A 72,089-nucleotide genomic window follows, 5' to 3' on the forward strand; every position below is an offset into this window, starting at 1 on the left:
GGCGAATTATTGAGCTGTTTAGCCTTTTGTGGTGCTTCGTTAACGTTTTTGTTCAATTGTGCAGCTTGTCTGGAGCATTCTTCGCAATGCTGTTGTTTCTTCTTCCATATACGCGTACAATTCTTTACACATCATCGGGTGCATTACTCCAACATTCGTATTTCCATTTGCAACCTAATGCACCCTTACAGTGCTTCCGTGCTTGAGGGAAATGAATGAGCAAACAAATGACGTCGAGTCAGGAAGGGCTCACTGGATCCGACGGCCAACTCAACCGGTACCTGGCAATATTTGCGCATATACGATGATTTAGAAGTGCCGCACCTATGTGCATCGATCGATGCAAAGATTTACCAGAAGGCCACATGCGTATGCAGTACGGTAAAGTTCATGGCTTTAAGCATTTTCGCACCTCGACCGTTTTCTTTCTTTTTTTCTTTTTTTTGGTAACCGAAAGCGCGCTTCATCTTGACCGCCTGTCGCCATGTCTGAACGGCACGCACACGGGCTGCGGGTTTGTGAGGGGAAGCTGGCTGCAAAGTCATGACGAGTGACGACCAGCGGGAAGCATGCGGTAAACAACAGGCTGAGCGCTACCACGGACCTTCGTTTTGCCAGTTTCTGCAGTCCCCTGCAAAAGAAGCCTGCCACCACCAAGCGATGTGAATTCTGGTCTATAGCCATGGTTCTCCTTGCACACAAGTTGAGGCTGGTGGGAATCGTGTAATGATGCACCGCGTCGTCTCTGATGCACCGCGTAACGCATAACACAATATCGTGTGAGCGTAAATCGCACGTTACATTTTAAACCAATCAATCTCGCTTTGTCACGTCCTGTCTACGAAGTACACAAATTCGCCGCATCGAGGCAATAGCATCGTTGCCGCTCAACAAACTCTCCCTAAACTCTCCCAGACCACACCAGGTGTGGCCATTTCGAACTGACAAGCGCAGTGCATACAATGCGCGCTAAATATCGTGCCTGCAAAGTATTACACCTCTACGGGCCGCGGAAAGAGTTGAAATATCAAACCAAACGCCCTGTGCACTTCTCGCGAGCACCGCGCTCGGAACCGGAGAGTCGACGTCAACCGCGCAAGTGCGCCTACGTAGTTCGCCCATGGTTTGCCGTGCTGTCATGTCACTCACAGTAGCATGTGACTTTGAGAATTATTCAAGACAACAGCAGTTATTAGTTTGATCTGTTGCTTCAGTAGAGGAATTAAAGTTTAGAGAAATAATAAAACCTACAAAGCAAATGTCTGCGTATCTCTTTTTTTACTTCGTACCTTAGCAAGACAAGCGTACTTCCGTTTCGTCTGCTTGTTCGCATGTGCGATCGCGTGCGCGGAGAGCGAAACTATGTCATTTTCTACCGTGTTCCGGTTGCGTCTGTCTCAGTGTTCGTGTAGTACTGACCTATACCGCTAGTTAGGTGTTCTCGTGCACAGCGCGCAAAATCGTGCGCTGCTCAAAGCGAAACAAACGCAACAGCTCGCGCGCGACACCGTCAGAGGGAGTGCACAGCGCAGCAAAAAAGCGAGAAAAAAATAAAGAAGGCGGGGCCTGTGACGTGTACGTCTCGCGGTCCTCCAGCTTCGGTATCGGAGAACGCAGGGTAGGAATTTCGCTTGCGGAGGCTAGACGTTCTTTATTCTACGGGGCTAGACGGGGGCAAATAGAAAGAATGTTTATGTTGGCGGTGGCGCTCGCCTCCTGAAATTATTAAAACCCCTTAAACTTCGTACAGTAGCGACACTCTCCTCCTCCGCCTTCACTCCTCCTCGTTTCTCCTCTCTTTCGCGCTCCCTCCTCGACCGTGGCGCCGCCTACACTGCTCGAGCGTAGCAACAGCGCCAACATGCGCTCCTCGCCACGCCGTAGACGCTTCTCGAGCAAAAATGGCGCTGATGCACGGCGCGAGGGTCCACGTGATGCTATTAGGCCAATAGCGACGCGGCGTCGGCCTCGGCCAGAGCGCGCGAGGAGGAGGCGGCATTTTTCAATGCGTGACACTACTTTACGAAGGTTAAGGGGCTTTAGAAATCATGTGTTTGCGGCTCTGATATATTTCCATCTCGGCTATTAATGAACCAAAGTGAAAAAAAAAATATTGGTGAGGGGCCCTTTAACAGCTTTCCGAATGCAGGGGACGTTGAAAGTAAACGCGCTGTGCTATCACGCTCACACGTGAAGGCGCGGGGCAAAGCGGTCACGGGTTGTAGCTCATACTGAGCGCGATAGCACATCGAGTGTCATGATAAGCTTTATCCCCGGGACAATGTAAGCCGGACAGAAACACTGTAGATAGCGAAGGTCGGAGAGTGTGCGTATGTCGCGAAGCGCTGATGAGGAGCCGCATCACGACTGTTCACATAGGATGGCGTGTGTTGAAACCTGTTCACTTCACTTCACTTTATTCACCTTAAAGATCCCCTGGGGGTATTACACAAATGTTGGGTTAATATCAACGAATAAATACAAGTCACTGCCTTATAATATAAGCGGTTACAGCATTTGTGGGTGACAATGGGCATGTAATGGCGACAAAGTCGGCGGTATAAATAGCCACGAATAGCGCTGCACCTGCGATACGAAAAGCTCTGGTCGGCCGGAGTCATGTGCTTGCCGTTGGTGCACTACATATAGCTCAGAAACAGACGCGATGAGTGCGCAGCTGTAAGTCGACATCTCGTGCATACCTTCTGCCTTGTTTCCTAGCAGAAAGCTGTTGCTTGGTAAATGAAAAATGAAGAGTTTACCAGCGCACGATGATGGAGATACAGCAACTCGCTCGCGCGTTGTCAAAAGTTCCGATTTTCCACACCTGCATTGGCAGTAACCTGACCGCACTACTTTTCGCTCGCTGGCTTGTTAGAAATTCGCGCAGGGACAGAATTATTCAGCACAAATTAGCGTAGTAGAATTATTACGCTATCTTCTATAGTACAGCTGCTCAGCAGCTGCGTAAAAGGGCTAGCCGAAAAACAAGATGACTCAGCCGCAGAGCAGTGGTTCAAAATATTTCATTAATAAATGTAATATCTTAGGCGACAAAGGCTCTACGGACTGTTGTTTTTGCCGACTGCGGAAAAGGAACTTTTCGTATTGCGTCCTTCACAAGGTAGCGATTGCATTTAGCATTGGACCCAAGAAGGATAAAAATTGCATTGGGTGAAGCATCCTGTTTATAAACAAAGTGCAATGTTGAAGGGTGCCTCGAAACCCGAAACTGAATAAGCACTTATCCTCAAGGAACACTAAAAAGCAAATTTCTTCAAGAGAAGGCCTACACCTAAAAGCAAAATCAAACCAATAAAGACTGCTGCTACTCCTTTCCAAGGGGGACAGCTGCCGCCACGGTTGTCACAGCTGGCAGCTTCGTGGGAAGCCACCAGTCTCTTCGGTTCTACATGCGCACGAGTCTGGCTCGCAATGTCAGTTGAGCCCACTGGGACAACGCGCGCGTTCCATGTCGGTCTGCCGGCAGGAACTTTTGCAGATGGTTCAACGGGGTCGGAGGGTATCGATATCACAGTATCACACGTCATTTGTTTCGAAGGTGCCCTTATCTTCATGTGCGAGTGTGCATGTATTTGGCCTACATTGTTCCTTGCACCCATTTTGTCAAAGCTCCCGTTCCATCTCGGACTGACTGTAGGAAAAACTTTGAAAGAAGGCTCACTAGAGGAGTCGCATGGTACCGTTATCACAAAGTCCTGCTTGATTTTACTGATCACCTTTCGGCGATTTTCACATGTGGCAACGGTCGTCGAAGTTGCCGCTTCGGCTGAGGTTCCAAGCGCATCTCGCCTGACAGGAGAGCGAGCAGGCGGTGCAAGTTGTCTGGTACTCGGTGTCGGTTGTCGAGACGTGGTCTTGGCACCCTTGGGACTTGGAGCGTCGAGTGAAAACGCACCTTGCTCTCCGGAAATTGCCGGTCGTTTGGAAGACTTGATCTTAGCGGTCGCGATGCGGTTAGAAGGAGCAATGGTCAAATGAGTGCGCGACTCCGGCAGAGTCACAGTCGATTTCCAAGTGTTAGTTCCACAACGGTCCTCCTGAGTCCACGTTCCCTCGCGATCGAACTCAAGAATTTTCACGACTTCCTCCTCCCCCGCTGCTATCGTAAATACGCAGAACGGCCAGATCAAAACCTCCTTGTGCTTTGGGTAGATTGAGTAGATGCTTATGTCTTTCATTAGAGAGGCGAGAACGCCTACCAGCGCCAGGAGATGCACACCATGGCCAAATTTTGACGCTTGCTCAGGACACGCACTGGCAGACAGGAACTGAACGAACTGCACTTCATTCTTGGTGTGAACAAACTTGTCGACCCCTCGATACACCACAGGCGCATGAGAGTTAGGCAACAGATTGAACGCCTTGATGAGGAAATACAGAAGACTTTTGAACGGGAAAGAATGCCAACTTTCCTTCGTAGGCATCGCGGCGCGGCAGAGTTGGTTGAAATGACGGCAAATATTTGGCTTTTCCAGCGTATAGCACATAATGGCCACGAAGTTCTCTTTCTTCATCACATGCCACCGATGCGAAGGATTCTGTTTACGCCTCACCTTGTATAGAGAATCAGCTTCTTTCCACGCATCTCGGTAGACCGGTCTTGCAGCACGTTCAAAGCTCAGGATCTCTTTCCCTTGGTCGTAGTCGAGTCTGGATGCTTCTTCGAAGTAGTAGCGCAGTCCTGCATGCTTCGGAGACTCGCTGTAGTGGCCCATAACAAACGTCCCGCAGCGCTCGGCTGCGAACACGTCCGCCAAACCGCGCGTCGACGCCCGCAAGTGTTCAAAGTTTCGTTTTCAACGCGCGCCGCGTTGCGGCGGCTCTGGTCTCCACATATCTTCTCTCGGCCTCTCCATTTCTCACCATGTGTTGCTCCCTCCTCCTCGCACCGTGACCGCCGATCCGCGGCCGTGGCATGCCTTTCAGATTGTTTCAGCCGCTAGCCGTCGATATTTACAGTCGTCCAGCGAGCGATGTGATAGCTGTGATATGGTATGCAAGAACGCTATTTAACTGAGCCAGTTGGTTCGTAGGTAGGACGAGTTTTGAGCAGCTTAACTGAAAAACAAAGGACTAAGGAATAAACAAACGTCCTTGTCTGTCTTCCTTAGTCCTTTGTTTTTCAGTTCGGCGTTTCAAAACTCGTCTTTGGTATACAAGCAACGCTTCGCGTTCTGAGGTATAGCACCCCGCTTCTTTACTAGCATAATGCAACGGCGCGTAAAGTCAACTACAGATAAGGCGTCCTACTTATTCTTTGAACATAACAAGTGCTAACTAGTATACCCTTCCCGTGCTGCGCAAGCTCGATTACTTCTTTTGTGCGTATCTGCATACCGTCTTATTATTTATCTAAAATAACATTTTCCGATGAAAGTTCAGCGCCTTGTCCTGCGTCTGTCACTGTGCTCTCGTCTCTTGTTGCGCTTTTAAATTTATATGCCTTTAAAAGCCTTGCCATATTGGCTCTTTTTTTTCTTTGTGGCTATCTTAACGCGTTGTTTTATTAGTAATTCCATACCAACTAGCCCTGCCGCACCCTTTATTTAATCTCCTCACAAGCACCATGCATGAAGTTACCTGCTGAGAACGGCATCATAGAAGGAGTGAGTTCTAAACTCACATTTTCAGATCAATTACCTCTTATAAGTCCCTACGAACATATGCACCTTACGCGAAAAGCGTGCTATGCAGTATATATCTCTTTAGCTTCGACACTTGACGACTGCTTTTGGACACTACATAGGAGTGCTTTCAAAGGCATCGTGGCGGCGTGCGCAAGATGCGATTATGTGAAGATGCGGAATCGGCTCCTCCTTGCGCGCCTACTGCAAGACGTGTACGAGTATTGGGAATGCGACATCCGTTCACCGAGATAAACTTTTTCCCTCGTAAGATCAATACTAAGTAGCAAACAACACATCGCGCTTTGCTCAATCGATTGATTTCTTCGGAAGAGTCCCTAGCTAGACTTGTCGGGCCGGCGACAGTACCCGCAGTACAATGGTCTGTATTCACGTGCTGATAGGACATACCTAGCTGGCGGCCCCTCTGCCGCCAGTTAGGTAGGTGTCTTTTATCAGCACTGCAATACACGGACACAGCAGAACTGCGATACAGGTTACCCTCCTTTCTAATGCATAATTTCTGTCTCCCATGTATTGTTTGTTTCCAGTGCAGTGTGATCCCTGAGCAGGCTTATCTGACCCTGCGAAACGTGCTTAGAGAGCGAGGGAGAGACAAACAAAAGCAGCCACTTCCCTTTCATGCAGACTCTCTGCCGGGGTTTTACGAGTTCCTGCATTGGCTGCTTAGAATGTAATAATAATAATAATAATAATAATAATAATAATAATAATAATAATAATAATAATAATAATAATAATAATAATAATAGTGCAGTAGCACAAATCAGAGTAGGCTCACAGGCGCTAGGCTGTAGCTGTGACACCCATTGCAAGACAGCTGGCATGACGCACATTATGAAAGCAGTTTCTCGTACCTGTAAACAAAAGTGAACAGGCTAGTGCCATGTAAAATAAGTGCTGACTAGCTTCACTAAAACCAAGGACGGTGTATTTTCAAAGATGTCGATATTTGCAGAATAAAATTATAACGTGTTCTCAGAATTTGAAATACGGTACAGTTATTGCACGAGTTATCAACATACTACAGACTATAGGGGCTGAATTATAATAAAATTTTACTCTCTCCCTCTCTGAGCGGAAAAAGTATTATGAGTCTTTTGAGGCTTTATGCGAACGTAAGAAAGGAAATTGGAGCAGCAAATTGTTCCTCGTGGAATCTTGTGGAGAAATGCAAGGTCTGCAACTGCAAGGTGGGAGTCGAACGCACGACCTGTGGTGTTGATTACGATAAAGTTAACTAAGGCACTTGTACACACGACGTTTGGTGGGAGTTTAACCCACTGGGAGATATGGGCGAACCGGCCATATCTCCAAGCTGGATTCCAACTGACATCGTGAAGGTTGAGGTTCGAACCCACTACATTTGGTGTTCATTAGGGCGAAGTTAATTAAGGCACAGTTAATTAATACATATGTTATTAAAGCACTCGAACAGGCGACCTTTGGTGGGAGTCGAACCCACTTGGAGCTATGGGCGAACCGGCAATATCTCCAAGTTGGACTCCAATTGACATCGTGAAGGTCGAGAGTCGAACCCACTACATTTGGTTGGAGTTGAACCCGCGACCTCTGGTGTTAATTAGGGCGAAGTTAATTGAGGCAAAGCTAACGCACACGAATTAACGACCTTTGGTGGGAGAAAACAAGTAATAGGAAGTAACAACGCATTAGAATGAAAATGTCAAGTAATGGAATGAATGTCTCGGGAGCGCGCAGGCTTTCGCAGCTCTTTCGACGGAGCAGAGAAATGCATTCCTCAAATGAAGGGCAGCTCATCTAAAAGACGGGCGCCCTGGTAGAACAATGACTGCAAGCAGGCGCGAAATAAACCAAACAAGGCACGGAGGATACTGCGCCAATTTCCGACTGCGGAAAAATCTCGTTGAGTCTAAACACGTCAAGTCACAGCGAAGGCGGACGCGGAGGCAGGCAAAGAGGGCAAGCTGGGAGAGGTTTCTTTCAAGCATAAACTCTTACACGAAGGAGGCGAAAACTTCGAATGGACTAAAAAGGATTAATGGGCAGAAAACACAGCCATTACCTCTGGTTGATAATCATGGGAATACATTGGAAGGCCGACGCCCTTGGCGAACACTTCGAGCGCGTATCCAGTTCATTTTATTATTCTGAGGCATTCCGAAAACACAAAGAAATCGCAGAAGGCAAGACAATCAACCGAAAATGTAGACATAACGAACCTTATAACCTGACTTTTACCATCGCCGAGCTGAGATATTCGTTTAATGCTTGTCTTAACTCTGCTCCCGGAACTGACAAATTCATGTACGATATGATTACACACCTTCACAACGATCCTCAAATGACTTTTCTTGCACTTTATAATGCTATATGGACTACTGGGTACCTTCCACCTACATAGAAAGAAGCCATTGTCGTTGCAATTTCACAGCAGGGGAAAGGCCCCTTCTCTACGACAAGTTATCGCTCGATTGCGCTGAAGAGTTGCCTTTGTCAGTTATTTGAAAAAATCATTAATTATTGTCTTCTACGTTTCCTGGAACCTAACAGATTGCTAGATCCTCGTCAATGCGGTTTCAGAGAAGGCCGGTCTACAACCGAATATCTCGCGCGCATCGAAACAATCATTAGTGATGCGTTCATACCCTCCCCCCCCCTCCAATATACAATTCTTTAGATAGGTATTTCTCGGTATGGAAAAGGTGTACGACACAACGTGGCGTTGCGGAATCCTGCGAGACTTGTCGGCAATGGGCATCCGCAGGAACATGCTAAACGCTATAGAACTCTATATACACTGGCACAATCGCACTTTCCGGGTCAAACTGCGAAATGCACTGTACCGTCCATTCGTACAGAAAACTGGGGTACCTCAAGGAGCCGTTCTGGGCTGTACTCTCTTTAAAGTTAAGATGAATTCAGTCCAAACATCGTTGCCGTGAGCCATACCTTATTTCGTGTACGTCGACGACATACAGATAGGTTGCAAATTCTGTAACCTTAGAGTGTGCGAGCGACAGGTTCAAGTAGCCCTGAACAAAGTGTTTAAATGGGACTCTGAAAATGGCTTCAAAATAAATCCGAATAAAAGCTCGTGTGTTCTACTCACACGAAAGAGACTGCTATTAGCGGACCCCGAAGTAGGACTTCACGGACAACACATAACATGCAGTGCGCACAGAACACAGTTTTTAGGCACATTTCTAGACGCTAAACTAACTTTCATTCCCCGCAAAGAGTACATGAAGGGTAAATGTTTAAAATCATTAAACATACTGAAAGTCTTGTCGCACGCCACATGAGGCAGTGGTAGGAAGCGTTTATTAAACTTATACAAAAGCCTCATTCGTTCACGCATACACAATGGCGCGACAGCTTATGAGGCACGCCGTAGTGGAGGACTCCGAACTAATTTTGACACCGTGATGTTCTTTAACGTGCCCCAAAATCTAAGTGCATGTGCGTTTTCTATTTTGCCCCCGTCGAAATGCGGCTGCTACAGTTGGGATCAAATCCACGGCCTCTATAGCAATGCCATAGCCGCAAAGCTAACGGGGCGGGCACAGAAGTGCTGATTTGACGGTCGACCACTTCCGTAGTGTCGCCTGGACCTTGCGGTGCACGTGAACTAATGCGGCTCTGCTTCTGCACGCCCTGTATAGTTTGTCCGCTTTACATATTTGCATGGTGTTTATTTTTCAGAAATAGCAGCAACGTACTGTACCGTACCTTGAACTTCTAACGCCACCTCCGCCCTCCTCCCTTGTGTGGGAACTGACTCTTCTCCTCCCTCCTCCCTACAGTTCTATCTACCTCCCCTCTGGACTCACACCTTAGTAGAAAGGGAAGCGCTGCAGTTTCTGTAGGGCTTCTGAAGGGAGTCACGGATAATTACAGCTGTCAGGAGGCTAATGTGGCGAGAGCAAGAGAGTTCCAGAGGGCATTGTGCACATTCGACGCGGCAGGGAAAAAGTAGGTAAACGACAAAAAAACGGAGACGTACAAAAGCACAGAAGAACTTCAGTTTCGCCTAGTTGGTTTTACTGCATATCATATTGACCGCAAATAAAGACGGGGACAGCGGGAGAGAACACACAAACAACACGAGTGGTACACATACATACCGTCCATGTTGTTTATGTGTTACCGCCCATGTTGTTTGTGTGTCCCATCCCGCTGTCCCCGTCTTTATTTGCGCTCTGTATGATAGGTACAAAAGCACAGTTCGCAATAGGGGATCAGAAAATTTGGTTGTGGGAGTTAATAGTGTTCTTTTTTCGTTTTTTTTTCTTGTTTAACCTAGGTAAGACATTAGGCAGTATAATAGCAAGAAATTGGTGGCGCAACCCACCGCCCCGTTCCAAAGGGGACGCTCATAACATCCATCCATCCATCCAGCGGTGGGGGGAAAACGAGTTGCTAGCGTCGTCTTTCCTTTCTGACTTGCTCTTGTGAGGTATGCACACGCTGCGACCCCCCCCCCCCCAACCCTGACAACAGCAGCGACAGCAGCCACAGCAGCAGCAGCAGTGGGAAAGTCGAAATATAGTGTACTATAGAGAAGGCTTTGCTACTTCTAGTGCACTGTAGTCGAAGGAAGAGGCAAATAAAGCTTCGCTTTAAAATGGCCGTTTCACTTCTTGGGCATCGTGCAATGCCTCCGGAAAAGCTGTTACCGCCATGGCAATGGCACATTGTAGAATGTGGTGCATCGTTCCTTGAGGTCACAAAGCATACTCCGGAAATACACATCTAAATGCATTTTCTTGAACTTCATTCTTTTATTCTTGCCTGGAATTTTACACCGATGCATCAAAGCCACATGCTGGCGTGTCTTACGTGGCAGTCGGTCCCTCCTTTTCTGAATCTGATGTCCTGAACCCAGAAACAAGTATATTTACGGCCGAGGCCGTTCTGCTATTGTCTGCAGTGAGATATATCGGGAAGAAAATCTTCAACAAAACAACAATTATATTTATTCACTCTTTAAGCGTCGTAAAAACAATAATGTCACCTCATAAACACAAATATCATGTCCTGAATAATAAACATGTTCATTTAATATCGTACATGATACATGTAATATCGTATAAACAACATGTTCCCCTCCACCCGGCAGTGTTTCTTGGCATAGAACCGTTTTTTGACCACAAGTTAGTTTTAAGGTTTCCTCATTATGTCCGTCGATCGCCAGTTATCAGCTCCCTAGATTCGTAGCTCATCCTTTCTCCAGAGGCTGCTGCTGCGATAGAATTTTTACAGAGCACGTGCCTCCTAGCATTTGCGTTCAAGGGCATTGTTGAGGCACCAGTGCTACTTTCACCTACACGTTTTACTACATCATCCCTACGTAACAAAAATTTATTGTCATAGCACACATCTGTAGGTACTGTCATTATTGTATACTGACATATTTTACGCAAGTTACAGCGGCTGATTTTAGGTGTTTTCGCAGCCGTGCTGCATCCACCACTTGCGCTTCATTTCTCCATTTCATAAACGCTTCATTTAAAGCCAATCACCACGTACATGGCGTTAATTGGCCATATCTGGCCCCTGCGTCATAAAACCACATACATCGTCACCATCGTACAGAGTGTTGTACCTGGCGTTCCTTCTGGACAAAAGATGCTTCACCGGCGAGCGTACAGCTATAAAATGCCATTCTCATTTCATCGTCTCCTCGACGCCAAAGAGCTGGCGACGAAACTGTCACCTGAAGCTAATTGACAGCGATTATATGTCGCGTCTTCGTCTGTTCGACGACCCAGAGCTGACGAACGAGACGAGTTCTGGGCGGCTAGAAAGTCGAACGCCAGTGGCGGAGTCTGGCGCGGTACGTGGTGCGGCACCATGGGCGAGATTTTGCGATATTTCCAAGTGACCGAGAGAAGGACATTGAATTCCCTCGTCAAAGCCTAAAAAGCGGAGCTTGAATGTTGTGGAGGGTGCTCGGACATGTAAAGACTTTGACATGCATTGTACTCGGAGAATAATGGAGCCCTTCTTGTAAATTTGCATATAAAACTCGATTTTCTCATCGCGCGAACGTCTTTATGGACCTCTCTTTTGACCAGCACTTGGCAAGTCTCCAGCCATGGAACCCGTGGCCGCTCGGACCCCCGACTTCACAACGAGAGACAAGTACGGTTTGATTTTTCTATGTCAACTGCAACTGAATTTTTGCACTCCGCCCATATCTGAATGCGGCCGGGAATCTGACCCACGACATGGCCCGCGTCACCAGAACGCCATAGCTGTCCAGCAACCACGGCTGGTCTGGAGTATGTATGCGTATGAAGTCATGTCTGACTAATGCATTTTGCATAATGCGTTGATTTGGTTTCTTTGTTTTTGACCTAGTCAAGCTTCCAGTTAATTTTATTTATTTATTCAGGAACGTATATCGCCCAATTTGGCATTATTGTAGGGGGTAGAAACAATAACCAGAATGAGAACATGGAATCTGTCACAGCTGTCACTTGAACATTCAACTAAAGCATACATCTTGCAAGGATGACGAAAACTTTTGCGAGAACATCCACAACACTCACATCAAACTGATTCCACTCGCGAATCATAAAGGGGGGGAAAATGCACAAATACATCCGTACGACATGATATTTCTCGAACCTTTTTAGCATTATCAATTCTGAGCAATATGTACTGTGGGCTCATTATGTAGAACCTTTGATTAATACCAGTTATATAATGAAAAATGGAAGGGAGAAATTCTTATAGCAGAAATTTTCGACGCTGCTGAAGAGCTTTCCAACCTAGGTCATCATCATCATCATCAGCCGCCTGTTTTATGCCCACTGCAGGACGAAGTCCTCTCCCTGCAATCTCCAATTACCCCTGTTCTGCGCTAACCGATTTCAACTAGCTCCCGCGAATTTCCTCATTTCATCGCTCCACCTAGTCTTTTGTCGTCCTCGATTGCGTTTTCCTTCTCTTGGTACCCATTCTGTAACACTAATGTTCCAATGGTTATATAACCGGCGCATCACATGACCTGCCCAGCTCCTTTTTTCTCTTGATGTCAATTAGAATATCATCTATACCCGTTTGCTCTCTGATCCAAACCGCTCTCTTTCTGTCTCTTAAAGTTATGCCTAGCAATCTTCGTTCCATCGCTCTTTGCGCGGTCTTTAACTTGTTCTCAAGCTTCTTTGTCAGTCTCCAAGTTTCTGCTCCATATGTCAGCACTGGTAAAATGCACCGATTGTACATCTTCCTTTTCATTGATAATAGTAAGCTTCCAGTCAGGAGCTGGCAATGACTGCCGTATGCGATCCAACCCATTTTTATTCTTCTGTTAATTTCCTTCTCGTGATCAGGGTTCCCTGTGAATAATTGACCTAGGTAAACGTACCCTTTCACAGACTCTAGAGGCCGGCTAGCTATCCTAAACTCGTGTTCCTTTGCCCGGCTATTTATCATTATCTTTGTCTTCTGCATATTAATCTTCAACCCTACTCTTACACTCTCTCTGTTAAGGTCTTCAGTCATTTGTTGTAAATCGTCTGCATTGTTGCTGAATATAAAAATGTCATTGGCAAACCGAAGGTTGCTGAGATATTCGCCGTCGATCCTTACTCCTAAGCCTTCCCAGTTCAATAGCTTGAATACTTCCTCTAGGCACGCAGTGAATAGCATTGGAGAGATTGTGTCTTCCTGTCTGACACCTTTCTTTATAGGTATCTTCCTGCTTTTCTTGTGTAGAATTGAGGTAGCTGTACAACCTCTGTAGATGTTTTACATGGTATTTACGTAATCGTTCTGTACTCCTTGATTACGCAATGCCGCTATAACTGCTGGTATCTCTACTTAGTCAAATGCCTTTTCGTAATCTATGAGAGCCGTATAGAGAGGCTAATTGTACTCTGCGGATTTCTCGATAACCTGATTGATGACATGGATGTTATCCATTGTAGAGTATCCGTTCCTGAAGTCAGCCTGTTCCCTTGGTTGACTGAAGTCCAGTGTTGCCCTTATTCTATTGGAGATTATTTTGGTAAGTATTTTATATAATACTGGGAGTAAGCTAATGGGCCTATAATTTTTCAATTCTTTAACGCCTCTCTTTTTGTGGATTAGTATAATGTTTGCATTCTTCCAGTTTTCTGGAACCCTTGCAGTCGATAGACATTTCGTATATATGCCAGTTTTTCAAGCATTATATGTCTCCTCCATCTTTGATTAAATCGGCTGTTATTCCATCTTCTCCTGCCGCTCTTCCTCGTTTCATGCCTTGCAAGGCCCTTCTGACCTCATCGTTATAGGAGGAGTTCCTGTATCCTGTTCATTACTGTTTCTAATTGAGGTATCCTGACTCCTCTGGGTACTGTACAGGTCAGTATAGAATTCTTCCGCTACTTTTACTATGTTTCAACAAGACACTCCCTCACCAGATAAGGAATTGGCTTCCCTGGTGCAGTATTCGGCGACCCCCTCCCAAATGGCTAATTCAATTACCCAATGGCCCTCAGTCCCCAGCAGCTGCGGAGCACCTGACCAAGGCGGCGGTCAGACCTGTAACGCAGCAGAGGGTGCTAAGAATCGTTGGATCCGAACAGGCCGCCAATGGAAACTGACCCTTGCAACGTTTAACACCCGAACCATCTCGAGTGAGGCTAGCTTAGCAGGCCTCTTTGAGGAATGATCAGACATTGTTTGGGATATCATCGGCCTTAGTGAGGTTAGAAGAACTGGTGAGGCTTATACATTGCTGAATAAGGTACATGTCCTTTGCTATATAGGTCTCCTAGATAAGAAGCAATACGGGGTAGTATTCGTAATCCATAAGGACATAGCGGGGAACATTGACGAATTCTACAGCATTAATGAGAAGGTAGCTGTAGCCGTAATTAAGCTGAATAAGAGGTATAGATTAAAGGTAGTACAAGCCTACGCTCCAACGTCCAGTCACGATGATGAGGAAGTAGATCAGTTTTATGAAGGTGTTGAATTATATATCACATTACGTGGGAGTGCGCACTACACAACATAGAACACCCAGACACGAACACCACGAGGGAGCAATGGGAGGCACTGCTGTCCAGCTCGGCCCTCGACGACCAGCTCAAGCTGATCAAGAGAGCTAAGAAGATGGCAAAAGCCAGCGGAGCCCTGGACTAAGGGCCCCGACCATTAGCTGTTTTTTTTATTATTTTAATAAAGTTTATCTATCTATCTATCTATCTTAGCGATGAAAAAAGTGCAAACTCAGTATACTGTAGTAATGGGCGACTTCAATGCAAAAGTGGAGAAAAAGCAGGCTGGTGAACAAGCAATTGGCAACTACGGCGTCTATTCTAGGAATGCTAGAGGAGAGATGCTGGTAGAATTCGCAGAAAGGAATAAGCTTCGAATAATGAACACCTTTTTCAGGAAGCGTAGCAACAGGAAGTGGACTTGGAAAAGCCCTAATGGTAAAACAAGAAATGAAATTGACTTCATACTTTTTTGCTGATTCCAGCATTGTGCAGGATGTAGAAGTGATAGGTAGGGTGAAGTGCAGTGATCATAGGTTAGTGAGGGCTAGGATTCACCTCAATTTGAAGAGAGAAAGAGCTCAATCGGACAAGAAGAAACAGGCCAACCTAGAGGCAGTAAGGGTAAAAGCAGACAAATTCAGGCTGGTACTTGCAAAAAAATTTGCTGCCTTAGAACAGAGAGATGATGATGACATAGACCTAATGAATGCAACCGTAACTAGGTTGGCTTCAGAGGCAGCAATTGAAGTGGGAGGCAAGGCACCAAGGCAAACAGTAGGCAAGCTCTCCCAAGTAACAAAGGACCTAATAAAGAAACGACAAAAAATGAAAGTGTCCAACTCAAGAGAGAGGATAGAATTCGCGGAACTGTCAAAACTGATCAACAAGGCGAAAATAAGGGATATTCAAAACTATAACGTGAGAAAGACTGAAGAAGCCGTAAAAAATGGACGCAGCCTGTAATCAGTGAGAAAGAAACTTGGCATAGGACAAACCAAGATGTATGCACTGAAAGATAAGAAGGGTTATAGCATCAACAATCTCGAAGATACAGTAAAAGTAGCGGAAGAATTCTATACTGACCAACCTAGGTAGTCCATTCATAATGTTATACTGGAATCAGGGTTATAACTGTAACTGAAAAAGCGCGCAGAACGGTTTTGTATGCGTTCAAGTTTATAAATTAGCGTTTGGTCATGAAGATCCCATACTGTACAGGTGTATTCAAGGATCGGTCGCACAATGGTGACGTACCGATGCTTTGAGGCCGTTTGAGGCTTATTTGAAATCCGCGCTACGGTATTATCATCAATCTGGTGACCGCTGGAAGCGGCAGAGGGCGCTAGAGATAATGGTGGTCCTCTTTTGTGATAAAGTTTTCGTTCGAGGGTTAGGTTCTTTAGCCCCGTTATCTTCGTTAGTTCGTCTAACAAATGCAAGACGCCCTTGTCTTCACGTGACACATTCACGGATAGTATCTGAGGTACCCATTCGGCTCACGCACAGTTCATCTGTCGAAATGGATCTTGTCGAGAAGGCTAAGGAAGCAGCAGCCCAGAGAGCAGTTGACAACCACATCAAAGTAAGTGCAGCAAGCGGCCGCTTGCCGCGCTTTGAGATGTGTTGCGCGAGGAGTTGCAAAGTTCTTTTCTCCGTGCACTTACGCGGGCATGGCATTCAACTTTCTTGTGTTGCTGCGGCGTGAATATCTGCCTACTGCTAATTAGAATTCACAGCGCATTGTATTTGTCTTTGCACTTTATTTACGTTACAGTGCTTCACCGGTGCGGGAACGCCTATTTTTCTTACGTGTTGTGTTCCACGTTGATGTTGCGCACGTAGACTCACGCTTGCTCTAAATTTACTTGCTTTGGAACTGTGTCCGTCTTACTGATAAGTGAACAGCTATCTTAATTAATTAGCAGATCCTCAAATGATACAATGACTATGATTGGTAAGCGTATTGATAGCGTCAACCCTATCTTTGAACTCCTCTGTATTGTTGACCGGTAGGCAGCCAGAAATACGAGATGCGTTGACTGGAAATTGTTTTGCCTTAGTTGAACCCCCTACTCAATAGCACAGCTTTTAAAACCTGCTCAGTTACATGCTATTCGGTCTTACCATAGAGTGCGATAATAATGGTTAATTAAGGAAATAAAGTAAGACAAACCTTATCTCTGAGGTTGTGCCTGTTGCGGCATTGATTGCTATTGCTACATATTACCATTCGACAAAGAGCCATATATGTTATGAGTAGTGCTGCAAATTTAGCAAGTTCAGGAAGTAAAACTTAAGTTATACAGTAACAGCGTGCGTAAGAAAGGAACAAACAAGAAAGGCACATTAGACCAACATTTTACAAAAGTGACAAACCTGTTATCTGTATAGATGACAGTGCAATATGCAGTACTTGGTAGCATTGACTTTGATCAGTGTGGCCAATCATTTCACCAACTGCACAAAACAATAATGGGGAGACAGCATGGAGATTCAATGTAAGAATGCTCTGTTGTATTGCATTGCTAGGGTATAGTAATCAGCAGCAGAATTGGCAAATTTCTTATGCGCTATAAAAGAACAAAAATGCAAAGCTGACTTCAGTATTGAGGGATATTGATAGGTGGTTCTGTCAATTGCTTCATGAAGTAAACCAGCAGAATCGAATGTGCTGATGTGGCTGATGATTTCACATGACATAAAAGTTTACCGTTATGTACTGATAAACCTAGCACTGAGCTTTGTTAGTTCTTATATTACAAAGAGGATAACGATACTTATAAAACCTATGGACATATATTAGCCTTCATATTGCTGCAAAAGCCACAGTTGTAACTGCAATTGCGGGAAAAGGTTGACTTGAATGATATCACTATTTGAGTACTTCTGTTTTTTTTTTCAAATTTCTTAGTAGTTGTGGTGGCTCATTTTTTATGCTTGCAGGCTACCTGGCCCTTCACTGACCTATTTCCCCTGGCTTACATGAGATAAACAACACAAAGTGACTCATTTGTCATCCAAGTATATTGGAAATAAACTATCATTCGAATAATGCTCCCCATTCACCACACATACTATCTTCCCAACACCTTAAGAGAAAGCTTTAGTTTGGGTGCTCCTATGTAAATACATGTAAAAGGAGAATTCATTTTTGTCTGCAACCACTGCACCAAATTTGGCGAGGTTTGTTGCATTTAAAAGAAAAACTTAAACTCTAGTAACTGTTGGTATTGAATTCTTGATTTAGGTTGTGAATATTTTAACAAAAATTGGCAAAAATAGAACAGTTTCAGAAAATCAAACTGTTATCACATTTACAACTCTGTAACTCAGCAATGAAAGATGATATCACAATTCTGTAAATTGAATATAATAGTACATCTAAAGCGGACAAAATTTATTTGTTACACGTAAATCTAAAAACTTAGAAATATGAAAATACAGCTTTTCAGAACCCTTGTACACAACGTAACAAATTCACGTAATATATAAATTGACACATCGAATTTGCCCGCTTTGAATGACCTAATGGATGCCGTTTACAGAACCGCAATATCCGTTCTTGATGCAGAGCTATTCATTTGTAAACTTCGGGCTTTTATTTCTTTCAGACTTGCTAACATTTGAAAATATTTAACAAAATTCAGGCCCTAAATTGAAGTTCCGCTTCCAACAGTCACTAGAATTTAACTTTCGCAATTGCAACAAATTTCATTAAAATTGGTCCCGGGAAATCTCAGAAAAACGTTTTTGCGTTTTACATGTATTTTAACAGACCGTGTCGGAGTTGGGCCCGAGGTAAAGCTTCCTCTTGAGAGTTGGATGAGAGGGAGACATTTTTCTTAGCAGCAAATGAACTTGCCATGTTTAAGAAGATACTTTGTAAAGGAAGAATTTGACAATTTGTAACTCTTTAGAAAAAAAATATGAAGCAATATGCTTACTGTGCATTTTTTTTTCTTCGCTGTCTAAGGAGAGTTAATTGTGAAATCTTTAAAAGGATTTACGGGTGCTTTTTTTTATTTAGATTCTTAATAAAGACAACATTTGTAAATTGAAAGGAGTAAAAAAAATGTTACTATGCCATTGAAAATTGTCGTATTTCTTTGTAACCTGTACAGCTATGTATGCAATAAATTTGAAGAAGCAGAGGTACAAAAACAATGGAAGTAAGGAATCCTGTAATTGGGGAGGTTTTAAAATGCACTGCATTCCGAATTTTTCTTATATGAATTCTGCTTTAACAGGGCACTGAATTCTCATGTACCATACTCTTAATTATTTCTACTAGGCACATAAAAAGCTTTATTGTTATTATTTCAGTATTCCGCTTCTCTCCTTGCAAACATGGAAGCAGATGCTTTCTGGGAAAACAGTGCCTCTGCTGGCACCTTTGAATGACTTTTTTTTACTGTGAACTAGCTTTTTTCTTTTTTTCAAGGATAATTTTGTGCTTTTGACTGGTGTGTAAGCAATATTATAAAATTATATTATACAATTATACTTTAAAAGAAATTTAAAATGTGAAATATAGGCCTGGTATTGAATGCTGGAATCGAAGTTACATAATAAAAGTTTGGAGTTAATTCAAGGTGCTGTATCAATGTCTGAATGCATAGTTCATTTTGACACCATGTAACCAGTGGCTGTATTGTGAAAGGATTCTTTTCCTTCTGTTATTTTATAATTTGTCCCACCATGTGGCCCGTACTGGTGGTGATGAGAGTGCGGCCTCGTGCAAGCTCATGGCATAGGCTATAAGAGTGGAAAATAAAGGTAGTTACCAAATCTGATGGCAATACTGCACTGGAAATATCTAGAGGGAGGTGGATACTTAGATGTCCTCTGGCATGAGGAGGGCATTACGGGTACGGCCAGCTAAGCACTTAACATCAGGTATATGGCATTTCTAAGTAAATGAAAAGCATAGTGGCTCTTTTGTTTTGGTCTTGGATAAGGAATGACAATTCTGAATCTGTTGCTGGAATTCCTTGCACACATTCTTGAGCACATGCTGTTTGTGTTGATGGCACGTGATCTATATCTTCCAGAACAACTACATTGTGGGCATTGGAAGTGGAAGTACGGTAGTCTATGCAGTTGAGCATCTCGGTATGAATAATTTTATTTCTTTCTTAATTTGCATGTTTTGTATTTTCCATTTCGCAAAGGGCCACTTTAGACTATGCAAACTAGAATTTTAGTAGCTGTTATGCCTAAACAGTTCGTAAGGATAGGCCTTGGTTCAGTAAGTAACGTAAGCAAAATACTTATCACTAAGTCACCATGTTTTGATGAAATGAGGTTAAGAGACCTTGTGTTAAGCCTAGATAAATGAAATAATATTCTATTGTTCAATAGAAATGACATTCTCTCAGTGGTCAAAATCATGTGGAATGTTATTTTTTATATGACCAGCTTTCGTACACATGCAAAAAAAAAGGGAAAAAAAGAAAATGCGGTGGGGGTTTTAAGAGCGATTACTACAACTATAGGCCGATTTCTATCTTTCCTCCTTGGCTTATTATAGAAAAAGTTCGTGCAAGCATGGCTTCATTCTGTGATAAATTTGACTTAAGAAATGCTGCTCAGTTTGGTTTCTGTAGAGGGCATAATACGATGGTGAATCAGAAAGTCATTGCCCATATTTTTTATTAGCCAAAATAAGGTACATACAGGTAACTACAAATATAGCATACTATTCTACGTACCTTACACTATTTTTCCACAGAGTCCCCACACCGGTTCAGACATTGGTCCCATCGCAGGACTAAATTTGAGAATCCCCTGTCATTGGTCGGCGACGCACGCAGCCGCCCCGAACGCTCATTGTCATGCAAGTCTTCACGGCCTTTTGCGAACTCGGAACATCACCGCCTCGGGTTTCTCAAAGCGAGACACCTTTCCCCATACGTGGTCTGTATTTCCCTGTGGATTTCGATGGGCATTCGTCCCTTGCTCCATAGAAAACGAATCGTACTTCATTGCTCGTATGCCATGGATGTGTGAAGCACAACCACCATCGTCAACAACTGACAGCAGCACTGTGCTGCAAAGCTACTGGCAGATAAGGCCAGTCTAGTCCAAGAAAGGCCCACCACTAGGGATGAATATTTTGATTTCGCATTTAAAAAAAAAGGGGGGGGGGCAACGACTTTCTGATTTACCCTCATACAATGAATCTTTTAGAAGACTTCAGTGGTTTCCTCTGTGATTAAATCGATAACATAAAATACTTGTTTGTAGGTCTGCGTGTCACTACTGAGCAACTATTGTCGTCTTGGCCTGCAGTGTACAAACCTTGATGAATACCTCTGTCCGAATAGTAGTGCCTCATGATGTGACCATGCTCATCGCATCCTCCCTAATTTTCTACAGGAAACTGACTTCTCGTTTGTAGCATATTTTTTTCTTTGCGAGTGAAATCGGACTTTTTTGTATTTTGTAATTAGTGTGACGTGAGATTACTTTTTTTTTCTGTTCCTACTACAGTACTCTAGCCTTTGTTGATGTCTTACTTTAGTCTGTAATTTGTCATCTTGTTCTTTCATTCCACTTTACTCCCCCTTTTCCAATATTCAATTTCTGGGCATCTATACCCGCCTTCGTAAAGAGTAGGTAGGTGTTATGCCCCTTTTGGTACCAGTTGCCAGCCTGCTTCTTCTCTAATTTCCCTAGCTGTCCATTGTATATGTTTTCAAACTTATTATTATTATTATTGTTATTATTATTATTATTAATAGCATTTTTACAATTTACCAGTGACTGATGTAAGAAAAATGGTTTGCAAAACCCTGTTCAACATGGTTTGACTAGTATACATTAGCATCTCCTTACAACTAAGATCATTAGATAAAATACTCGGAAGAATTGCATCTTGTATTGTTTATGGAACTGTTTATCATAGGGAACAGGCTCAGCTAAGCTTGTCACACCATGATATGCTCATTGTTAAGAACATTGTTAAGAAATAGCTTATTTTTAAAGTGCTGCATAAAAATTATTTTTCACACACTTTTAGTGATCTCAATATGAAAAGTGGGACCCTGCACCGGGTGGAAAAATATTTCGTCCCTTGCATTTAGACCAAATGCAAGTAAAAAAAAAAAGTGTTTTTATGTTCCTTTTTACTTTCATAAACTACAAACACAGTCAAATGTGGCTTCCTTAACAGAAATTAAGATGTTCTAGAGGTCACTGGTTATGGAGTGTTCAGCGATTCTCTTCATACTCATTTTTATATAGCCCACCGCAATACATTTCATTCATTTATCTGTTTGCTGAAGTTTGCTATGTATACTGGCCTTTCTGCAACATTGCCCCTTTTGCAGAGATGTTTTTTAGATTAGTTCCTGGTTGTCGGCTTTGTTTTGTTAGGATTCAAGCTTTAGTCTTTACCCAGTGTTGTGCTTCCGAGCTGCGTAAACAAGCAGCCTTTGCTTATAATGCACTTCATTTACTGTTTCAAATAAATTCATATTATTATCAAAGTATTGCCACATAAAGCATCTTTGAGTACATTTAGCAAAACAAGCCAGAAGTGTTCATGCTAGCTTTAGAAAAGAATGGTGGAAGAAATGCATACTAGTTTTACTATGGCCGTGCGGTAATGTCCAAGGTCAGATGTTTTCAAAGGTAGTACTTTTTATCTTTCTTAATGAGCTTGTGCATGCTTCGGTCTGTTGTCTCTTTTTCTTCACTAGCTCGTAGGGTAAAAGAGCATGGATGGAAGATATCTTGTGTACCTACATCATTTCAAGTAAGTTTTGTATAGAGGCAGTAAACTGGTCATAGTGACTGAGTGGGTATAGCATTGTGCTGCTGAGCATGAAATCATTAATTTGGTTCTTAGCCACTGTGACTGCATTCAAAACACCCTTGTATTGATTTTGTGCACATTTTGGTTCATCTTAAAGAATGTAATTAGTTAAAATTAACCAGTGCCCCATATGTCGTAGCCCAGGTACAACTTTAAGACATTGGATGCCATAGTGTCCAATGTCCTGCTGATATACAACACAGCATCATCTATGCATCATGTTGATGGATTTTATTCATTGTGGTTTTGACAGCATATGTAGAAGACGTTAACTGTACCCTTTGTTGCACTCGTACAAGACCGAGCCATTGATCTCGGCTCTGCATGCTGCAGTAAATTGCTTATCAATTTCATCGCTTACTGTAATAACGTAGCTTGTGTAGACAGCCTTATTTATTTTTGTACATGCACACATAATCAAAAGCTCCTAAATATGCTAAAAATGTCTGGCCACACTACTTTGCTTTCAGTGAGTAGCTCATTGAGGACATCTCTTCAATCACAAGAAAAGTTAACATTTCTCACCCTGATAATCACTGTGCAACAAGTCTTGAAAATGCAGAACAGCAACTAGAAATTGTGCTGCAGTAATGTGAGGGAAGTCAAAAATATTTTTTTTGTGTGTGATTAGCATGAAAATACATTTGCTTTGCTCTCTTTTATGTTGGCCATTGTTTCTTAAGCTTCGATATAAAGCTCGATTTCAGTTGGTGGAGCAGCATGCCTTGAGCTGTTCATTGCAGTAGAATGTTGAGTATTGTCTGTAGTTTCATTTTAACAAGGCTGAGACGTTGCGAAGTTTTTTCTTATCGAGGTTTAAATGATTGCTTTGCTGGACACAAAACTGTTTTGTGTTCTTAGGCTAAAGAACTGATTCGGAAACATGGCCTTGTGATGACAGATCTGGAAGAAAGCCCTGAGGTGAGTTTCATATGTATACTTAAACGTGGGTCTTCACTCTGAAATCACAAACAGAAATGCTATGGAATGCAATATGCCATCTTTAGTTCTTCCACTTCCAAACAATAGGCATGTGAAAGAAAAATAGTACCACTTTCCTGCAGACCCACTGGCAGTTGCATGAGTATAGAAAAGAAGTACAGTGGTCACAGGTGTCAAAATTGTGCCAAGATATGATTAAAGAAGCACTGACATGACTCTTTATCTTTTTTCTTTTTCGCCTTAAATGAAGGTTCACAAACTCTGAATTTTTGTTCACAAAATGTCAGAGCACCCTAAATAACTTATATGTTCCTGTTTCTGTGGGGTGGTTTTGGTTTTAGTACCGTGGAGGTGCACGAGTCATGTCACAATACGGCTGGTTGCTCCATTCCTTCAATTGCTGCAGCTGCCACATGCAAATGCGGTCAGAAGAAACGGGTGCAGCAATCTTGTTTATTTTTTTATATCTGTGGCATTATACCTAGCCCTATTGCTACACAATATTCTCAGATATTGCTCTGTCTTAACATCACAATAATGTTAGTAATGCCAGGTCTGGCATTTTTTGAGATTGACTATAGTGTTAAATTAAAATACAGTGTGTTTCCCAACCTTTGTACCTGCCAAGTGTGGAAAGTGGGTGGTGGAGTTTCTAATAACTTTGTACAACACTCAACACTCCCTTAAAGGGCATAATTACTGAAAATTGAAGTGCTGTAAAATTTTTGTCATAATTATCTTGGTGTAGGTACTTCTAGGCTCTATTGTGCCATAAGAATTTCATAGTCACTCAATCTACCTGTATCAGCACATGCCTAGAAATACCTTACTCAAATAGGCCTACAATCTCTCATTGTGTGGCTATGCAGCTGCATGGTAATTCAAGCACTACATACGAGGCAATATCATGCTGCACCAGAGCTTGTAGCATTTCATCTACTTTCTGGCTATAAATCAACAGTGCAGCTGACCCATTTGCTTGTCAACTTTAGGACAAGCTCTCAGTGGACTTTGTGCTTTTGTTTGCATTATGGAATGTATTGAGGACTGAATTTAGTGGCAGGTATTAAGTTGCATAGTTGTTTATGTTACTTGCAAGGTGACTTTATCTTTGTTAATTAATCCCTCCAATTCTTAAGCACATACTTGCAGCTAAGAAGTTTTGCACCCTAGGTAATCAGCCAAATCTCTCCAAGTACATCAACATTTAATGTCCAATCGGTCAAATTATGGGGCATGATAAGCAGTTTGTATGGCTATTGCTACTGTTTCTTTACCTCAATGGAGGAATAGGTATGCAGATCTGTATCTAAGTAAGTGGAACTTTGTATAGGTTGTACGTACTTATCACAAGGGTGGAATTCCTGTTCCATTTGTGCCATTCTTCTCCATTTGTGCCATTCTTCTCCATTCTCCATTTTTTCAAGACACAGCAGAAGGAAATTCCCTCTCCCCAGCCCAAAACTGAATAGGGCTCAGGCCGTTTTACTTTCAGGCTCTTACAGATGAGATCCTACCTCACCCCTAGAGCGCTTAGTTGGATAGACCCCAACTTCCCGCACTCGGGCTCCAAATGCGGTCATGCATGCTGCTCCTTCGACCACATGCTCTGGCTGTGCCCATACAGTGTTGGCTCTTACCTTCAATATAAGTCCAAGTGGGACGCCTCGCTGAAGAGCTCGAAATTCACGCACCAACTACAGACCATTCAGAGGGCCCGCAACGTTGCAGAGAGTCGCCACCTCCCGGTCCCGTTGTAGGCAGAGCCACCAACTTGATTGGGAACCTTCGGCTCCCCCACTCAAGTTCTTCAGGAAGCTCTAATGAAGTTCTTGTCACTGTCCTCAAATTTCCGCTATACTCTCCTCTTTGCGCCTTTCATCCCCCGCTGTGCTCGTTTGCTCGATTACGACGACGCTTGCTGTAGGAATGGGTGCCTAAGAGCTGCGCTCTAAAACAAGGACATGGGCAGAGTGGAGAGTGGCAACATGCTGCTTGAGGACTCTGTTGGGAGCTCGGTTTGGCGGAGGCAAAGAATACACGTTTTGACGGCTTGAGAACTGGGAGTCGACTGGCTTTATTCAAAAGCAAAAGCAGGTTTGTCGAGTGACTGTGTAGGCGTCCCAGACAGGGGAGCTGCCTCAGCTCCAAGAAAGAGCAGAGGGTAATGACCCAAAGGCGAGGGGAACCTGCTTTCCGAGAAGCGGGGATAATGCCAGGATAGATGGCCGCTCCACCTAAGCCTCCACTTGAATGCCGGAGGCTTAGGTGTGAATGGCAAAAGGAATAAAGAGGTAATGTTCAAGGTAGGCTGGTTTCATGCGGTCGCTTGACATTGTTTCACCTTTGCCATGAACGTCAATCTTCAAGGTTTTTTCTGAATGCAAAACCACACAAAAGAGGCTTTGAAAGGAAGGAGTCAGTAGTGGCTTGATAGAGTTGCGTTGCAAAAAGACATGTGTATTTGTGTCCATTGTTGGGAAACTAAACACAGGCTGCCCGCAGGCGATACGTGGGGGTGTAGGCCGAAGTTGGTCGAGCCAGGAATGTAGCTGAAAAACTGGCCTGGAACGCGGATTGATGACCCATCAAGAATCTCCGCTGCGCTGACTCCGAGGTCATCCCTGATTGTTGTTCGCAGCCCCAGTAGTATTAGAGGTAGCCTTTCCATCCAGTGTTGTCTGTTGAGTGTGGTGGTCAATGACGCCTTCAGTTGTCGGTAAAGACGCTCGACCATGCCGTTTCTCTGTTGGTGCTAAGCGGTCGTGTTATGAAAGCGCGTGCCAAGCAGTCACCAGGGCAAAAGAAAGCAAGCTTTGGAATTTCCAGCCTCAGCCAGCAGTTATATGCGACGGACAACCATACCGCGACACCAACTTAAAAACAAATGCCTCCGCCACTGTTACGGCCGTGATGTCTTGTAGAGGAGGTGCCTTAGATTATCTTGAGTACCGGTCAACGCACGCAAAGAGGTACTTGAAACCTTGGCAGGGCAGAAGAGGCCCCACCAAGTCTAAATGCACGTAATCGAAGCGGCTCTCTGGTGGTCGAAATGGCTGCACCACGTAACGTGTGTGCCGGTTCGCTTTCACGGCTTGACAGGCTTGGCAGTTCCTTGCCCAGCTTCAAATATTTTTGTTGATCCCTGGCCAGATGAAGTGGTCTGTGATAAGCCTCTGTGCGGCTTTGTTACCAGGATGGCTTAGCCCGCGCAGTGCTTTGAACGGGCGAGGAGCACCCTGCGATGTGTTGCACGAGACCAATGTTGTTGTTTTGTATGGAAGCGGTATGCTAGGCGGCAGCCAGAGCTTGGAAATCCAAAGGGCCAGCAGGCACAACGCCGATCCGCGACAGTGTGTCAGATGCCTGGTTTTCGGTACCAGAGATGTGGTGGGTGTCCGCAGAAAATTCTGAAATAAAGTAAAGTTGCCGAAGCTCACATTTTGAGTGCGAGGAACTATTGTTCTTGAAAACGAAGGCTAACGGCTTGTAGGCAGTCAGAATATAAAAGCTACAGCCTTCAAGGAAAAAACGGAAATGCTTGACAGCGCAATAGATGGCCAACATCTCCCTCCCAAAGGCGCTCCAAAGGTATCGGGTGCTTTGAGAAGCCCAGTGGCCTTCAGTCTGTGCCATCGTGCTGCTGCAGTACTGCACCCACTGCAGTGGTTGATGCGTCTACTGTAAGGCAAATTGGCATGTCGGGCAACGGCCAACACTGCAGTCACCAACCTCATTTTGGCTTCCTGGAAGCAGTTTCGTGCTCAGAGGAGCAGTGGAAGGTAGGCGGCTTTTTAATGTCGCGATGCAGCAAATCAGTAAGCAGCTGAAGAACTTGCACACAGGGTGGTATGAAGTGGCTGTGAAAATTTTAGTCCCAGAAACTTTCGCAACTTTTGCAAGGAGGTTGGAGAGGGGAAATCCTTGATTGCCCGCACCTGTGATTTCAATGGCTTGATTCCTTGGGGTGAAATGCGATGGCCAAGAAAATCCAGGGCTTCAACTCCGAAAATGCATTTCTGGGTCTTTAGGACCAGGCCGTGTTCATCCAGTCGCTCAAATAGAAGGCAAAGATGCTCTTTGTCTGTGAAACTTGCAACGAGAATGTCGTCAAGCTAGATGAAAATGAATGGGAGTCTGCACGTAACCTCATCCATAAACCTTTGAAAAGTTTGCACAGCATTCTTCAAACCCTAAGACATAAACTCAAATGGGCCAAATGGAGTAGTGATTGCTGTCTTCGGAGTATCGCTGGGTTCGATAGCAATTTGGTGGTATGCGCTCATCAAATCGGTCTTGCTGTATATTTTGATTCCTGTGAGATGAGCACCGAAGTCATGTATGTCGGGAAGGGGATATTGATCTGGAGGAGTGGCGGCATCAAAGTTTGGTAATCACCACAAGGCCGCCAGTTGCAACAGTCCTACTTTGGAGCCAGATGGAGCAGTGAAGGCCAATTGCTGGAGGAAAGACGAATAACGCAGAGCTGAAGCATGTTTCCGAACTTGCGGCAGGCGATTTCTAACCTCCGTCCTGTGGCCAGGTGGCGACAGGTGGGCCGGTGGTCGTGATATGATGCGTCACCTTGTGCTTCACAGGCCGTGCATTGTTTCGGGGGCTTCATGAGTTGAATAGTTCTGCCACGATGCGATGTGCCATGTGAGGCAATGACAATGCGCTACCGGTACTCATAGGTTATGAAATGTGGTGCACAACAACGCCTCAAGCAAACACCTCTCCCTGTGTGTTCTGTGTACTAAGCAGACAAACAGCAATGGGGCACGCAAAGTAACATTTAACGTCGACTAGCCACTGTCGTGTTAGACTAAACGTTGAAGGAATTAAGCTTTCGCTGTCAATGTCACCGCTAATTATCATCAATCAAAGCAACCAGCACAGAAATCTTCGCTTACATCAATTCCCATAGTGCAGGGGATCTGTATAATTTTGTAACAATATTATCATGTTCAACATTTTAAGATATGATGCATGCTCCTCTAATGTAGAATAAAGTTTGATATGCCGCTTCTATCTCTTCTGAAACAGTATTTTAGCTGCTCCCAGCCTGCTCCAATATTTCAATTTACCTGCTCCCAGGAGTGCTCCAAGGCACAGTGTATCAGTTCCACCCCTGTTATCATTCTGAGGTATTATTAGTAGTACCATTCTTTGTACACTAGCAGAGGTGCAGATGCAATACTGTGCCAGTGCCACATTCTGCCTGTGGTGGAAATTTCACTTGATGACTAATTCCTAGGAGCAGTGTCTATGCACTTCTCTTATGTTACCTCTCTTAATTTCAGTTGAATGTGGCAATTGATGGTGCTGATGAAGTTGATGCTAAGCTGACTCTGATCAAAGGAGGGGGTGGATGCCTCACTCAGGAGAAGATTATTGCATCATGTGCAAAAGAGTTTGTTGTTGTGGCTGACTACAGGTGAGGATCAACTTTCATAGTTCTACACACTGTTCACTGCTGGGCAGTGCCAATAAACATAGTAGTGTTTCTTTTCATACATCATTTTGAGAAGAAACTGTGTGTAAAGTCGGCATTGATAATCTATAGACGGTGGTCCTTTATGAAAGGTGACATGCGAGCATGTGGCCTGTGATGTTTTTTTTCTTTTCTTGTTTTGGCATCCCCTTTGAAATGGGGCAGTGACAAATAGTCACCTAGCATGCTCGATTTAATTGGGTATGCTATGCATAGTTTTCGTCCTAGCATTTTTGTATACATCTCCTTAATTTCCTTTTTTTTTCCCTCAGCACTTCTCTACCTTGTACCGCTAACTACAGTCGAACACCGATATATCGAACCCACATATATCGAATTATTGTCTGTATCGAACTCGTAAATTATCCCCTTGAAAATTCTGTGTTAAAGTATAGAAATTCGTACGTTTATATCGAACGATATTTTTACCCGCCGTTGGATATATAGAACACCGCGCGATCTCGGCACTCGCTGCACCCGCGAGCTTCGCACCTACCCCGAAAGGCTCGGAAAATGCGAGAGCGAGAGAGGCTCGGACTGTACTCCCGCTGCGCCCGCTCTCCGCGGAACTGCCTTTTTTTTTTCTCTCTCTCTCTCTCCCAATGTCTCTCATCCTTCCCCTGCGTAGCCAGGAACGAAGGCGCCGGCGGCCTCCTCCTTTTGCCTTTTTTTTTTCTTGTTGCTTGACTCAGCCAACCACCGCTCGTGCCTTTCGTACGTCGCTGTCGCCCTCGGAGGTGGCCATCGCGAGCGCTTTGTTGGCGGAGGCTGCGCACGTGAATTCTTGTGTTTTGTGCGCGTTCTTGTGTTTCGTGTTCATTATTGTGTTGCGTGCGTCTCGCGACACGTGTGACTGGATCGTGGTGAGCTGACGCGGAAGCAATGGCCGCAGCAAGCACAAGCAGCGTCAAGAAGCGCAAGAACCTGGACTTTGCGACAAAGCTGATAGCCATTCAGCGTGTTGAGGCGGGCGAGAAAAGTGCGACGGTGGCAGGCGACTTCGGGATTCTTCGGAGCACTCTAAGCACCTTGTTAAAAAACAAGGCGGACATAAAGTCGAAAGCGGCGGAGCAACGAACGTCGAGAGCTTGTCGTGTGCGCGCTCCTGCCCACGAGAAAGTTGAAAAGCCCCTCTATGCGTGGTTTTTAGAGGTGCAGGCTAAGAACATTCCGGTGGATGGCCCAATGCTAATGGCTAAAGCTAAATGGTTTGCCGCTGCACTCGGTGATGACAACTTCGCCGACAACACAGGGTGGCTGCAGAGGTTTAAGAACCGCCATAAGACAGTTGGCAAAACCATTTCTGCGGAAAGCGGAGCTGTCATCGGCCAGGATATCCAGCAGTGGATTTCGAAGGAATGGCCGGAAATTTGCGCGAAGTTTTCACCCGCGGAAATCTTCAACGCCGACGAGACCGGGTTGTTTTGGCAGATGCTGCCCAGCAAGACGCTCGACGTCCGGGGCAGCACGTGTCACGGGGGCAAGATGAGCAAAGTCCACGTGAGCGTTCTGCTCGCTGCAAGCATGGATGGCTCACAAAAGCTCCAGCCCTTTGTGATCGGCAAAGCAAGGGCACCGCGCTGCTTCAAAAACTGTAAGCAGCTCCCCGTTCGCTACGCCTTCAATAAGGCGTGGATGACGCGTCAGCTGTTTACAGAATGGCTGCAAGCGTGGGACGCCGAACTGGGCAAGTCGGGGCGTCACGCATGCCTTCTCGTCAATTGCTCGGCCCATCACACCACCTGCGAGCTCGAAAACATCGCGCTCAAGTTTCTGTCGGCGAACACGACAGCGAAGTGGCAGCTGCTCGACCAGGGCATCATTAAGTCGTTCAAAGTCGGCTACAGGAGGCGACTCATTGATAGGCTTTTGGTGAACCTCCGCATGGGCACCGAGCTTAAGGCTGACCTGCTGGGGGCCATTCAAATGATGACGGGCGCCTGGAGAGACGTGAAGCAGGATACCGTGGCCAACTGCTTCCGGAAGGCAGGCCTCGTGGCGGCCAAACTTCCCGAAACCTGCGAAGACGGCGACGGCGAGAACGAGTGCACGGACGACGCGTTTCGCGCGTTGTCGTCCCTTTTCCCGGCTGCCGTTCCCGCCGAAGTCTTTGCTGACGATTTTGTGAACGGCGACAGCAATGTTCAGGCTGTTGCGAGCCTCGCCGACGAGAACATTGTAGCTGCAGTCGCAGGGACCCAGGCCGACAGCTCGTGGCGACGAAGATTGTCCGGACGAGGGGGCGGCTACACGCTCGTACTCCGCCGCTGAAGTGGCGGCCGCGTTCAGCTTGATTCGCCGTTGTTGCGGCGACATGGAAGGAACCGGGCTTTCGCACCTGAACAGCCTCGATAAGATCGAGGTTGGCGTCTTTAATTTCATTTGCAAGGCGAAGAAGCACACCAACATGAGCGATTTTTTTTCACGCAAATAAAGCATTACGTTGCGGCGTGTGTGCGGAAATAGTTGTCATTCTTGAATGCGCCGATCGGTAGGTCATCGTCTGCCACAGGTAGTCTCTGGGCCTGCATTTTTGTATATTGAATTTTTAATATATCGAATTAATTCGTGATCCCCTTCGAGTTCGATATATCCGTGTTCAACTGTATGCTGAAACACGATCCGGTTGTATCAATCTCTCCCCTGCTTTTTTTCCACCAATACTCTAAACGTCTCTTGCTTATCTCGACTGCTGACTGGTTGATGCTTCCACATTAAATCCAAGCGCTTCTGGAAGGTGTACATTGCGTACTTGTTTTGCTCGGTGAATCCCTTTGCATTCCATTAGGATGTGCTCAGTGGTCTCCGGATTTTTTCTGCAGCATAACATGCCTAATCTAATTGCGAATATTAGCTGTGGTATGTTTTTGTTCTAAGGCAACCAGCTCGAGCCTCAAATAGCAGGGCACTGGCCTTTGTGTTATCATTTAAACTTTGCCTTTCTAATTTCTTTTTTCTCATTTTTGTAAATCTCTGTGGTCTTTTTTGTTTCCATTCTTTGTATCCGATTCACTGTCTCTATTTCTCACTTTCTTTGATTCCTCCTGGTTGTCTACCTATACTTTCAATTACCCTGTACTTGGTTGCCAACTTTCTTGACCTCTTCCTCCATACTGTGCCCATGCTTTGTAGGTACAGATACTTGTGCACTTTAGCCACCCATTTCTTTTGATCCAGCATGACTGTGGAGGCTGCTTAGAGCGCCAGCAAGTGGCAGCAAGACAAAGTACGTCCGATTTTAACGTCCTCTATTGGTGGCCGAAATGACCAGGCATGGCGGATAGGCAAGTGCCTGCTGGAATTAGCTAGACACGCTCCCCCCCCCCCCCCACACACACACGCACATACACACACGACTTGTGCAAGGAGCGGGACCTGCAGTGCAGCATCTGCTGCAAGCAAACCGCTCTGGGCACGCGAGCGCCCTGGAAACATGGAAGTGCCAACATACACTCGGTAGTTATTAAGTACTCCCAGCATATGTTAATGCGTGAGAATTTTAGGGCTACCTCCCTCGTAACTCTAAATCCGTCTGTCTGCTGTAACATGCGACATGATGCACTCCATGCATAGGTCACTATTGTGTATCACTATTGAGATTTGATTATGACTTATATATAGTGAGTACTGAAGAGTTATAAGAGTGATTAAGGCTGATAAGACTAATAAGGTTAATTATAATGTAAATAGTTTAGTATGATTAATTGAGGGTAAATAAAATAGCGAGGTATATAAACTAATTTGTTATAAGAGTGATCAAGAGTAATGAAGATGAAATCAATGGAGCCACTCAAATAAAGGGACCCTGAAACAATTTTGGCAATTTTGTATAAACATACTGAGTCGTTAGAGTAGGTCCTTCTGATCATTAATTGACATATCTAAGTGCTCCGCATAAAGTGTGTCATTTATTATAAGGTTTAAAAAATGTACATCGCTGCCGATCGTAGCACACTGCTCGGCGGAATTTTCAGCCGCCCCTACCCATATGACGTCAATTGGGTGATTTACGTCAGTAGGGCGAGCTATTCGATTGGCTGCCCAGGGCGTGCCATCGATAATTTTTCCGCCTTTATGGTGAACAAATCATGTTCGTAATAGTTGTAATGTTAGTTAATTTGTTTCTATAAAAACAAATTAACATAAAGAGAATGCACAAGAACACTTTCTCACTACACTTAAGCACTTCCGGCACACAGCAAGCTTCGTCTGCTTGTGTTACAACATGCTCCATTTTGACAAAAGCTCCACGGTCAGAGTCGGTCTCAATCTTTTTGTGAGCAGTACGATTCAGGTTTGTTGCATTGTGGACTGCAGACATATCGACTGGCAATATATGAAGCTGCGACATCGTGTCCCTCTGCAAGGCAGCAGACGAGTGGACTGGTTGCAGTGCATCGGACTGCCGCTATTCGATCGGCGCCAAGATTTGTGCGTTTGCGGCCGTCACTTTACACCGGAAAATTACTAACGAAGTAGCTTCGCGAGTCCTCTATTAGGGTAAACGCAAGCGCAAGGGGACAGGGCCTGGCCGTTGCAAATGTGAATGGTCTGCACGGTGCAGCCACCTGGCGGCACAGAGCTCAACCACACACAATAGCAGTAACGAAATGTATTTTTATTTGCTGCTGGTGTAAATTTTTCGCAGTAGTGTAGTAGTTAACACATTGTTTTTGTAAACGTTTAAAATGTTTTATACTTGGTTAGAGCAATATTAGCTCTTTGTTTGGCTGGTTAAGCTCTGTGCCAATGGGTGGCTGGACCATGGAGACCGATCAGGCAGCTCACGTACGCCTACGCTAAGGTTCCTTCATCAGCTTGAGTTTATGGCTTCTGTTCCATCGAAACGCCCACCTCGCCCGTGGGACCGGAATACCAGACACATTCGGCGCTACGACAGAATGCTCACAACGCACGCTGCTTTGATAGCTCTCGCTTGGGGTTGACTGCCAAGCAGCTGGCAGAGAGTTTGGAGAGGCTTTGCGCGCTCGCTCCTAGAGAACCAGAAGTAGACGACATGAAGTGCCATCATAATGCAGAGCCAGTGAAGGCGGAGCTTAGCCCCGATCACTCGGCGAATGAGTTGAGGAGAAAATGCATGACTATGGAGGAGGGTAACTTGTAATCGTCCGTAGCTCTCTTAATATGAGATGTTTCACACAAATTGTGGTGTGAATGACTAACTTTAGCTGTAGCCTTCACGTCTACAAAATTTGACCGAACTGTTTCAGGGGCCCTCTAAGGGTACTGAGATTAGTTTAATCAAATCAAATTATCTCAATTAATTAATTATACAAACATCTTCATCATACCTTTAAGTATAATTTATCAATGAAGCAATTAAACAGATGTTGCTATATTGCAAATAAGTGGGCCTAATTACTGAATTATGTTTAATTACCACAGTCACTGTTTGACCTGAGTGCATTGGCCTCTCCTAAATCGCTCTGAGGTTTATTTATGCTGTGTGGGAAACGGGGCTGTGTGGGAAACGGTGTGCTGTGTGGGAAACGGGGAGCCAGAGCCGAGTGCTAAATACGGTGGGAAGCGCCTGTTAACTAGCAGGCATATGTTGGCACTGCCATGTTTCCAGTGCACTAGCATACCGAGCGCGGTTTGCTAGCAGCAGACACTGCGCTGCAGGCCTCGCCCCTAGGGCATCTGTCTAGCGTGGGAGGGAGTCCAGCAGGGACTTTCCTATCGGCCATGTAAGGTTATTCTGGCCACCAACAGATGACGCCACATGCATATGGACTTAATCTTTGTGCTCCTGTTGGCGCTCTAAGCAGGCTCCACAGAGCACAGGCCGTGTTCCCTTTAATAAAGGTCTACCGTGTACATATTGAAAAGGCAGTCACTGGCTTGTGAACATTGGTTTAGGCTTTTAATTATTTATGCTTCTTTAATAATGGTAGTATGCTCAGAAGAATGAAGCATTCAGAGATATTGATTTATAGGTGAGTAAGTGCAGGGCAAGCCTTTTATCTAGGGCAGAAACAAGATATTTAGCAGAGTGTATTTTAAAGAAGGTTCAGAAGGCACCAGGTACTTATAGAAACAGCCACTACAGCAAGTTGGGCAAATTGAAAGAATTGCATGAGGACAGATGAACATGCTCTTCATTATGTGCTTATCCGAGTTTGTATCCTTTTTCACGCTGTTCATGTGTCGTTAGGAAAGATCTAACAGTCTGTTCTGTTGCTCCTTTACTTGGGTAGCTAGTTTAAGCATTTTAAACTGTCTCTCCCACCTGCAAGGAAAAAAACAACAGCTTTGTGCTCACAGAACCACTACAAAGTGTCTTTTTTTCAGTTTCATCTCTGAATAAGCATTTGTGTTCAACGTCATGCCTCTTTTTGTAGCTAAACAAACCTAAAGGACATCGGTTATTGACAACATGTTGTTTGACACTCGTAACTTGCAGACACATTACCGTATTTACTTGCATAATGATCGCACTCGCGTAATGATCGCACCCCTGAATTTTGTCGTCAAAATTAAATTTTTTTCCTTTCCCGTGTAATGATCGCACCCTGAACATGCCACAGCGATATGTTGTGTGCCAAGTCTAGCTAATGATCATCGCGCTTGCCATCTGTCGAATGCTCTCAAATGCTACGCGAATCACTCTTCAAGACATACCAAGCGGTCTGCACGCACCGAACATTCTTAAGCAGATGCCCCATTTCACTCCTGTCATCACTTTCCATACTCCCATGAAAAAAAAAAAAGCTGCAACCAAACTTGCCTTGGCTTTATTATTTGTAGGCTTTATAATGGTTGTGGTCAACAACAAAACAGGCACTTTTCGTTTCTCCTCGTCTGCACTCGTGGACACGCAACAAATTGCGAGCGGCAACGATAGTAGCCACGTTTACACTGATACGTTAGAAGTGTACCGTATTCATACGCTGACGCTTGTGACACAGCTAAGATATTCACCCACGCTTAGGGGAAGCGTGCCGTATTAAGATACCGTATTAACATAGTGAAGACAAGTGCCGCAGTTTCCGCAGCGTGCCTGCCATGGGTTTCTGTCATTGGCAGCTAAGTGCGCCCATCTTTGTTTCTGTCCCCTCAAAGTGGTCATGGCTACGTTATTGCCGCAAACTTGCCGATACTAATGATATCTTTCATTACTGATATGGAAGAAACTGTTTCAATGCGCGTAATGTACTCGGGAGAAGAAAAAAAAATTGCGTTCGGCATGTTTGGCTTGCTCCGCCGGCTGCAGTCTTTGTTTTGGTGTCCCGCACTGTTACTGTTACAGCGGCAGTTGCTTATTTGTTGACCTGTTGTCATCCCGCAGCAAACACACTATGAAAGAAAAGTTCTTTTCACGGGAACTTTAGCCAGCGTAATGATCGCAACCCTGAATTTGCGTAAACCTTTTTGACAAAAGAGTGATCATTATGCGAGTAAATATGGTATTTCTCGAAGCTGTGATCAAGGAACACTTCTGAAAACACTGATAGCCTTTGTGCTTATATCTGTGTCCTATAATCCATTGCAAGGCACAGATTACCTGCAAGGTTAATGGCAGTTGTCTTGATGCCATAGCTTAACTCTTTCGTTACCACGCCTATTCAAATCAATCGCCGGTGATTGATGCTTTAGATCGCCGATTTCGACATGTTGGAGCAGTTTCTTATCCACTTGAGGCAATCTCTTAGTACATGCACTGAACTTTCAGAATCCGTTAAAATTTTTGCACTCTGGCAATGTTGTGACTTTTGACAGACATTTTTGCGAACTAATGTGCGTATGTGGTAGCAAAAAGAGGTGTGGCTGTCACCTTCTGCTGTGTGGCTGTCACCTTCTGCTGCACTCGAGAAAAAAGCATGCTGCTCACAATTACTCTGCACTAGCTTCACAATTTTGTAATCAAATGACTCCCAGCAAGTCAAGAATTAAATTATATCGCCAGCTTTGCCGTCCGACAGTGCTGAGCGGTGATAATTAACCGAAAATGATGCCAGCTGTTCACCAGTGAGCTTTGGTTTAGAGTCCCAGTCATTTTATTCCGCCAAAGTGTATTTCTGAAGGTCTGCCGCATGTCCAACATGTGGACCTGCAACTTTCAACCAGTTGCCTAGAGTTTGGGTTTCGCTTCTCTCGTAAAATCCTGGCAAGGGGTGCTGCCGGTGTCACTGTGCAGTTATCGAAAGTCGCTCCCATGGCGTCGTCTCGCGCGGCTGTGTCGCGAGAAAAGTGTCGTGCTCAATACTATGTCGCATCCGCACTTCAGTTTAGTGATGAGGACTCGAGTTATGCTTCCGAAGATGACAGCAAAGCAGATTCAAGCTCCGACAGCGACAGTGTTTTCAGTCAGCATAGGACCTTCGCAACTGTTCACCGGCGAGTTTCCTTTACGGCCTTGAGCGGTCTCCTTCCTTGTGTGCACTTATCTGCGAATCTTTTTGCATGACCTGAGAGCTCTACTGATTATCTTCAGGGTGCATACTTCGCTCGGTTATGATGTGCTGCCATCGGCAGCAGAGAAACTTTTGTTCATGCCGAGAAGGTCGCCCGCAGCACATCTTAGCCCAGCACTATGGATCAGCACAAGACAGTTTACAAAGTCGTGGGATTTCTTTCTACTCTTCTTTTCTGTAGAGGTGATAAAGACAGTCTGTAAAAATGCAAACAGGTATGCTTGGATGCATAATCTAGTTTCCCAGCTACGCTGAGAGCGATCGACACCGGAAGAGGTGCATGACTCTAGACGAACTGGTGAAGCGCGCTGCTTGGACATCTCATCGGACCATTTTAAGATGTCGAAAAGGCAGAACTGCAGCATGTGTTACGAGGACCACAAAGTTGAAACAAAAACCAGGCGTTTTGTGGAAAAAGTGCGGAGTGCACCTATGCCTCACAAAATCCAGGAACTGCTTCACCGCATGGCATGAGCGATAAACTGGTCTTAGTTTCTTTTCTGTATCTGAAGAAGGTTCTGTACTGTGCATTTATATTTTCAGACACTATTCCTGGGTTATTTCTCTTTTAAAGGTGCATTCTGAATTTCCTTCGACATTAATATTTTTGTCGATATCATGTTTTTTTATTGTTGTTTTCATCAACTGGCTGCAATAATGATGCTTTCTAGAATTTTTATGTTTTACCTAATGAAGTTTTTTTTGTTTGACAACGTATGTTTTTGGAAAGAGCATTTCATTATGCACAATATGCTATGCTGCAATGTGTGCTGGAATATTATTTATAATGGTAAATAATTTTTTCCATGACCTATTAAAAACAATTTTTTCGCAATGAAGAGTTAAAGCAACACTAAAGAAAATATTAAGTTCAGCTGGATAAGCAGGCTACAATTGTAGAATGCCAGATTGGTCACTTTTGTCAATAGCAGATGCTTGTAATATCAGAAAAATAATCTAAAAAATGGAAGAAAGTCAGTGATGCCACTTGGATGCCATTCCAGCCCCATGCAACATAGTAGATCATGGTAGCTTCTGGTCAGTATGTTATAGCACACAAATGAGATGAAACTCAAGCTGGCAGCCTCTAAAGACGTTTAATACTTAACAAAACCCATGTATATGCAAATACTACTACAGATTCCATGGATTTGCACAGCAATCATTGGCACTGCAGCTCAAGGGCTGAATTCAGAGGTAAAAGCGTAGTGTTTAATAAACGATCTCTCATAAGCAAATAGATTCAGATTCCATTCAGTCTACCATTCTAGCCTAACTTAATGTCTTGATTAATAACTTGTCATCTTTCTAATATTTGGTGTCCTTGTATGCTGCATGCTGTGAGGGTAGAAGTAGCAGCATAGCAGATGACTGAGCAATTGGAGTGAGAGTCAAAATGTCGTAATGTCCTGCTTCTATATGGCCACATACTGCATCACAACGTCGCAGCACAGTAGAAATGAAACTGAAACAGGTGGTTGATAACCTGCTTTATTAATTATTTAGGGTGCTGTGAGGCTTGAATGTATTTTTCTAGTATTTAGAAGTACGAAAACATCATTTGAAGAGAGAAAAAAAAACATTGTCAGTACCCCTTCAAAGTTGCCTCATCTAAAGAGACGCTTGTCAGATTACTCCTTGATACGTGGATCGAATTCGGTTAGCAGTTCACCATCTCAATTGATTTGGGTACCAAGAGTCATAACCAGGGTTCTGTGCTTTCGGATTAATCTGATAAAACCCACTTTCTCTGTGTTCAAAGTAGAAAAACTAAAGTATGCCATTACAACTCTAGAACAAAGTAGAAAGTAATGCATACCTGATCTTTCAACAAAAGCAAGAAATATGTAGCATGCCTGCGTTTCTGGCTATAAGAAAGAAAAAATGAAATCAGCAAAGCTTACCCTCACAGAATAGAAATCTATTTACACCTAATGTCCCATTTTCATCAATTTTAGGCAGTACTTTATCGATGTGTGTGAACTCTGTGGTACATTGTGTGTTTGGTATTCTTGATTTATCAGTCTCCGCAACAGCCACAAATGGGATGGTGGCCCTGAGGCTAACCACTTTGCTATTTGGTCCTCTAATGCATGCAATTCTTCGGAACACTGAAAACACATGACGCGACTTGTTGCGGCTGCAGTAAAACCTTGTTAATTCGGATTTCACAGGACTGAAACAATGTTCAATATAACCAAATGTCGAATTATCGAGGGTATCGAGAAAACAATCAACAAATGCTTACTACATCAACACACTTTTATTTACTGAATGAATGTGCAAATCCTGTTTCTATTTTGTACAAAAGCAGTGTGGGAGCGGCAGTTCTAGCCATCTTGTGACTGAGTGGCTCTTGCAGCGTTGAAGGTCTCGCAACTTCCTTTGTAGTCTGGCCGCGGTGTGCGCCTTCATTTGAGACATGCTTATCGCTACTGCACACACATTGCAATGATTTTTTTCAGCATTATTTTTTCTCTAGTGAACTGGTCGCCAACAGATCGTCCATCAATCGTGATGTAGCTGGTGCTTTTCATCCTCGACAGCTTTGCACCGAGTCGAAACAAAACAACTTTTTTGACGCAATCACTGTGGACGAAACCGCTGACACTATCAATGCGATCCTGGATGCCAACCTTGTGGTTCTGGAGTTACTTGGTCGACGCTCACACTGAGTCAAAACGGAACTACTGTTAGTGACAACTGCTCCAGACAAAACTGTGGTCGCTGTTGACGCGATCATGGATGGCAGCTATGCAGTTATGAAGGCATGCAGCTAAAGTGTTGTTATGCATGGCAGTGAACACAAGAATAAAGGCTTTAAATGCACAAATAGGCATGAAGCGTCTTGGTGTTGCTGTCATTCACGTACAGCTTCTATAGATGACTCTTCAATGGGTACTCCACTGCTTCGTTTCAGTTGGACGCTAACACCATTCTTGCTCTTTTGCATTGCACATTTGCAGCGCTCGCTGACCTCCGAGAGTCATCTGAATTAATCGATGTGCGGCCAAATACGTCCAAATTAACGAGAGTTTGATTGCATTAAATACACATGCCTGCTGGGACAAGAGGACGAGTCCAAATTATCATATTTTCAGAATGAATGAAGGTTGAATAATGAGGTTCTACTGCAGCTTAGCATTCCAAGTAACATCTTTTGAATGAACTTTCGTAATCAAAGACTGAAAGTAGCATGCTATTGTTATCACATTGCATGAGAACTATGGATCTACTTCTGCCGCCATCTTGCGATGGCAATGGAGAGGAAACGTAATACTGGCTGAACTGGCTCTGCAGTAGGCTGGCTCTTACAGTAGGCTGTTGCGAACTCGGCGACATGGTTTTGGTTTGGTATCCAATTGCACTGCGCAGGCAATTCCTAGGCCAATTTTCTTGGGGAAAGAAGGCACGTGTTAGAATCCGCCTTTTTCATGGCGCGATGGTGCATGCGCCCTGCCCTAGCAGATTAGTTGTGAAACATTTTGGAAGGGTCGCATGCTGGAAAGTCCCATGAAAAAAAAAAGCGCTCGGACACTCGCTGTTACAAACACTCGTGCCATGTATTGCGTTGAAACTCCAATGTTAGCTCGACGATGGTGTGGTTTCGAAACGTGTGTAGCTTAGAACTAAAACTCCACTTTAAAACAGAAAGTGGCCAGGGCTTCGTCCGAGTTGTCCGGACTGCACCATGAGCCAGGTAGTAGCCGCCTTTCATTGATGGCTAGCGAATTTAACAAAAAACTCGTGCGTTACACTTGGGCGACACTTAATAACATCAGGTTGCTGACGAAGTCTTCTTGCAGTATCGGCCCCTCACTTGCTGGTGGGGGCTGAGCATGCCTGACTTCACGTATTCGTTTAAGGCGCGGGAACACTTGGTCGATACGGGACTGATAAGACGCTCACGCCAACGATTCACCTACTCTTGCGCGTCGCTGAAACCATTTTATCATACCAGGCTGACAACGACGCAACCGATGAGCGCAAGTTGTACTGCGACAGGCTTTCTGATCGACGGCACCGACAAAATCTGCAGACCAACCATTGTCTGACCGAACCCTGTGCGATCGGCTGTTGAATCGACAATGTGATAGTGACAGTGTCTTCTCTTACTTATGTAATTAATCGCGATCAAAATGAGTCAAACATGCTTTCCAAGTTGAAATGCACAAGCTTCAACCCTCTCAATTCATGCACATGAAGTTTGAACCAATGTTGATCCTGTTCAGTCAAGGTTAAGCCTGGCATCCGGCGAGTTCATGCCCCTGTTACCGATGAACCTGAACTGACAAGTAAGCAGTTAGGATGAAGGAAACTGCTTTTATAGATCAGTACTGGTCTTAGCGATTTAGAATCAACTACGCTTCATTTCGCACGGCGCATACACAATAAGCGCCAATCGGCGACACAATGCTGTGCTAGCATCTGTACGTCACCGTGCCCGTAGGCTGCCGGTTGTACAGTATTTGCTGCGTAGATGGGTGGGTCTGTATGTGTGGTTATGCGGATACATTTCTCAACTTGAAAGATGCATGTTTACCCCTGCATCAAATGGCAAACAAGTGGCGGTGCATTTGGTATACAGCAGCATAAACAACCGTCTCGCTCAGTTATACCAACGGTGTCAATGATGGCATCTGCATTATCGCGAAAGAGCAACACGGCCTATAAATGTGCGCGTATGTGAGCACAGTTTTCTCTAATAATGCTTTATGGCACTTGCAAATTGTAAGTATGATGGAGTCAAAGAAAAGCAAGAATCGGTAATAAATAATGGTGCGTAATATATATATATATATATATATATATATATATATATATATATATATATATATATATATATATATAAAATCTGGATCAAAGTTGTCGTTTAGGTAGTTCGGCTGCTCATGGGGGAACAATAAGTCTTGGGGTGGAACAACATAGCACATATGCGCAGATATGCATCTTTTGCTACTTTTTGACACTATTTCATTTCAGCGATGCACATTTTCCCCAATATTTGCACTGACAATGATCTGTGGCTGTAGATGTCGATGTAAACAAGTGCACTGCCTTGACAGATCTGATACGGAAGGCTGCGCTCGAAGACTTCTTGAATATGCGACATGTCTAAATAACGGGTAAAAAGAATATATAAACTGAGCTTTAAGTGCTGAAATCAGTGACAACAAACTCCAAGGCAGCCGTGTTGGTGAACAGAACTTGGCGGGCCTTTGTCGGCCACGCTGTTTGTGCAACAGCGCACTCAGGCCTCACCCAGTAGTCAGTGAGTGCTACATGGCTTCCAGGAACGACATGCTGCTCTAAAGAAGCCATTAATAATGGTCTGCGATCCACGAAATGCACAACGATGTGCACTCAACTAGTGCGCAAGTACACAAATCAACCAGTGAAAGCCCCGGCACCCTTCCAATACGTTTCCAGAGGCATGTGGCAGAGGGGCACCACGGGAAAATGGAAAAGGTGGATTGGGTAAATACTATAATCGTTCTTTGTAAGCTACCATTATCACTTGAAAACCTTCCTTGGGCAGGCCGAAAATATGGGGGATAACGTGTGTTAGAAGCGTACACTGTCCCCAATGCTTCTCCAGGACAGACACTGCTGCTAAAGGGGTCACTATTGGGGGGTCATTAGTGGGGTCAGTTGCATGTGCGCTGATCAAGTTTAATTGATCCAGTGAAGGTCAATTTTACGATCCAAATATCGAAAGCTTGGGCTCATAGAAATGTATGGGCACCAGCTGGGATCGTCTGTTGGGAACAAACTAACCTAAAAATTGAATTTCCAAGACCCGAGTTAGCCAAGGTCTACTGCACTGCTTTTTTTTCTAATCATTGCTATCTTTAGGTCAAGGGTGAAACTAAAAAGTGAATAATTTCAAAAAGGCAGGTAGGCTCTGAATTTAATTCTACCGTAAAAGAAAGGTCTGATGAGCTCTTGATTTTTGATGAAAAAATAAAGTCTGAACAACTTTGATTTGCCATAAAATAAACTACAAAAATGCAGAACTCTAGTAATAGCGATGTGCACAGCTCGGCTGACAGAGACAACAAAGGAGTGGTGAAGACAAGCGCAGACTTCCAACTGAAATTTATTGCAGAGAACGCACAAATATACCCCTGTACACATGAGTGCAACCTGGGGAGCTTTTAAAGCTGACTCGCATAACTTGGTCCTACTTTCTGCGTGTTCTAAAGGCCTTGCAAATTTCACTCGTAAATTGGTAAACCTTTGTTGTTGTTTTCAGTGCACTGGTTTTATTGCCATGAACCAATACAAACTTTCCCAGCTTCCTATCCTCATCTTCAGCAGTTGTACAAGAAATACTCAGCAGATTATATTATCTCATAGTTTGAAAGTTGCTTTGTCAGAATCGTTCTTACGATGAAGCTTTAGCTCGGGCCGAACTCCGATGTGGCCTATTCAAATACACATAAAATGCAGAACTGCCTTTCTTGGATAACCACTGGGCCAACTAAAATGAAGTTTGTCGCATTTGAGATGGAAAGTTAAGTTCTAGTGACTGTTGAAAGTAAAATTTTGATTAAAAACCAAATTGTTTGTACCAAATATTTAAAAATTAGCAAGTTCAAAAAAAAAAAAAATAGAAGCACGAAGTTCACAAATTCGTAGCTCTGCACCAAGAACAGATATCACATTTCTGTAAACTGCATCTGTTGGAGCATCCAAAGCGGAAAAGTTTGATAATTACTTTATATCTTACATGAATTTGTTTTATCGTTTATAAGGGCTTTGCTAAAGACTACTTGCATGTTAGTGGTTTGTTTGAGGCCATGTATAATAAGTAAATTGTGTCCACTTCGGATGTGCTATTGATGCATTTTACAGAATTGTGATATCGTATTTCATTGCTGAGGTGGAGTTGTAAACTTGGTAGCTTGGGTTTCTGAAAACTTGCGATTTTCAACAATTTTTATTTAAAAATTGATGGCCTAAATCGAATTCGCTACCAACAGGCACTAGATTCTAACTTTCTTTTAAATGCAACAAACTGCATGAAATTTCGTGCAGTGATTGCCAAGAAAAATGTCTCTTTTCCCATGTATTTAGATAAGAGCCCTGAGCTAAAGCTTCCTCTTCAGTATGCTACATCTGTTTAAGGGGGACACGGCAATTGAAGTGGTCAAATTGTCAAAATTTCCAAGTTTCCAATTAATTTTTCTCATGGTCCACGGACCTATATTTACCTCGTGGTGAAATATCATAACAATGTACACAGTAGAAATAGAAAAAACAGCACTATCCTAGAGTGCTGTCATCTAAAATTGCGAAAACATCTGACTTTGCAAAGTGCCGTTACACCGCGGCTCATTCGGCTGTCCTTTGACTCAGCGTTGCCATCTTAGTATCATCGTAAACCGAAGAGATCGGAGCTCAAGATAGCCACAGCGATGTATTTCTCCACCGAAAAATAAACCAGCAAACGCGAGTGAAAAAAAGGCAAAAGTGGCATTACGATTGGGCGCAGTAGTCACGTGCAGCACAGCGCGTGCTCCTATTGGCAGTAACAGATTCGAATTGCTGATGACCCTCTCTCATGTGCATTTTCGCAGCAGTGAGCTGCATGTTCCAGTCAATGTGATTGGTGACAACACGACCTTAAGCTGTGGTGGCAGGGCGTCCGCGTGTGGTCGTGATGGCAACGTGACATCGGCGAAAGCAGAAGTTTTCGCATCATACATTCAGCTGCGGATTTCAGCTCCAACTCTCACTACTGAAGAGGTTGCGCTATCATCTACCTTTGCACAACGCATGGAGGCATGATGAATCAAAAAGGCAACTAAGCTGCACGAAACTGCTGCAAAGAAGCGAAAAACTACATCAAAATGTAAAGAAAATATGTCCTCACAGGCAAAAGACTACATCCCAGGCAGCTTTTAGGTGCTGAAAGTAAATATTTAAACGTTTACAACAAATGAAACTTCGAGCTTCGTTTTCTCAGCTTTCATTTTTTTGTGCAGTTGCTTTCAGTCATCCCAGTGTCATTTCACAACGAATAAAGACAAAATCATTGTCTTTTGCACTTAGATCCTGAAACATTGATGAGTGCAATAAAGCTGTCCATTTTTATCTGCACCTCATAAAAAAAATGTTTTTTTGCTAACGTCGTTAGTAAGACAATATGCATAGGAAAGTTATAAAAATATATTTTATGCTCATTTCTGCATCTAAAAAATAAAACCAATAGCTTTATTGCACAGAATGGGTCTTCGTGAACATGCTGATGGGAAAATCTTGGTGAACTTGTGTGTATTTAATTAATTTTGGGACAGCCATTAGAGGTTGCCAAGTGTTGTAACACGAAAACTGTAATAACACAAAACTGTCCAAGTGTGTGTCATTTGCAGAAACGAAAGAAGTCCACCGTCGCTGCTTAGCACAACAAGCTGCATACCACACTTGTGCACTGCATGCATGGGGAGAAGTGGTACAGACACAGATGACTAGCTTACTCTGTAGACACTCCCAAAGAATGCGGGTGCAGCCTGCTGGAAAATGCACGTGTACAGCTTGCATCGTAGCACAAAAATAGCATGCGCCTAACAGGCAATGCATGCCATACGAATCGTGAGATGACTGGCACCATGCAGCAGTGGGTGCTGTGTTTCAATGAAGCAGTGCCAGTTGTCACTTAGCATGTTGTACAAAATTACATATATGCGTATCGGAGAAATTTCGACAAGTCGATACATTGTCCCCTCTGCTGCTGTGCTCCTTGCACAGCTTGGTATGCTGCTTGGTATTGCCTGTGCTCTACGGCACAGTCATGCAAGTGAGCCGGAATCTTTTTTTCACTGTGCAGTGAAAAAAAAAAAAAAAACGCTTATTGTATATTTTAGGTACATTTACTGTGGCGTAGCATTTCTTCATTTTCTCTTGACAGCACAGAAAAAGAGACACAAATTTATATTTGCCGGTTAGTGTGTACTACTATTTAGTGCGTGTTGTGCCACGTTCCCATCGTATAAATATTCACGAGGTTCCACTGCAGTAACGAATACTTTGCAGGCTGTTATATGCAGCAGTGATCACATTTAATTTCCTGGCTAACTTGCTGGCTTATGTCACTGAATAATTTTTCACTATGTTGCTTTGCCGTGCAAGAAATGTATGATAAATCACATGCAGTCCATTATCTTTGTGCAGGAAAGATTCCTCGACCCTTGGCGAGAACTGGAAGAAGGGCATTCCTGTCGAGGTTATACCCATGTCCTATGTCCCTGTGCAAAGGAAAATAGAAAAGTTGCTTGGGCATAAGGCAGAATTGCGGCAGGCAGCTAGGAAATGTGTAAGTAAATACTGGAACATCTGCGAATAACAGATGTTTTTTAAAGCGATGCGCAAAAGGAGTCGTGTACAGTGAAGCTCTGTTACAATGGGCCCTCATATACCAGCATGAATTATCCAAAGTACAGTTTTCTGCAGAAGAAACTAAAGATCATTTGGCTGTTGCTATAAGCAGCAATATTTTGCATCAAATGAAGGTCGTGGACCTTGGAACTAGAAAATATACTGGCTAGCCTTGGACCACTCTAAATAAGTTACTATAATAGCGTTTCTGTGAACCAGCTTTAGTTCATTTTCCCAGGAGGTGTATCTCATATAACACAATGACATAGAAGGTAGTCATGTTGTAGCAGGACATCGTGATGTTTCGGCACTCGCTCCAGCTTGCTTGGTGGTCTGTTGCGCTGCAACATTGGGCTGTGCAATGAGCAGAAACATTAGCTTCGGCTCAAGGTCGACTCTGGAATCTGTCTCTAGCCATAGATTTATGGGTATCATCTCACACACATAGTCAGCCGTTCACAAGGTCTAGTGCTGTACAAGTGCGTCGCGTGTTTCAAGCAATGAAAATGTCTCCACACGCTCGACACTGCTCACAATGGCAATATTGTTCTCAAAAGTAAAAAAAAAACTACCTTGCTGTGCAGGGACACTTTACTGTCTTGGAAAATGCTGACCACACTTGTGAAGCACACCAACTGCTTAATGGTCACCAGAGGTTGGCAGATGCCGTCATTTTATTGCGATGGCAATTATATGGACACTCCAAGCGCATTTCTGCGGTCAGTGTCGCCGTGAGGCTCCCTGTAAAGTTTGAGGGGGTTAAAATTGTTGCAGGGTGCCTTATGCTGTATGTGCAAGTAAAAGCGCGCAAGGGTGAGCCGGCGATAACGGCTCAATCTTGCATATGAAAGGGAGGAAAGCTGGGAGAAGCGTGCCGTCCTCCGTCGCACACAAGGCTTCAGGGGAGGGAGAAAGCAGGGAGGGGAGGCACATTCTACGTTGGGCAGCACGGTTGGCCACATGCTGGGCCGCTGTATCTTGAAAGCCATCTGCGACGGGGACAAGTTGCGCCGTGGGTAGGAAGAAAGTGTGGGGAGGAGGGTTCTACCCTGGGCAGCGCAGGCGGTCGCGCATGCCCGGGCCACTGTATCTTGAAAACCATCTGCGACGGGAGCACCGTCCACCATCTCTTTCCACCGGAAAAGTCTGAGAATACGCTTTTCCTCACTTGAAAGTGTTCATGAAGACTAGAATGAATTGTCTGTGCCGGAATATTCTACAATATAGGTCACACACGTGTCTCTCTCTAGCATCTTCTGCACAGTGATGATGTTCTGCACTGTGACAGACGAAACTGGCCATCCTTACCTTCATGCATTTTGAACATTGAAATTTTCTCTCTGGAACTGCCGATACCATCTGAATACAGTAAAACCTCGTTAAACCGTACCCGCTTAAACAGTAGTTTCGTTTTAAAAGTACATAGTAAAGTCAAATCCCTGACTCAGCGGCCTTCAAACATAATGTGTTTTGTATCCAGATAAACAGTACCAGTTTATTGCGTACATATCTATTAAAATGTAGCATTTCCATATTTCGTTGTGCAAACATAGCGGTGCGACGTCTCCATCGGGTGGCCTGGCAGAACAAGCCTCAGAGATCAGAACAACGGCCTCCAAGCGCCCTGTGCATTTGCGTGGAAGCCACATCAACATCATTTCGGTGCTGTGCATGACGCCGTGCCAGAGAGCGTTATGGCGTTGCGCAAACAAGGACTCGCGCCATACTGAAGCTTGGATAAAAAAGACACCGTGTGCTCATCATAAAAGAAAAATTAGACATCGTTTGTGCTATCGAATGTGATACGAAGAAGTCGGCGCTTGCACGCTACAGGGATCTACTGTTCACTACGGTGTGTGGCATTTGGCATGTGAAGTTGCTCAGCAGTGCTGCCGCGACCGTGCAGAGATGTCGGCTACGAGGTTTGACTTTTCGCCATCATTGCCTCTGTTGTTGCCGAAGTGTCGGCTAGCGACAGTGATGAGGGCGACACGGAAAGTGACAGCACGGGCGATTCAGGCCTGACAGTGGCGGAAGCTGCGCCTTACGTCAGCCTCATGAATGCAAACATCGCGGCGAGAACAGCACTCCACAATGAAAAAGGCGCCCCGTGAGTTCTGCAGCGCTAGCGCCCACGTGCATAGAGAACATGCAATGCCAACGAGTTTTTGCCGAGAAGAGGATGCTGGCTGAAAAGCTGGCTCGCAGCTTCAGGAAGTTTGAGGCCGCTGTTGTCGCTGCTAGGCCGCTGCGGCATCAAACAAAAATAACACTTTTGTCGTGCGAAGTGAATAAATACTGCATGTCTTTTCCCCTTTCACCGCACCCTTTCCGAGTTCCGTATTCGACAAGTAAGTGGACGATCTCATGCTATTTCGGTTAAGCAGTACTACCGTTTAGTAGCTACTTTTCTGAGCTCCGGCCAACTACGGTTTAATGAGGTTTCACTGTATATTGACCTGCAGTGAGAGCAGTCATCACCCAAGCACAGGAATCGTTTCTTCCTGACACTTATCCACACTCAAACCGCAAGCAAAGTTGTCGCTCTAAACTGCCCGGTATTCGACTTCCGACCATGATGGCATGTGAGCACTTCACATTCCCACAGCTCGCAAGGCATGTGCTCAGGGCCTGTGCTACTATCTATAACATAAATTAAGACATATCTCAATCTGTGTGTACTTGCAATGAAGTGTGACCGTTGGCTAAGTCGTATTGCAACATTTTCCTACTGACCTTTGTATGTAATGAACATTTTTTTCGTTAGCTCCTTCCTTGAGTGAATATAGGCAGACGTGAAAAGTATTGTTGAGCAAGTAGGGTATAGAAATAGCATTTTTGCTTCATGTTATGCAAATACAGTGAATTTTAATTTGTCACATTATGTTAACTGGGTTATTTACTGTCAGAGTTGAAATTTTGTTTTCTTTTGTATTTGTGAAGGGACCAGTTGTAACCGACAATGGAAACTTCATACTTGACTGCAAGTTTACCCCACAGAAGGACTGGTTGACTGTTAACACCGCACTGAAGATGATTCCTGGTAAGTTGCGTCTGCTGCATATGCTTTGTAATCCGCCTTTTTGTATGGTTGCAGTTGACTGACAGGACCTACTTAAAACCCGCCGTGGTTGCTCAGTGGCTATGGTGTTGGGCTGCTGAGCACGAGGTCGCGGAATCGAATCCCGGCCACGGCGGCCGCATTTCGGTGGGGGCGAAATGCGAAAACACCCGTGTGCTTAGATTTAGGTGCACGTTAAAGAACCCCAGGTGGTCAAAATTTCCGGAGTTCTCCACTACGGTGTGCCTCATAATCGGAAAGTGGTTTTAGCACGTAAAACCCCATAATTTCATTTCAGGACCTACTTAAAAGCTGTTTCAAGCATAGTTCAGCTTTCTTGCACAGTAGAACCCTGCTGATACATTCCTCATCATACATGTTCTTGGGTATAACATTGCTAAAGCTTGGTCCCTGCAAAAGCCTCATAGACAGCCTTGTATTGTAATCCTTGATAAATTGTTGTTTCCAAAACATTCCTGCATTTCATATTGCGTCTTTGGTGCATAATTTAAGAAATATTAGTTGTACCATCTATAAAGTAAAAAATCTAAAAGAAAATCGTTAACCGACTGTGCTGTATACCCTATATCTGCATACTTTCGACCACCACCAACTGTGTGCTTTTGATGTACCACCATCTTGGCTGAAATTTCTAAAATTTTGGACACCTTGCAGCAAGCCGCTTGATATTGGGCTGCACGACCACGTGCCAATTTGGCGACACATTGGAAAAAATAGCTATATTTTGGTTTTAATGTGTTGTTGGCCATGTCACGCACTGGTTCCTCCTTCAACCCAAAACTAGTAAAGCGTAGTCGATCCATTAGTTGCCGAACGCACCCAGACTGCAGGATACGCTAAGGCATGTCGCAAAGTGTTGAAAGACTGCATCACCTGCATGTGCTTCATTTGCTGTTTGTCATGCGAGTTCTGCGTGTCCAGTCTTTTTTCATTTGCCTGTTCAGTAGCAACTCAATTTCGGGCAACCTTTCAGGCAGTTTCAAGTGGCGGCGTCAACTCCACTCTTGATGTCGGCATCGATGAGAGAAGTGCCGGACAATGTATTATTGCAAGAAAGCTGTTATCATTTGGCTGTTGCAACTCAGTTGACTTCGTTATATTGCTAGCTCATGTAGATTGGATGCATGCAACGACTGTACTGTTGTCTATATGTAGTGACAGCATGACAATGGTCGAAATATGAATTGACCAGGTTGCAGGCAAGCGTACGTGCACGCAGCATTGCAGTGACAAACTTGGACTGTATTCTCAGATGATCACTTTGGAAGATACTTCTATAAGTACGTAGCGCTGGGTGCCTTGGCAAACAATAGCGATCCGGCACTGTGATAAGACAGCGAGCTCGGCACTGTGCCAAGAAAGCCTTCACTCGTAGTCTCTCCGATGCGTCTAGTTCTAATCACGCAACATCTAGCAAAAGATAATGTATCCCTAGAAGTGGTGATCTGAGAATATGACACACCTTTTTTGGCCACTTTTGGAATAAGTAACACATTCTTTGCAGAATCCATGTACCATATTTAGTCGCACAATTGATGCCCTTTTTTTTTACAGAAAAGTATGCGCAAAGTTCATTATGTAGGGTAAAATTTTAAGCAATATTTTTTCTACGCAGCCACAGCTAAAAAAGTCAGTTTCACTCGGAATGCGAACCATCAATTGCGATAGAAAATGTGTAGACAGCTACACAAAGTAAGGATAGTAGTTTTATCGACAGTATAAACTTGCAAACCTTTGTTTCAACGCAAACAGAGTGGTGCGAATGCAGCATGCACAAAGATATGAGCTGCCATTGACTCAGCCCCTGATACAGATCGCTTTGAAGATGGGTGTACCGCAGCCACGCAAGCTTTAGCATATAGCTGTTTTGTGCTTCAGCGCAATGCTCAATTGCTGCCGCCATAGTAAAACGCCGTGGCCCCCCCCCTCCCCCCTGCGCCATGCATGCGACCGAAGATGGCATGTTTACCCGCTTTCCTTGTACATGGGAGATTGAGCCGCGATCATCGGTGCCCCTGGGCCCAGTTATGCATTATGCAGTTGCTGCCGGAGTACAACGCCTCCTCCCCTCCCCCCCCCCCTCCTGGGACATTTTGTGCGACGAAAGACAGTGCGCCAGATTGAGCCGCGATTGTCGGCTTCCCTTGTGCGCTTTCACTCACACCTACACCATGCGGGGCTCGGTGACGACGACAACCATGACGATGGCACAAATGTGCCTAGAGCGTCCATATAATTGCTATTGTAATAAAGTAGGACACACAGTACGATTTGGCGTCCGACACAGCATCGAACACAATTGCACCCACTGAATGCCATATCAGACGTTGAATCATAGCGTGTGTCTCCTACTTCATGGCAGCAAGTTCATCGTGTGATCATTATGTGAGAAAAAGAAACAACACACTTCTTGATTGGAAAAGTGGGAGCTGCGTTCATTACACAAGTGCGCTCATTATGCAAGTAAATACAGTATCTTGGACATTTAGGCAGTACCCGTCAAGTTTGCATTATCGGTCGACAACTTTAAATCCTTTAGAGGCTGAATCGTGCGTAGTGTCTTTGTTTTAATATTTAGCAGCTCATTCACATGATTTTAACGACATGCTCGTGCAATACGTTTGTCGAGTATTGCATTTTTTTTTTTTCTTGATCCTGTGGAAAACATATTAGAGGAGTTCCACTGTACTCAAGTCACGGGTGGCACAGCTGTGCCATTTGGGCCTAAGGGCTACATTTTCGACTTGCTGCACTAAAACAACAAAACTGCCTCATATTGTGTCCGTGCAACTACAGAACACTGTGTGCGACATTCAGGTTCAGGTGAATTTTAGTGGGAAAGTGGTGGTTATGCAATTAGCGTCGTTGGTTTTATTAGTCTGATTTTCAGAATATTGGGAATAGTGTACTCTAATTCGGCAGTGCTATAGCCGCTGGGTGGTCTAGTGCCATCTTGCATTCTATTTCGGTGCATTCGTGTTTAAAATTGTGAAACCCTATTATACACATTGTTAGTGAGCCCACATACCCATGTTAATCTTTTGTCAATGGTAGTCTGGTTGGGGCTTAGAACAAAAAATTTTTATAACTTCATTCTTTCAATTACACTGATGAAAACATGTAGATACATGCAATTTTATGTTCTTACTTCGAATATGAGTTACTCATTTGGTTTTGTTTCTGTGCAAGTTTATTTTAATTAATTTTCTGGAAAAACGGCTTTCACTAAACGGTTGTATCAGTGGCTTCAGCATGATTAAAAACAATCCAATAGACAAACTTTCTGAGCTTATATACTCAGTAGAGAGTTCTGTCTAGTGTAGATGCTAGGGTAGACAGAGCAATAAGGTTGGTCCTGTTGGATATTTTACTATTGTGTAGAAGGCACTGATACCCTGTTGGGTGAAACCTGAACAATTTTTTTTGTGAAATATCCCAGAAAATAAGTAAACTTGCATAAAAATCTAACTAAGATAAATCAAGATGTACCTTATATCCAAAATAAGCACATAATATTGCATAGTCTCATTAAGATTAACTCGGAGGGATTCTGGGAAATCTGTTCGTCCTATCAAAAGTTCATTACAACAAAATTGATTTGCAAAACTAAAGATCTACTATTCCTGGTGCACCCAAATATCTATGACACCATATAAACAATATAGCATTGAAACCAAGAGGGAGATGTAAGAAGACATGTATTTGGCGTACATGATAGGGAACATTGCTTATTGCACACCTCAATAATAGGTGCAGTCGACATCCATTAATTCGACCTAGACAGGACCGACAACGTTGATTGAATTATCTGGCAGGTCGAATTAAACAAGATGCATAAAAAGCGTCAAAACAAACCACCGATTCATTTGGAAGTATCTTCAAGAACCGTAACACGCCTCTGAATCAAACGCGGGCCCACTTTCTATGTGTTTAAAGTAGAAAAGTAGCATAGAAATTACATTGAAGCTCCTTAACAAATTCGAAATCTAATGCGTACTCTATTTTTTAGCAAGAAAAATACGTATTGCACAATAATGGCCAGTTTTCTAAAGTCAGCTTCGCTGCAGTACATTTGTGTTGTGCGGTAAAGCATATGAACACTGTGAAGGCTGTTTTGGTTTCGTATGCAATTGCATTTCGCTTCTCGGTCCAGTTGCATTTCCCAGTCCAATTTTCTTGGAAAAGAAAAGGTATTAGAATTGCATAAATACTGCAATTAGACATTGTGAGCTACGTTTATTATATGAAAATTTTTCTAGGGCAGGCCGAAAATAGGCATTTTTGATGGGAAATGATGTTTGTTCAACACATTCACTGGCCCCTGAGCTATGCCGAGACAGACACTGCCACTAAAGGGTTTGTGTGTGCACTGGCTGGCCAAGTTCAAATTATTCAGCGAAGGCCAATTTTCGAATCGAAATGACAAACCTTTGGGCCCCAAAAAAATTCATGGGCACCGGCCGGGACTTTTGGTCGGGATTGAATTAACCCAAAAATCTAATTAAATGAAGTCGAATTAACAGAAGTCTACTGTATTAGTTGCTTGCCGGCACTGTGCAAACTTGCGGGCAGTTACAAAACATGACATTTCACCTGACTTGCTCATGAATTCTTCAGCGTCCTCATGTTGTTAAGGAAAAGATGCACAAAAGCATTCAGGACATTATCAGCTGCATTGTGCAGTAACGCTGTGTGTCCTTGTAGCTCCTGGGCATTGTCCTCACAATAATTGTATTGGCCTGCAGAGACACCTTGAGGATTTCCTCAATTAGTGTTTCTATTGTGTCAGCCCTGTGAGTTTCTGCATCATTGTCACTGGTTGAGCTTTTCATGGCTACTGAAACACCATTTACTCCTTGTGTCGCTAGAAGTGTTGTCTCCTCCAAGTCTGTTGGTGTGTACTGAGCATGTAGCAGGCATCAGTGGTGGTTGCAGGAATTCAGCTCTACTGAATTAATGGTTCGTGTTAAACGGATTTCTTTTTTCACCGGATCACAGCAAACCAACCAAATGTTCCTACATTGTTCCTCATATGTGAAACTTCAGCTCGATTGGGTTCATTTTAATGGGAGTCAACTGTATAACAAGTTTTCAGCACCATAACTTGAGGAATACAGATTTTAAAAAAAATTTTAAGCCAACTAGGAAGGAGGGAAGCTTGCCTTGAACATCTTCATTTAAGTATCACCTAAGCTTCATTTAAGCTTTTCTGGCACATTGTTTCCTTCTTTAACTTATACTACTAAATAAATATAGGACAAAAAGTGCTTAAGGGCCGCAATATGTAAAAGAACTGAGTTGTTCTTGACTGTTTGCTGAAATGTCTCCTCATTCCTTTCATTGTTATGTTGCTGTAATTGTTTTCTTTTGGATTATCTAGAGAACTATGTGCTCAAAAGTTATCTTGGCAATGCTTATCTGCTCTCCAAGTGTAATGTATATCCCTATAGCTTCCTCATCTTGCTTGGCTGGGTAATCTACCATACGACTTTTTGCTGCCCCATTGTAGCGATAAATATAATAAAATGTAAGCTGTACAGTTATTTCTTTTATTTCGAATGGGAAGTTTGCATTAGAAGTAAATGTGATAAATGTTTGCAGTAATGGCACAACTGTTCAAACTCATTGCTTTCTCTGGTCATTAGTGTGTGAATTAGTCCTGCTTACTCATATTGATGTGGTGTTTTTTTACACTTGCAGGTGTTGTTGAAACAGGTCTTTTTGTTGGAATGGCGCACAAGTCCTACTATGGGTTAAACGATGGCTCAGTGAACGAGAAGAAAGCTGCATGAGCCTGTTTTCCTGACTTCCTATATTTTTGTATTCGTATACCAAATTGAATAATGTACAGTGCATAGGCTAAGCTTCGAACAGACTTTGGCATTGCAATGCTATATTGACTGGCTAGTCAACTTATTAACAGCTTGAAGTTACTATTTGTAAGATAGCTGGTGACAAATGCCACTGTTAATTTTACAGTTTTTTCAAGGGATCATTTTCCTCTATTAAAGTGTAGAATAAATACAGTTTTTATATATTGCTGTTGCTTTCATTCTTAACACTCGTGCTAAAATTTATGCACATGGTGCCCATTCCAAAATTAAGTTACTGATTTGTCTTTATTTTATTTATTTGCATTTACGAACATTATTGAAAACAAGGTAGAGTGCAGTGAAAATGGTGTATTCATTAAGGGAAGTAAGTAAAAGTGACTACAGTAGCCCTTGCTTGCATTTGTCCATAGGCAATTGTGCTGTTGGTTTTGGGGCATGTTATGGGCATTTCATGAAATTTGTATAGTGAAACCTCAATATTATGAACTTCATATCAGCAATTTCTTTTTTTATGTTAACGAAAGTTAAAAGAATCCCTAGTGAAAAGCTTTATGTAAAACTGTTTCTGCAGTTTGAATTTCATGATTGAATATTTCAAAATAATGGGCAGAATTTTATCTGTTCTTTGTGTAAGTAGCACCTTAAAGAAACGAATTTTTGACCTGAAATATTGCACACATTTACTAAGCTCTGAAAAATTATGCGTGCCATTAGTGCCACCACTGGCCTCGACAGCACCAGATCTGCCTGTATAGCTGGGGTTCCAAATCTACACCTGGTTATCAACATCACTTGCAGTAATGGTGGCTTGCAGAAACACAAATTTGTTCTTCCAAGATCGGGAGATTACACACGTTGCGATGGCCGTAGTCATGACAGTCTTGAAGGATTCAGGAAAAAAAATTGCTGCCGAAAGGCAGGTTTGCTTAAAACACCTCTTAAACCCAGATAGTGATCAAGAAGTCAATGAGAATACAAGGAAAGTGATAAAATTCGTGACTGGTTCAGGACATCGACAATGTAGTATCGTGAAGATGCCAGCATGTGCAGATCTCGGATACACTGTGCACTTTACTGACGGGCACTGCTGTAATTGGCAAGCTTATGCATATGGTGTGGAGGCTCGAGGTACATTATCTATGATCTGAAAGGATGCACTGCTACATGGTTATTGGTGCACACTCGGGAATTACGGTATCGTGATCGCTCTTGCACTGCAGCATCGCATTTCATCCCACCACAGATGATATATGCTTGGAACGGTGGCATACAGTGTCATTGTCGGTATGTGTCTGTACAGGGCACGGGTGTACGGCCAGGCACACACTTGCTCTGAGGTCTGTACAAGCTGTGCACGTGCCAGAAAGAGACTACTTGTTCACATTAATGCGCCTTCCAACTCCTATCGTGTTGCAGCTTTTTGTTTTTAGTGGCATAAGCATCCAGTGAGACTCTTTGTTTCTTGCGCTGCTCTTCCGGTTCACCACCAAAAATGACCGGGGAGGAAATTGAAAATAAATTGGAGAAAAATTAAAAAAGAAAAAGATAAGTACAGTACAAAATTCATGGGGTTCATTATAGATATAATATCGGAGCATAAGTTTAGTTACAAGTTGAGTTATTGAAATGTCTGTGGAATAATTAGAAATCACTCATTACTGCACACCAAAGCACAGAATTGTAGACTTAGAGGCCCACCACGTGAGCATGACTGGTGAAATTCCTGGAAACCTGGAAGTAGAAAGTGGAAGGAATGACATTGCTAATGAGTCGCACACAGGAAGGGGGCATGATAGTTAACCGGCTAATTAATGGTAAAAAATTGCCTCCAAGTTTGGTTCATGGGTTGCGTTTGCCTAAAGTTAGCCTAAAGAACACCTATGCCGAGGTGCAAGTGCCACTAAGAGTGCCAAGTCAGATTAGGGTTGCCTACCATTTTTGTTTCTCGGCACAAAGGCATTTCTGGACGTACTGCCTGCAAATGTAAGCAATTCCTTTTCTTGAATATAGTTTTTAGTGCTATTTTTTTGTGCTTGATACAATATTTTAAAATAATACACGATTTCTGGCAGTTTCACAAGATTTATTATATTGAGATATCACTCTACGTTGATTTATCTTACTGCAGAAGCTGCAGTTTATTGCTAGGCCTCCTGTGGAGTTTCTGCTGCACGTCATTGATTGAAATGCAATTGCCAGTTCCCGTATAGCGTTCAAAGGTCTACAAAGATGGCAGCACACAGGAGAAAAGAAAGCATCTGATTTCTAAACTCATTTACTGTAGACAGCAGTTATGAGCCCCCAACTCCTTGATAAGATTCAGATTGTTCTGTTGTCTTGAGGAGGACACCCAGCACTCATGGCCACCTGAAGAGCTCCTGGAGTAAACTCTTGGACAATACTAAGAGATTCTTCTGCAGTCTGAAGGACCATGTAGCTTGCATGCAGCAGTGGATTCATGCAGTCCATAGTGTCATCCATAGGAAAGTAGAACATGGAAGATGCCAGTTAGAGAGCCCTCTGTGAGGTGGCCTTTATTGAGCTCGTGCGACTTTAGTCCTCGCAACTTTTTTTTCTTTTTTGCTTGGGTATTTGCTTCATGAATCCACTGCTTTCAAAGACTGCTAGGGTTGCAGTGAGAACGCTGGTGGACAGAAAAAGGGCATGCTGCAGTGCCCTGGCACCAATGTCGTAGCGGCTCAACTCAATCAGTGCTGGGAGACCAAAGATGCGCACCATCGTGAATGTGCCGCTTGTCCTGACCTGCCTTATCAGGGTCTGGTGAGGATTGGTGTCAGGAAGTCGGTGAAAGTATAGTTTCATACAAAACAACAGGAAGGGTAGTACCTGGATTTGCCTCAACTTCATCCTTCTGGCTTTAAATGGCTTTGTGACTTAGCAAAGTGATCATTTGTAAGAAAGTACTATGTTATAAAGAATTAAGTAAATATTATTAAAATTGTCCGATGGCAGGATTTGAACAGAGGATCTCTTGCACAGAAGCCCAATATTGAAAACTTTGCACTACGGATGCGTGGACGAGTGGAACCACTGGAGCTAGCAGCAGTTATGCGTGCTTGCAGAGCCTTAACACCTTCTGCATTAAAAAAAAGTATAAATTGCTTTGAAATTTAGGCCAATTTAGGCCAAGTTAATGTGCAATAAATAGGGCTATAAGGACGTCTGAAGTCCCAAGCACGAAGATCGGACAAATCCATGTACTACCCATCGTTTTCATGCTAGCTGAATGACTGCAGCGCTTCCTTACTGTAGTACACTCTATGGGAGGAAGCAACGGTAAGGGAGTGTGGACATCATGCGAAGAAGGTGAGAGAGGGAGGCCTGTGCTAAATGAGAACTAGGCTAAATAAGATAGTCTCCGCTCACACCACTATGGTTTTCCTCACCGAGTGCTTCGCTTTTTGCTCGTAAACATCTTTACTCGAAGTCAAGTGAGGGCAGGCCTTGGGTTATTATTAAACACTGTCCAACAGCACCGTTGGTACTTGAGCACTGGTACTAGAGACAAGCACATTGAGTACGTGGCTAAGGGCCATAGTTCTTTAAAGGGACCGACAACCACCCAAAACATGTCAGATTTTGATGGAAATGAGCATGATTTATAGTACATGATTGAACTGAACGTTCTGTTTCCTGCTTAAATAGGAATTCCAACATTAAATCTCCACAATCAGTTGCAAAAACGGTATGTCACCGTGCTTTACAGTGAAACCTTGGTTACTAGTATTGCAGGCCCACCACATGACTGCAGACTACTGTAGGAAAGTTGCTTTTTATTGAGTGCACCCTATGTATTGCATGTATAAAAAAATCATTAAACCTATAAGAGGAAGCTTTAGCTCGGGGCCAACTCCGATTTCCCTGTTCAAACACATGTAAAAAGGCAGAAATGCTTTTGAGACAACTGCTTCACTACTCTAAATGAAATTTGTTGAATTTGAGAGAGAACCTCGAATTTTCGGAAGAATTGACAAAAATCAGTAAGTTAAAAAATACAGAATTGCAAAGGTTATATATCCATAATTATGCACCAGAAATGAATATTGCAGTTCTGTAAAGTGCATCTGTTAAAGCATCTTAAGTGGACACGTGATAAATGAATTCAGAGCTTGCGTGAAACTCTTACAAACTGTTTTGCGTGAAGTATGGGGTTCTTAAGTGAAAGTTGCAATGTTTATGAGGATTTTGTGAAATTCCACTCAAATTTCATATTGTATATCAAAGGTGTATAATAATAAATTTCATCCACTTTAAATATATTATTAAGTGTAGTTTACAGAATTGTGCCAGTTTTTTTTATTAGTTGGAGAGCTGGAAAATTGATACCAAGTTTTTTTAAATTGGGCAGTTTTCGAGAATTAAATAAATATCGCCAACCTAAATAACAATAGAAAAATGATTTTTCCGTTCTCATGTCCTTAAAAGGACCTCCCCAGCTTAAGCTTCTTTTTGAGGGCATTGCTGAATGGGATTTAGACTGCTACGGTAATTATTCAAAGCACAAATTTCCTTCATTTGATAAAAAGGTTCACTGCTGCTGGAGAAAAATATAGGAATAGGGGTGGGCGAATATTCCAAGTTTCGAATGCGAATAGAATGTTTCATACAAACTGTTTGTATCCAAAGAACTATTTGGTACTTTTGAATATTCCCAAATTATCAAATATTTTGCAACAGCCGACTGTTAAAGTAGAGTTACTGTTCTCGTTCTGCTAAACGAAGAATCGCAAATTATCAGAAGTGCCGACACGAATTTTTGAGGCAATGCACAAACAAAATTGGTAATGCTATAGGCTTTGCAGCAGAAGCCTACATGACAACCTCCGATTCTTGTTTGTATTCTGTTGTTTTCTGTTTTTCGCAGTCATGCAGCAGTTCTGTTTTTTTATGCTACAACCAGTGAAGTTTTTTTTTAATGCAATGGCCCTTTTTACATGTGGCTGCGGCACACAAGTCCTTCAACAGCCTTTTCTTTCTTTTTCCTCAAGTCCTGATCGTCTTTCATCATCATCATCATCATCATCATCATCACCCTATTTTATGTCCACTGCAGGACGAAGGCCTCTCCCTGCTATCTCTAATTACCCCTGTCCTGCACCAACCGATTTCAACCAGCGCCCGCAAATTTCCTAATTTCGTCGCCTCACCTACCCTTCTGCCGTCCTCGGCTGCGCTTCCCTTCTCTTAGCACCCATTCTGTAACCCTAATGGTCCACCGGTTATCTAACCTATGCATTACATGACCTGCCCAGTTCCATTTTTTTTGTCTTAATGTCAATTAGAATATCAGCTATACCCGTTTGCTCTCTTATCCAAACCGCTCTCTTTCTGTCTCTTAACATTATGCCTAGCATTCTTCATTCCATCGCTCTTTGCATGGTCCTTAACTTGTTCTCCAGCTTCTTTGTCAGTCTCCAAGTTTATGCCCCATATGTCAGCACCAGTAAAATGCACTCATTGTACACCTTCCTTTTCAATAATAATGGTAAGCTTCCAGTCAGGAGCTGACACTGTCTGCCTTATGCGCTCCAACCCATTTTTATTCTGTGAATTTTCTTCTCATGATTGGGGTTCCCTGTGAGTAATTGACCTAGGTAAACATACTCCTTCACAGACTAGAGGCCGGCTGGCGATTCTGAACTCTTGTTCCCTTGCCCGGCTGTTCATTATCTTTGTCTTCTGCATATTAATCTTCAGGCCCAGTCTTACACTCTCTCTGTTATGATCCTCAATCATTTGTTGTAACTATTTTTTTATTAACCTTTCAATTGGAGTTTCATGCTTCGACAGCTTGTTTGCAACCGGGCTCTAAAAGTGGTCGAAAGGATATTCATGCATCTTTTGTTTAAAACTGATCGTTTGAACCTGCTATAGTTAACAATCTTCGTTGCACTAGTCGGTACAACTACAGGGGTGGTGGTATCTTGTTAACCAGAATAAATATTCCTGCTGTAAATATATGCACCCCGCAGGGGCGTCTGCGTCAACAGGCGTTTGGTACTTTGCGGCACCACGTACCCGAGCACACGAGAGTTGGACCCTCCCGCGTGTAGCCGTGCGTGGCTTAGCCGTGTCCGGGGAGGGAAAGGGATATCCTGGGGGTTGAGCCGATGCCGGGTGTTTGGACCTTTAAGGCCCCCCGGCGGAGGCAACACACCTCTTTGGCCTCTGCTTCACGGAGAGGGCACCCCCGGACTGACCCACCCGGGGGAAATCGGTAGTTGCCTTTTCCTGTCTCTCTCTCCCTCCAGCCTTCGTCTTTCTCTCACTTTTCATCTTTCCTGTCTTCTCCTAGCTTCCGCTTACTTCCAGTTTTTCCAGGCAGCAAGGGTTAACCTCGTGTGAATAGCCAACCTAGGTTACCTCATATTTGGTTATAGTGATTACGTACAGCTGGCGTTTGCAGGACCTGTTTTTACAGTCCCTGTAGCGTCCCCTTGTAGGGCTCCACGGTGGGTGGCTGGCGTTATTGCCGAAAATGGCATTCTTTTATGGCAAGCTCCTTCCCTACCCTCCCTCCCTGATCGCCCTCAGAAAAGAGGGCGCACCGAAGATGTATTTCAGTTCTTTGGACGTCAAAGACCCAACTTCCCACGATTTCACGTCATTCGCTCGGAAAAATCAGATACACAAGTACGCAGAATATCCCCATTTCTAGTTTCAAAGTCTTTAACTGAGGCTCTTGGTCCAGGTTACAAGGCATCAAGGATGGCAAGTGGAGATCGCCTCTTGGAGCTCCATGATCTGAAACAGTTCGAAAAGTTACCCAGTCTAGATGTCATTTGGGGATGTTCAAGTGACAGTGACTCCGCACCGCACTATGAACACTACCCGCGGCGTTGTCTCAGACGATGATTTACTTCAGCTGACAGAGGCAGAGCTCTTGGAGGGCTTCAATGAGCAGAATGTTGTCAATGTGAAAACAATAAAAATGAGGCGAAATGGTAAAGAAATTGCGACCAAACACCTAATACTAACCTTCAATTCAAGTGCCCTGCCCGAGTCAATCGAGGCCGGCTACATCAAGCTTTGTGTTAGGCCGTACGTGCCAAATCCACTCCGATGTTTCAAATGCCAGCGCTTCGGCCACAGTTCGCAGAGCTGCCGAGACCGACAAACTTGTGCGAAATGCAGTGCCCATAAACACGCCTCTGAAGCTTGTGAGAACGCTCTCCACTGTGTAAACTGTGATGGGAAGCACACCGCGTACTCGCGGTCGAGCCCATCCTGGAAGAAAGAAATTGTAACGATCAAAGTAAAAGAGAATATATCATTCAAGGAGGCACGCAGGCGGGTTTAATACCTGCCCAAGAAAAACTTTGCCGACGTGACCCGTCAGGGGGCAGCGACACAACGGCTTCCGGCGGCTGTCCGACCCACAAGCAGTGAGTCGGCAGTTACGCCATCTGCCCCCGCGGCGGTTGCAGCTAGCGCTGCTCCGCCAACCTAGTAGAAGGGACCATCGACCCCGATGGTAGGCGCAGGCAAGGCTGCCTCATCCTCCCCGGCCCCTTCCAGCGCTGGCAACAGCCGGCGCAGCTCAATCCCACAGGGAGCCCCATCGACCTCCGGTCTGGTGGGCGCAGGGGTCTTGCCTTCCGAGGCGGGACTCTCTCGGAAAACTTCTCGCTCGCAAGAGCGCGTGTCCGGCGCCTCACAAGAGGCAATGGACACTACACCTATCGTCAAGGCACACCATGCGCCTAAGGAGCGGCGAGGCTTCCTCGAACGCTCCAGAAAGGACAAAGCCCCCGTTACAGGGCCTCGAAAGAGCTCTGTAATCTAATCTCTGTAATCACTACCTCTGTTTCTGAACACACAGCACCAATTTACTTCCAATATGGATGCACAAATTATTCAATGGAATGTCGGAGGTCGTCTTAGAAACCTTCATGATGTGCAAGAACTTATCCACAAACACAATCCAAAAGTGCTGTGTTTACAGGAAACACACTTAAAATCGAAACACAAAAACTTCGTCCTACAGTATGTTACGTTTCGCAAAGATCACGATGATGCTGTCGCATCATCGGGCGTTGTTGCCATTGTTATGCATAAAAGCATAGCGTGTCAACGTTTGCAGCTACAAACTTGCCCCTTGAAGCAGTGGCGGTTCGAGTTGTTCTAAGCAAACTCGTCACCATTTGCTCGCTTTACATACCCCCACATTACCTATTAAACAAACATGAATTTCAGTCCTTTATAGATCAATTGCCAAAACCTTATGTTGTTGGCGATTTCAATGCACACAGCTTCCTGTGGGGCGACTCTCGTATAGATGCGCGAGGTTGTCCCGTTGAACAGTTCCTTTTTTCATCCGGTGCGTGTCTGTTGAATAAGAAGGAACCCACATATTACTGTCTTGCAAACAGAACCTTTTCTTCAATTGATCTTAAGCCTAGTTTCTCCGTCTATACTGCCTGCTCCTTTTGATTATCCTGCCCCGAACCGCCCCTATTCTCGTTCGCCTTCGCCCCCAACGAGAACAATCTCGCTCTCCCCAGCCCCGTCGCTCCTATTCGTCGACTCCCTTCGGACGCCGCTCCCAGCCGGAAAACTAGACGATGCAGCGCGTCGAGGTGACGCTGCATTGCTCCCTACGCCGCTAAATCCTCTACTGACGTTGCCCACTCATCTGAACCTTGACGTGAAAGTCGACGGTGTTTCTGTGTCTGCTCTTATAGGAACTGGAGCGCATTTGTCGGTAATGAGCGCTGACCTTCGTAACCGGCTCAAGAAAATAACCACGCCCGCCACGACGCCTGTTGTCCGTGTCGCCGATGGCGGAACAGCTCTCGTAATTGGTATGTGTGCCGCCCGCGTCTCCCTCGCTGATCGCTCCACTATCGTGCTATTCAGTCGTCGCCCACTTTCCCCACGACATCATCCTCGGCTTAGACTTCCTCTCCGCACATTCTGCTCTCATCAATTGTTCCGCCAGTACTCTCCGCCTTGACCTGCCCGTTCTGGATCCCGCTGAACCACACCCCAGTCGCCTCAGTTCCGTCGAATTTGTTCGCTTGCCACCTTCGGCACTGACTTGAGTTGACTTAGTGTCATCCCTTCCAGTCCCGACCCGACGGTCACTACATCGCGGCTCCTATGCAAGACGTCATCCTTACACACGGGATCACAGTACCTCATACAGTTTTACCTATTACTGCGAATTGCGTCTGTCTGCCAGTGGTCAATTTTGGCTTGACGGCACAAGCGCTGCCACGCGGGATATCTCTGGCCCAGCTTTGCTCATTTGAGGATCACTCAGTAGCATCTATTGCAGTAGACGACAATTCAGCCGATCCTCTTCTACCATCTCTCTCGGCAACTTGTACCATCGCCGACTTACAGAAAATGATTGCGCCCGACTTGCCGTCCGAGCACGCTCGTGAGCTCTACCGCTTTCTGTTTTCCTACCACGATATTTTTGACTCTAACGATCGTCCTTTGGCTCAAACTACAGCTGTTAAACATCGCATTAATACCGGTGATGCCCCTCCTATTCCATTGATCCATTGTTCCATTGATCGCCGCCCGTATCGAGTGTCACCGGCTGAGCGTCAAGTTATTCACGCCGAAGTTCGCAGAATGCTTGCCAAGAACATAATTGAACCGCCATGTAGTCCATGGGCGTCCCCTGTTGTACTGGTCAAAAAGAAGGATGGCTCATGGCACTTTTGCGTGGATTATCGGCACCTTGACAGGGTTACCAAAAAGGACCTGTATCCCCTACCTCGGATTGATGACGCCCTTGACTGCCTGCACGGTGGTCGCTATTTCTCCTCTATTGACCTTCGCTCCGGCTACTGGCAGATTGCCGTGCACGATCTCGACCGCGAGAAGACTGCTTTTGTAACACCCGACGGTCTTTATCAATTCAAAGTGATACCGTTCGGTCTATGTAACGCCGCTGCCACTTTTGAACGCATAGACTCCCTTCTTCACGGTTTCAAATGGCCCACGTGCTTGTGCTACTTGGACAACGTTATGGTATTCTCCCCAACGTTCGCTACGCACCTCGAGCGTTTCTCAGCAGTCCTGGACGTTTTTCGTCGAGCCGGTCTGCAACTCAACGCATCGAAGTGCCAATTCGGCCGTCGCCAAATTACCGTCCTTGGACATCTCGTTAACGCGAACGGAGTGCAACCAGACCCAGGCAAGATCCATGGTGTTACGCACTTCCCTGTTCCGAAGTGTGTCAAGGATGTGCGCAGCTTCATCGGCCTTTGTTCATACTTCCACCGTTTCGTGAAAAATTTCGCCGCCATAGCACGACCACTAACCGAGCTGTTGAAAAAAGACGCCCCTTTCCAGTGGGGCGATAACGAGGCCTCTGCATTCTCGCATCTAATCGACTTTCTCACAACGCCTCCACTTCTGGCCCATTTCGATCCATTTGCGCCTACTGAAGTCCGTACTGATGCCAGCGGTCACGGAATTGGCGCAGTACTGGCACAACGCCAGCGCGGCCACGACCGTGTTATCGCTAACGCCAGCAGGCTCCTCTCACCCGTGGAGCGCAACTATTCCATTACTGAGCGTGAGTGTCTGGCCCTAGTTTGGGCGGTTGCGAAATTCCGCCCATACTTATATGGCCGACCCTTTTCCGTTGTCGCAGACCATCACGCGCTTTGCTGGTTATGCTCACTGAAAGATCCTACAGGAAGACTTGGTCGCTGGGCCTTACGCCTCCAAGAATATTCGTATGCTGTCACCTATAAATCTGGCCGACTACACAAGGACGCTGACTGCCTGTCTCGCTACCCGGTAGACGAGCCTGACGACGCCGACAGTAGTACCGCCAACGGCATTTTCTGTGTCTGCCTTCGCTAACATCGCCGATGAGCAGTACCGAGACCTATCGCTGCGAGCACTCATCGAGCGTCTGCGCTCTACACCTACTGAAGCATCCGTTCGACGATATGTCCTCCAGGGCGGCATTCTGTATCGAAGGAACTTCCTCCCTGACGGCTTTGATCCTCTTCTTGTCGTGCCAAAACATATGCGACAGATTGTGCTCTTTGAGATGCATGACGCACCCACTGCAGGACATCTTGGGGTAACCCGCACGTACGACCGCGTCCGCCGCCGCTTCTATTGGCCTGGTCTCGCTCGCTCCGTCCGACGCTATGTTGCTGCCTGTGATCCCTGCCAGCGTCGGAAAACACCCCAGGTGCTACCTGTCGGTCATCTCCAGCCGATCACCGTCCCTGTGGGACCGTTCTTTCGTGTTGGATTAGACTTCCTAGGTCCCTTTCCCACGTCATCCTCCGGGAACAAATGAGTAGCCGTCGCAACTGATTACGCCACCCGATACGCTATCACGCAGGCTCTCCCTACAAGTTGCGCCACTGACGTCGCGGACTTTCTCTTGCGTGACATTATCTTGCTTCATGGCGCCCCGCGACAGCTGCTTACTGACCGTGGTCAAAACTTCCTCTCGAAAGTTATCGCCGACATTGTGCGTTCCTGCTCCATTCAACACAAGCTGACTACCTCATACCATCCTCAAACCAATGGCCTGACAGAGCGGTTAAACCGTACTCTCACCGATATGCTGTCCAAGTACGTTTCCAAGGACCACCACGACTGGGACATTGCCTTTCCTTACGTCACATTTGCGTACAATTCTTCCCGGCACGACACCGCCGGATTTTCTCCATTTTATCTATTGTACGGTCGCGAACCTACCTTGCCCCTAGACACGGCACTTCCTCCTGCTGCGATCTCAACAAGCGAGTACGCGCGTGACGCCATCGCCCTCGCTGACCATGCACGCCAGCTTGCCCGTGCTCGACTGACAGCCTCACAAACCACTCAGCAGTGTCAGTACAACGCCCGCCATCGTGACGTACAGTTTTCGCCTGGTGCACTCGTGCTCCTGTGATGAGCTCCCTCTCGTCACGTCGGACTTTCAGAGAAACTCCTTTCCCGATACACAGGGCCCTACCGCGTGTTGCGCCAGGTGACGCCTGTGACGTACGAAATTGCTCCTGTGGGTTCAACCTCGTCCTCTCCTCTGGCATGTAGTGATGTCGTGCATGTCAGTAGGCTCAAGGCTTACTACACTGCTTCCGAGTCCGACCTTTAGTCGCTCCAGGACGGCGAAGGCATAGGTGAACACTCTTGCACACGCCGCCAGCCATTTCATCTCACCTTTTTGAATCACGCATAATTACTGCTATGTACAGTGGGTAAACTACAGGCAATAAATTTGGCGCGAATGTAAATTTAAATACGCTGCTCTGTTGTCTTTCAGGAATACCGTAATACACGGCCACTAAAAGCTTTCTTCATTAAACAGAAATTGGTGATCCGCAAGCCCGGTGCGCTCATGTTCAATTATAATTTTACACAGAACATGCCATTTTTATTGCTTTATTGGCTGCATTATAAATGTGTCAGTTTTTCAGTCAGCAATTGAGGCATCGTCCTTCGAAATGTATGCAAATTTGGACCCTATCTGCTTTTGTTTTAGTACAATGCATGTACAACGTAGGCCACGTATCTTTTTTTTTTCCACCGTCAGATTGGACTATGATCTGCTTGTTCGTTCACGTAAATTCGAAGGGAACCGACCCAGTGCTAGAAAAACATATAAAGGCTGCGAAATCGAGGGTTTTTTGAGCCACCTAACGGCTGAAAATAGCATTAAAAAAACCACTGAGACAATAAATTTTCTGCGTTCTGTTTTCTTTTTCACATCCTCTTACCAAAGTTGAGAAATTTAGCAGCATCCGGGTGGACTTACAGTACTTATCTAAGAAAAAGGGACACTTAAAAGTCTAAATTGAATTAGTTGGAATAATTGTGAGATAAACTACGGCAGAACATTCAGCTCGCTTGAAACATAATCATGAGCATGAAAAATAATGGAAACCGGTAGTGAGTTGCTCTATGCCTAAGGTACAATAAAAAAGTTGTAAGTGGATATCCCAGAATTTGTTTGCTACCACATTACTTAAGTACTCCAAGAACGTGTTGAAAATTTATTTTATTTTTGTTTTTTCATTAAAGTAATCACACACAGGCAGTGCAGACCGGCAGATCTGTGACCGTTGCACATCAGGCGGCCGTTAGAAGCAAACGCGTCTTCCGGTCCAATGGTGCAAATACAATTGTAATCACCAATGGGTCGTATAACCCCTCCCCCCCCCCCCCCCCTCCACACACACACCTAAGCAAGCAAAAAATTCAATGGTTCACCCTCTCGTAATGCAGAGGCTACAAGCACTCATGAAACTGAAGCGTAAAGCGCATGCATTTATTGGAATCACGCAAACAACGTACAGAAACGCGGCGTCTAGTCGAGTGGCACACAAAAAAAAACGTGACCTTCTCAATGGCTCATATACCCGTAAGCAAGCGAAAAATGCAATGGCTCAAAGCCCCGTAAGGCTGAGGCTACAAGCGCTCAGCAAAGGGAAGCGAACTCTGCATATATTCATTGAAATCACTCATACCACACACAGAACAGCATACGTTTCAATCGCCTGCTGAGAGGATGCAACGTAAAGTAAAAGAGAAACGTCGATGGCGCAAGTCTGACCCCGCTATACGAGCGCACGAAGACGCAGACTACGACAGCAGCAACGCGACTATGCGAGACGACATATTACCAAGTGTGCAGCAGGTTTTCGCCTTCATTTGTTACAGGAGTGTAACATGCTGCCGATTTTTTTTTGTGCAACAACAAAATATTGCTGACCATTCTGCCTCTAGGCACGTCTAGCGCTTTTGAAAAATAAACCAGCTGTACCGAAACTCCTCTCATCATTGATTGCTCTTGTAGTTGTTATATGAAGGATAGCTTGGATACCTGAACACAGTCTAGTAAATATTTTTTTGCAGCGAGATCACCTCCCACTATCGGAAAGGCAGAACCAAATTCCCGCTCCCACACGCCAAACTCGAACGCGCGCGGGCGGCCGCGTTTCGAATGCTACAAACGGACTCGTATCCGTCCCGAGGCCTTCTAAGTCACTATAACTCAGAAATCCCGGCAAATTGCCCAGACTGCCCAGAACTTTATTGCTCACTCTCGCACATGCTATGGCAATGTACCGCGTTACCAAAGGGCCCTCTCTCCAGTGAGCCCGAATGGGAAGAAGCCTTCAAAAGCCCGGACCTCAAACTACAACTCAAGGCCGTCCAGAGGGCCCAAGAACTGGCGGAGCGTCACCACGTTCCCGTCCCGACTTGGGTGTCGCCTACGGTTTCTGCCGGAGGAGTTCCCCGCATGGGATCTCCAACGGATTGAAACTCCTCAGGACTTCAATAAAGTTCTTGACTGACAGCGAGTCTAACACCAATGAAATAGTTTCCACTCTCTTTAGCGCGATTGCAATGCAAATATATTTCTAACTTTTCGTCATTTTGATTCGACTCGGTGATGTCTAGCAACTCTTGAAGTTTGCCTTTCGCCGCCACTCCCAACCGCGCTTCCCCTTGTTGTTAGGCGGGGCCGCTGTCAAACTCACAGCGCTACGTCCATCGAACGTTGGGTCGTCCGTCTCACGCCTGAGCGTGATTACGTTTAGAAATTCGAGGCCTTAATAACATGGGAACAATGTTAACCAGAGCTTCTTAGTGTCGCGAAGACAAAAGAATTCTGACAGAACCCATATTAATATGACTGTCGAAGTTTATGCGATTAGCGTTCACGGAATGTAGTGACCACATAGTGACGCACCGTAGTAAGACAACTTTATTTAGAATCTGTAGTGGTCCTCCTGAGATTTCAAGTGATTTGGCCATATGCGACATACACTGTATCCGTGATTGGCCCGCTTTGTTACGACCATAGCTCGGGAAGGTTATCTCACGACTGTAGGACGAGGACCGCACGTCGACGGCGCATGCAGTCACGACGATAGAATTACGAAGAAGGAATGACATCGATAGAACGGCGAAGGCATTATGAGGACGACGGCATGACGACGATGGGACGATTTTGAAATCATGATGATAAATAACCACGACGGAATTACAGTGCCACGACGATGGTGGCATAATCACGATTGATTGACGATTGCACAGTTGTGACGGAATGAAGGAGAACTCATGTTGATGGAAAGACGAAGGAGGTATGACGACGACGACGCCATGACAGCAATGGAATGGCAAGCGTTGAATGATGACGGTGTGAAGACGACTGTATGGCGAAAAGGCGGAACGCCGACAGTATGACGAGAATCTGATGACGAAGCTGGAATGATGACGATGGAACTATCACGACGGTATGACGACAACAGTAACAAATGCATGACGATGACCGTATGTCGGCGATACAATGACGACCATGGCACGATAACCGCGACATAATCACGATTGAATGACGACATCATGATTACGATGGAGTGACGTCGGTGGAACTGCGAAGGTGGTATGACGATGAGCGTATGATGACAATTTGTTGACGTTTCTGAAATGATGACTATGATACGACAGCGTCACGAGAACTACATGACTGAAACCAGGGTGTCTACGAACCGGGAAAACCAGGAAAATCGGGAATTCTCAAGGATTTTTAGTAGTCTGGAACTACTCCGGGAATTTGTGCTTTTATCAGGGAAAATGAGCAGTAATTTTGTTAAAAGGGAACGAAAGTCGCGGTAATGCTGGCTCGAATAACAGAGAGTAATTGTAACGAATCCTCTTTGACGCCGCGTCGTCCGCTGGAGGAGTTGCCAGTGTATCGTCAACGACCGACTTTCCGGACGCCCGATAATTCGGACAGCATCGCGGCACCACCACGTATACCCCATATGGTCACTGTAGAAGAACGTTTGAAATTTCGGACGCGAGAACCCTATGCCGTCCGATTTTCCGGTCTTTTTGCCGTGACCGCAGGTCCGAAACGGCATTAATCAAAGCCGCCCCCACTGCCGCCATTTTTATTACCTTGCTGCCTAGCTTGAACCGGCCCTCTCGCACGCAGATCCGCTGGCAGCCGTAGCCACCACCACAGCAACGCTAGGCCTAGCTGCTTCGTTGTTCGCTATTAAGCTTCTTGCAGTTCTATGCCGTGTTTTTTATTGAAATAATTCGTCGCTGTGAGCAATGGCATCGACTCCGCCTTTGTGGTCCTCGCGATTGGCTTCGAAGCATCGAAAGCACAGCACGTTGCATAATGCCGAGTCTCGAAAGTTAGCTTCGCCTCAGTACAGAAATGTTTCACAATGAAGCATACACGAAAGTATTGCGGTGAAACATAAGAAGCGTGGGAAGGGGCAATTGTCACTGGACACAGTATGTATTCCTTAATTATACACGTATGCACCCGCCCTCTCCTGTCACAGTACGAGCACCAATATACCTTATAAGTGTATTGGCAGGCCTTCAGAGCTTTTGCGGGCGTGCCTATGGTGATTTCAGCCCTTAAGGACAGTAAAAGACATGCATTCATTTTTTTTGGACGTTTTCTTGGTCCCT

The 72,089-nt window shown here is 44.6% G+C and overlaps 1 protein-coding gene across 5 annotated transcripts; it reads left to right on the plus strand.

The window, feature by feature from the left end:
• Positions 1 to 16,004: 16,004 nt before the first annotated feature.
• Positions 16,005 to 55,840, plus strand: Rpi (Ribose-5-phosphate isomerase). Of its 5 annotated transcripts, none has more exons than XM_065426735.2 (9): positions 16,009 to 16,232; positions 19,702 to 19,762; positions 20,382 to 20,566; positions 22,354 to 22,409; positions 23,331 to 23,390; positions 28,715 to 28,848; positions 46,500 to 46,659; positions 49,665 to 49,764; positions 55,504 to 55,840. In XM_065426735.2, exons 3-9 carry the CDS (start codon positions 20,485 to 20,487, stop codon positions 55,593 to 55,595), a joined length of 684 nt encoding a protein of 227 aa, XP_065282807.1. In that variant the 5' UTR covers positions 16,009 to 16,232; positions 19,702 to 19,762; positions 20,382 to 20,484; the 3' UTR covers positions 55,596 to 55,840. The 5 variants fall into 5 exon arrangements, with proteins under 5 accessions (XP_065282806.1, XP_065282807.1, XP_065282804.1 ...); XM_065426736.2 differs by lacking the exon at positions 16,009 to 16,232 and adding an exon at positions 16,286 to 16,434; XM_065426732.2 differs by lacking the exon at positions 20,382 to 20,566 and having other exon boundaries at positions 16,012 to 16,232.
• Positions 55,841 to 72,089: the final 16,249 nt, after the last annotated feature.

Source organism: Dermacentor albipictus, chromosome 1 (genome assembly GCF_038994185.2).
Source record: "Dermacentor albipictus isolate Rhodes 1998 colony chromosome 1, USDA_Dalb.pri_finalv2, whole genome shotgun sequence".
NCBI classification, from domain to species: domain Eukaryota; kingdom Metazoa; phylum Arthropoda; class Arachnida; order Ixodida; family Ixodidae; genus Dermacentor; species Dermacentor albipictus.

Bases quoted from the DNA above. Each gene is read 5' to 3' on its own strand.
- Rpi (XM_065426732.2), top strand. From the start codon at position 16,170: ATGGATCTTGTCGAGAAGGCTAAGGAAGCAGCAGCCCAGAGAGCAGTT. The intron at 22,410-23,330 runs GTAAGTTTTGTA...TTGTGTTCTTAG, and splicing joins GTGTACCTACATCATTTCAA to GCTAAAGAACTGATTCGGAA. The intron at 28,849-46,499 runs GTGAGGATCAAC...AATCACATGCAG, and splicing joins GTTGTTGTGGCTGACTACAG to TCCATTATCTTTGTGCAGGA.